This window comes from Anser anser (assembly GCF_964211835.1).
Source record: "Anser anser genome assembly, contig: HAP1_SCAFFOLD_106, whole genome shotgun sequence".
Taxonomy (NCBI): Eukaryota; Metazoa; Chordata; class Aves; order Anseriformes; family Anatidae; genus Anser; species Anser anser.
Window position 1 is genome coordinate 163,538 of NW_028153568.1, and position 69,872 is coordinate 233,409.

The window sequence follows — 69,872 nt, forward strand, 5'->3', positions numbered from 1 at the left end:
CCGATAAAATTTACCACACTAGACCTACGCCTAAAAGCCCTAACCCTAAAAATTAAGACCCTCTAAACCCTAACCCAAAACGTAAAGATTCTCAAAGCCCTAACGCTGGAGACCCTAACCTTAAAAAAAAAAAAATAAGACCTTAAAACCCTAACCCTAAATACCTGACCATAACTAAAACCCTAAGACCCTAACCCTAAAAACCCTATCAACACTAAAACCACAAAATACTTTAAAACCTTAACACACTAACCCCCAAACCCTAACCCTTATAACTCCAACCCTAACAACCTTAAAATCCTAACCCTAAACCCTGGAAACCCTAACCCTGAAACCCAACCCTAGTGCCTTAGCCCTGAAACCTTAAAACCCTAACACCTTATTAGAAACACTCTGTAACCAATACCATAGGCTCAGGCAAGTATCTCAGTGAGGTAGCATTTTTATTCACGATTGCAATGGCAGGCGTCCCACAAGCCACCTACTAGTTCCATAACACAGTTTATATAATTTTTTTTTTCCTCTCGGTGACCAAGACCCTCCCCAGTTTCCCCATTGACTGAGTAATCCATGTTCACGATCTATCCAGTGCTTCACAGAAAATACACAGCTGCTGGCCTGTTACTAGTCAATTTTATTTTTTTCTTGACTGTTTTCCTCTTTGAGGTGGTAATGTTTCTTACACCGTGATTTCCACCCAATTGCTCTAAGGATTCTGGTTGTCTGCATTTTACAAGGTTGTCTGTTAAGCTTTCTTATCACTGCAAGCATATATCAATACCACCTTCCTTCCCTCTAAACGATGTAACTCTGTGCAAAAACATTTTTATTCCCACAACCTTGATCCCCTTACCCTAAAATCCTTATTCTCTTTAACCGTAACAACTCTAACCACAACCCTAACCCTTCATATCAACCCCCCGACGCTAATGACACTGACTAATGATCCAAACCCCAAACCCCAGGCAACCAACAAAGAAACAGACACAAAGCTGAAAACTACAAAAAAGGCAAAACCCTGGATACAGACCCCAAATCACAAACACGCTACCAAAATGCTACAGAAAAGCCCCAGACGCAGGCCCCAAGCACTACAGCTAGGCCCCAGAAGCTCTAGACACATCCCAAAGCCAAAATGCAATCCCCAAACACTACAGAAAAGCCCCCGAACACCAGACACAGGCTGCAGAAGTCTACAAGCAGGCCCCAGCCACACCCGGATGCAGACCCCAACTGTCCACAAGCAGCTCCCAACCCACCCCCCCCCATGAACTGGACCCCCCACCACCACCACCAGATGCATGCCCCAGGCCCCAGGCCTCAGCCCCAGCCCCCACACCCCAGACTCAGGCCCCAAAGGTGTACAACCAGCTCCCAACTGCCCCCCTCAAAGGGAGGCCCCAAAGCCTGCCAGAGGACCCTAGAGCGTACAAGCAGCTCCCAACCCCCCCGGCACAGGCCCCAACCCCCCCCCAGACACAGGCCCCAAAGGTGTACAAGCAACTCCCCATCCTCCCCAGAGGCACGCCCCAAAGGTGTACAAACAGCCCCAACCCCCCAAGACCCAGACCCCTACAGCGTAGAAGCAGCTCCCAACCCCATGCCCCCAAGGCACATGCCCTACCCCTCCCCCAAGGCAGGCCCTAACAGTGTACAAGCAGCTCCCACCCCCCCCCAGACGCAGGCCCCAAAGGTGTACAAGCAGGCCCCTACAGTATACAAGCAGCTCACAACCACCCCCCCAAAGGCAGGCCCCAAGCCCCTCCAGATGCAAGCCCGAAAGGTTAAAACCAGCTCCAATCCCCTAACCCCCCCCGCCCCGCGCAGACGCAGGCCCCAAAGGTGTACAAGCAGTTCCCAACCCCTCCAAGGCAGGCCCCAAAAGTGTACAGGCAGGCCCCTACAGTGTAGAAACGCTCCAACCCCCCCCGCTTCCACCTCGAGGGAGGCCCTCCCCCCCCAGTATACACGAAGCTCCCAACCCCCTCTCAGAGGAATGCCTAAAAAAGTATACAAGCAGCTCCTAACACCCCCCCCCCCCCCCAAAAGAGGCAGTCCCCAAAGGTGTACAAGCAGGCCCTCAAATCCCTTAGGTGTACAAGCAGGCCCTTCAAATCCCTTAGCCCCTGCGCCAGCTTTATTGGCGAGCAGCGAGGCTGGGGGGGGAGGGGGGCAAGACAGCCTTAAATAAAATACAAATATAAAAAGTGTTATAAATGGCTGTTATAAATCCAAATAGGATTACAATCAAAGTTTACAATTTATTAAACGAATAGAGGCAAGCAAGCAGCGCTGGGTGCGCCGGGAGTCTCTGCTCCCCCAGGACGCACGCCTGTTACGTAAGGCGGCTGGTTTTGATGCTCCCAGGCTAATACATATTCATTACTACTTCGAGAAGAGGCAGGGTTATTAGAATTGGTTTCCGGAATCCGAAACCCCTCCCAGGGGCGCCTGCGTACCAGTCTCTGGTGGTCTCTCGGGGCTTGCTCGGGCTGAATGCTGGTTGTCTTCCTCTCAGGCTTTTGTCCTTCAATTGTCCTTCAGCTCCCCCTTCCTCCTCGTTTGGGAGCCTCTGCGCCGGATTTCAGAAACTCTAGCAACATCCCCTGCAGTAGTCAGCACTTTTCCCTAAAAACCCCTTTGTTCTCTTATCACCTAGACCCGGGCCTCGATGGTAACCCTTCAAATCCCTTAGTGACACGAATTGCTGGACCATTCCTTACAAAAGGAAGGATAAAATATGTAGAGGAGCAATGGCACCCGCGAAAGCCCGGCGCCGCGGGCAGAGGCAGCGAAGGTTGACGGCAGAACAGTGCTCGGTTTGAACACGGAGAGGGAAAGCGAGGGGAAGGTGGCCGAAGCCGGCCGCAGTCTCTGAGCTCTCCTCCTCCTGATTGTTTTCTCTCAAAGCCATTTCTGTCTGTGTGCGGGCACCCGGAGCCGGCAGAAGTCCCCGTGAAGTCCTTCGGCAGGACGGAGGGCTGCGTGGGCTCCAGTGAGAGAGGGAGTTAGGAGAATCTTATCAAGTAGAGATAGAGCGCTGACAGCGTTAAACTAGGATGCTACTTAGTGTCTTTGCTAACTATGGTGCATTGTGCCAATTAACTAAAGCAAGAAGCCTTGGGCCCCTTACCAAGGTCAGTCTCCTAATAAGAGAGTGAGCCTGTCTTAAGAAACTGGGAGAAACTGGTCCTGCAGATGGACAAGAGCCAAGGAGCAACTGAGTCTGTGCAAAGACAAGAGGTCAACTAGCGGTGACGAGGAAGAGTCATCAATCTTCATGCCCACGACCTCCCGTGCTGCCCAGCGCTGAATAAACATACCTACTTTACAATCTCACTGATTGTGGAGTCCCTTTTCCGCAAGTCACTAGCAGCGGTTTCTTCCGCAGAGGTTTTCCCAGAGCCGCTTCAAAGCTTCCCTCGCGGAGCTGGGGCGTCGCAGGGGGTCGTCAAAGCGCACACACACACACACACACACACACAGGCGTTGTTGTCCAAACAGAAAGTATTTACAACAAATTCGACAAGCGGTTTTCCTCTGCCAGCAGCAAATGCCTGAGGGCCCCTACAGCTTCACAAATCATAGCACAAAGAGCCTAAAGTTCCTCTAAAATTTAGGGAAATGATTCAAAATAGATCTGCTAGGGGAAAACGATCACTGGCGGCAGGGTACACAATACACGCGAGTCTCAGCTCTCCTCCGCAGGGTCAGTGCCCACGCCCAAGTGCGACGCTGATGGCACCCGAACATTTGCTGTAGCAGGCAGCAGAGCCAGCAGCTCAGGGGAGCAATTTTAAAAACCAGGAGGCACTTAAACCAACCCTTAATTGACCCAGTTACTGCAGGAGAGTCCCGACTACTCGCCCTGGAGTCCTACTGTCACCAGCAAAAAGCACCAACCAAAGCTTGGGGGAACTTTGGTACAGCACAAGAGAAGGGAGTGGGGGTAGCGTAGCCGTATCGCAGAGCTGCTGCTTTTCACACCATTTTATCATCCCCGATAATTGAAAGTAAGGCCGGGTGGGCTGACCCCACCACCACCACTCCTGGCAGCATGTTTGGTCCACAACGCTAGAATAATTATTTTGCTCCCTCCCGCCCCTACAGCTTCATCATCTGAAAAGATTACAGTCAAAACAATGGCATACACAAATAAAAGTCAAGAGTTGACATAGTAACTCCGGGATTTGGGTATCAACTGTCCGAGAAATCAGAACACCCAGGCTTCACAATGTGCCCAACATCGAGCTGTGCCAAGGGGGGCGGAAGGAAGAAGCTTTCCGTTTAAGCCTTCAGAGCATCGCTCCATCACTACGTCAATTCACAGCCACCACAGCGTGCCGATGGACATCTTTCTGTGCCAAAAGAAACAAGTGCTTTGTCCTCTTGATATCAAAGGTAGCCACCTATAGTTACGGAACCATGCACAAGACCTTAACTCTGACCAGCAGGAAAACTTAGGACAACTGAGTGCAGATCCTGCCAATTTCTACCAGTTCCAACTGTGCTTTAAGTCTCATTGCAAAGCCTCAGTTAGAAAAAGGATCACCTCAGGGTATCCAACAAGAAGAAGAGTTGTTTTCTTTTTTTTCTTTTTTTTTTTTTTTTTTTAATATACCATAGGACTATGCAGTTCAATCATCAATCATCTTGGAAAGCTCAAGGAGGAGGTCATCCTCATCCTTCCCTGGGTCCAAGTCGAGCTCGGCTTCCAGTATGCCGTCTGAGAGTTCCCAAAGTAGCATCTCTAAATCCTCGTCTACAGATACGGGCGCGTTGCCTGTGGAACTCAGCCGGCGTGTCCTTGCTTCTTCTAGCTGGGAAGAAGCTGAAGTCGAGCTTGAGAACTCCATTGGCTCCATGGATTCTGCCTGGCTTCCAAGATGTGCTTCAGGTCTTGGCAGAGCAAGGAAGAGAACAATCAGTATATGCCATTTCTTAACGGGAAATCCCTTTTCTGCAAACCGGCTCTTAAAACCGTAGCCAACCCCTCCTGCACTTCAATCTTACCCAGGGATTGTTATTCAATTAACCCAGGGCTACATTTAGAGCCCAATATATTAGCAGGTACATTTTTCAGTTTGGGGGTTTCTCTGTGAAGCCAGAGCACCCCGAGTCTAGCAAAGATGGGAAACCAACATGGCCTCCCGGAAGCCCAGTGTCCGAGAACTACATCTCCCGGCATGCTCTGGGAAAACAATATGGACTCCCGGAAACCCGGTGGCCAAGAACTACATTTCCCAGCACTCCCCAGAAAATTGAGCCTCGCACCTTGCCGTAGGACGCCATTTTTTGCTCTGTTACATTACCGGTTTCGTGTTTATGGAGGGTTTTCCCGCCGTTTTGGGGGGTTTCCCCTCAATTTCGGGTTTTCAGCTCTCCATTTCAGAGTTCTTCCCCGCAATTTTGGGGTTCCTTCCCCTAATTTGGTGCTTCGCCCCCCCCCCCACTTTTGGGGTTCCCCCTCCATTTTGGGGATTCCCCCCAATTCCAAGCCCCCCACAATTTTGGAGGCCCCCACCATCCTTTCTTGGCCTGCCACCCTAATATTAAGGTTCTTTCCCCCAATGTTGGGGTTCTCACCACATGTTTGAGGTTCCTTCCCTTAATTTGGGGCTTAGCTCCCCGGGATCTGGGGCTTTAACCCCAATTTTGGGGGTCCCCCCCAAGTTTGGGGATTCCTCCCCAGGTCTGGGGGGGGTCCACATTCAATTCTGGAATTTCACACTTCCATTTAAGTCTTCTTCCCCCCAATTTGGGGGTTCACCCACCCAATTTTGGGGGTTCCTCCCCTAATTTGGGGGGACCCGACCAATTTTGGGGGTCCCCCCCAATTGTAGAGTCCCCCACCCTCCTTTTTTGGGTTCCCCCCTAATATTAAAGAGTTCTTCCGCCCAATTTTGGGGGACCCCACAATTTGGCCGTTCCTTCCCCTAACTTTGGGCTTCAACCCTTCGATTTTGGGGGGGGCTCCCCCCCTCTTATTTTGGCCTTCCGCCCTAATATTAGGCCTAACCCCTAAGAACCTTGACCCCTAAGCCTATGGCAACCACGGATCTAACCCTAACCCCTACCCCAACAAACCCTAGAAACCCTAACCCTAAAAACCCTTGCAGCCCTAACCCGATAAAATTTACCACACTAAACCCCTGAAGACTGTTCTGGGGGGTCCACATTCAATTCTGGAATTTCACACTTCCATTTAAGTGTTCTGCCCCCCCAATATGGGGGTTCGCCCACCCAATTTTGGGGGTTCCTCCCCTAATTGGGGGGGACACAACCAATTTTGGGGGGGACACAACCAATTTTGGGGGGGACACAACCAATTTTAGAGTCCCCCACCCTCCTTTTTTGGGTTTCCCCCAATATTAAGAGCTCTTCCGCTCAATTTTGGGGGACCCCACAATTTTGACGTTCCTTCCCCTAACTTTGGGCTTCAACCCTTCAATTTTGGGTGGGCTCCTCCCCTCTTATTTTGGCCTTCCGCCCTAATATTAGGCCTAACCCCTAAGAACCTTGACCCCTAACCCTATGGCAACCACGGATCTAACCCTAACCCCTACCCCAACAAACCCTAGAAACCCTAACCCTAAAAACCCTTACAGCCCTAACCCGATAAAATTTACCACACTAAACCCCTGAAGACTGTTCTGGGGGGTCCACATCCAATTCTGGAATTTCACACTTCCATTTAAGTCTTCTTCCCCGCAATTTGGGGGTTCGCCCACCCAATTTTGGGGGTTCCTCCCCTAATTTGGGGGGGACACAACCGATTTTAGAGTCCCCCACCCTCCTTTTTTGGGTTCCCCCCTAATATTAAAAGTACTTCCGCTCAATTTTGGGGGACCCCACAATTTTGACGTTCCTTCCCCTAACTTGGGGCTTCAACCCTTCAATTTTGGGGGGGGCTCCCACCCTCTTATTTTGGCCTTCCGCCCTAATATTAGGCCTAACCCCTAAGAACCTTGACCCCTAACGCTATGGCAACCACGGATCTAACCCTAACCCCTACCCCAACAAACCCTAGAAACCCTAACCCTAAAAGCCCTTACAGCCCTAACCCGATAAAATTTACCACACTAAACCCCTGAAGACTGTTCTGGGGGGTCCACATTCAATTCTGGAATTTCACACTTCCATTTAAGTGTTCTGCCCCCCCAATATGGGGGTTCGCCCACCCAATTTTGGGGGTTCCTCCCCTAATTGGGGGGGACACAACCAATTTTGGGGGGGACACAACCAATTTGGGGGGGTCCCCCCAATTTTAGAGTCCCCCACCCTCCTTTTTTGGGTTTCCCCCAATATTAAGAGCTCTTCCGCCCAATTTTGGGGGACCCCACAATTTTGACGTTTCTTCCCCTAAATTGGGGCTTCGACCCTTCAATTTTGGGGGGGGCTCCCCCCTTAGTTTGGCCTTCCACCCTAATATTGGGCCTTACCCCTAAGAACCCTGACCCCTAACACTACGGCTCCCACGGATCTAACCCTAACCCCTACCCCAAAAAAACCTAGAAACCCTAACCCTAAAAACCCTTACAGTCCTAACCCGATAAAATTTACCACACTAGACCTACGCCTAAAAGCCCTAACCCTAAAAATTAAGACCCTCTAAACCCTAACCCAAAACGTAAAGATTCTCAAAGCCCTAACGCTGGAGACCCTAACCTTAAAAAAAAAAAAATAAGACCTTAAAACCCTAACCCTAAATACCTGACCATAACTAAAACCCTAAGACCCTAACCCTAAAAACCCTATCAACACTAAAACCACAAAATACTTTAAAACCTTAACACACTAACCCCCAAACCCTAACCCTTATAACTCCAACCCTAACAACCTTAAAATCCTAACCCTAAACCCTGGAAACCCTAACCCTGAAACCCAACCCTACTGCCTTAGCCCTGAAACCTTAAAACCCTAACACCTTATTAGAAACACTCTGTAACCAATACCATAGGCTCAGGCAAGTATCTCAGTGAGGTAGCATTTTTATTCACGATTGCAATGGCAGGCGTCCCACAAGCCACCTACTAGTTCCATAACACAGTTTATATAATTTTTTTTTTCCTCTCGGTGACCAGGACCCTCCCCAGTTTCCCCATTGACTGAGTAATCCATGTTCACGATCTATCCAGTGCTTCACAGAAAATACACAGCTGCTGGCCTGTTACTAGTCAATTTTATTTTTTTCTTGACTGTTTTCCTCTTTGAGGTGGTAATGTTTCTTACACCGTGATTTCCACCCAATTGCTCTAAGGATTCTGGTTGTCTGCATTTTACAAGATTGTCTGTTAAGCTTTCTTATCACTGCAAGCATATATCAATACCACCTTCCTTCCCTCTAAACGATGTAACTCTGTGCAAAAACATTTTTATTCCCACAACCTTGATCCCCTTACCCTAAAATCCTTATTCTCTTTAACCGTAACAACTCTAACCACAACCCTAACCCTTCATATCAACCCCCCGACGCTAATGACACTGACTAATGATCCAAACCCCAAACCCCAGGCAACCAACAAAGAAACAGACACAAAGCTGAAAACTACAAAAAAGGCAAAACCCTGGATACAGACCCCAAATCACAAACACGCTACCAAAATGCTACAGAAAAGCCCCAGACGCAGGCCCCAAGCACTACAGCTAGGCCCCAGAAGCTCTAGACACATCCCAAAGCCAAAATGCAATCCCCAAACACTACAGAAAAGCCCCCAAACACCAGACACAGGCTGCAGAAGTCTACAAGCAGGCCCCAGCCACACCCGGATGCAGACCCCAACTGTCCACAAGCAGCTCCCAACCCACCCCCCCCCATGAACTGGACCCCCCACCACCACCACCAGATGCATGCCCCAGGCCCCAGGCCTCAGCCCCAGCCCCCACACCCCAGACTCAGGCCCCAAAGGTGTACAACCAGCTCCCAACTGCCCCCCTCAAAGGGAGGCCCCAAAGCCTGCCAGAGGACCCTAGAGCGTACAAGCAGCTCCCAACCCCCCCGGCACAGGCCCCAACCCCCCCCCAGACACAGGCCCCAAAGGTGTACAAGCAACTCCCCATCCTCCCCAGAGGCACGCCCCAAAGGTGTACAAACAGCCCCAACCCCCCAAGACCCAGACCCCTACAGCGTAGAAGCAGCTCCCAACCCCATGCCCCCAAGGCACATGCCCTACCCCTCCCCCAAGGCAGGCCCTAACAGTGTACAAGCAGCTCCCACCCCCCCCCAGACGCAGGCCCCAAAGGTGTACAAGCAGGCCCCTACAGTATACAAGCAGCTCACAACCACCCCCCCAAAGGCAGGCCCCAAGCCCCTCCAGATGCAAGCCCGAAAGGTTAAAACCAGCTCCAATCCCCTAACCCCCCCCGCCCCGCGCAGACGCAGGCCCCAAAGGTGTACAAGCAGTTCCCAACCCCTCCAAGGCAGGCCCCAAAAGTGTACAGGCAGGCCCCTACAGTGTAGAAACGCTCCAACCCCCCCCGCTTCCACCTCGAGGGAGGCCCTCCCCCCCCAGTATACACGAAGCTCCCAACCCCCTCTCAGAGGAATGCCTAAAAAAGTATACAAGCAGCTCCTAACACCCCCCCCCCCCCCAAAAGAGGCAGTCCCCAAAGGTGTACAAGCAGGCCCTCAAATCCCTTAGGTGTACAAGCAGGCCCTTCAAATCCCTTAGCCCCTGCGCCAGCTTTATTGGCGAGCAGCGAGGCTGGGGGGGGAGGGGGGCAAGACAGCCTTAAATAAAATACAAATATAAAAAGTGTTATAAATGGCTGTTATAAATCCAAATAGGATTACAATCAAAGTTTACAATTTATTAAACGAATAGAGGCAAGCAAGCAGCGCTGGGTGCGCCGGGAGTCTCTGCTCCCCCAGGACGCACGCCTGTTACGTAAGGCGGCTGGTTTTGATGCTCCCAGGCTAATACATATTCATTACTACTTCGAGAAGAGGCAGGGTTATTAGAATTGGTTTCCGGAATCCGAAACCCCTCCCAGGGGCGCCTGCGTACCAGTCTCTGGTGGTCTCTCGGGGCTTGCTCGGGCTGAATGCTGGTTGTCTTCCTCTCAGGCTTTTGTCCTTCAATTGTCCTTCAGCTCCCCCTTCCTCCTCGTTTGGGAGCCTCTGCGCCGGATTTCAGAAACTCTAGCAACATCCCCTGCAGTAGTCAGCACTTTTCCCTAAAAACCCCTTTGTTCTCTTATCACCTAGACCCGGGCCTCGATGGTAACCCTTCAAATCCCTTAGTGACACGAATTGCTGGACCATTCCTTACAAAAGGAAGGATAAAATATGTAGAGGAGCAATGGCACCCACGAAAGCCCGGCGCCGCGGGCAGAGGCAGCGAAGGTTGACGGCAGAACAGTGCTCGGTTTGAACACGGAGAGGGAAAGCGAGGGGAAGGTGGCCGAAGCCGGCCGCAGTCTCTGAGCTCTCCTCCTCCTGATTGTTTTCTCTCAAAGCCATTTCTGTCTGTGTGCGGGCACCCGGAGCCGGCAGAAGTCCCCGTGAAGTCCTTCGGCAGGACGGAGGGCTGCGTGGGCTCCAGTGAGAGAGGGAGTTAGGAGAATCTTATCAAGTAGAGATAGAGCGCTGACAGCGTTAAACTAGGATGCTACTTAGTGTCTTTGCTAACTATGGTGCATTGTGCCAATTAACTAAAGCAAGAAGCCTTGGGCCCCTTACCAAGGTCAGTCTCCTAATAAGAGAGTGAGCCTGTCTTAAGAAACTGGGAGAAACTGGTCCTGCAGATGGACAAGAGCCAAGGAGCAACTGAGTCTGTGCAAAGACAAGAGGTCAACTAGCGGTGACGAGGAAGAGTCATCAATCTTCATGCCCACGACCTCCCGTGCTGCCCAGCGCTGAATAAACATACCTACTTTACAATCTCACTGATTGTGGAGTCCCTTTTCCGCAAGTCACTAGCAGCGGTTTCTTCCGCAGAGGTTTTCCCAGAGCCGCTTCAAAGCTTCCCTCGCGGAGCTGGGGCGTCGCAGGGGGTCGTCAAAGCGCACACACACACACACACACACACACACACACAGGCGTTGTTGTCCAAACAGAAAGTATTTACAACAAATTCGACAAGCGGTTTTCCTCTGCCAGCAGCAAATGCCTGAGGGCCCCTACAGCTTCACAAATCATAGCACAAAGAGCCTAAAGTTCCTCTAAAATTTAGGGAAATGATTCAAAATAGATCTGCTAGGGGAAAACGATCACTGGCGGCAGGGTACACAATACACGCGAGTCTCAGCTCTCCTCCGCAGGGTCAGTGCCCACGCCCAAGTGCGACGCTGATGGCACCCGAACATTTGCTGTAGCAGGCAGCAGAGCCAGCAGCTCAGGGGAGCAATTTTAAAAACCAGGAGGCACTTAAACCAACCCTTAATTGACCCAGTTACTGCAGGAGAGTCCCGACTACTCGCCCTGGAGTCCTACTGTCACCAGCAAAAAGCACCAACCAAAGCTTGGGGGAACTTTGGTACAGCACAAGAGAAGGGAGTGGGGGTAGCGTAGCCGTATCGCAGAGCTGCTGCTTTTCACACCATTTTATCATCCCTGATAATTGAAAGTAAGGCCGGGTGGGCTGACCCCACCACCACCACTCCTGGCAGCATGTTTGGTCCACAACGCTAGAATAATTATTTTGCTCCCTCCCGCCCCTACAGCTTCATCATCTGAAAAGATTACAGTCAAAACAATGGCATACACAAATAAAAGTCAAGAGTTGACATAGTAACTCCGGGATTTGGGTATCAACTGTCCGAGAAATCAGAACACTCAGGCTTCACAATGTGCCCAACATCGAGCTGTGCCAAGGGGGGGCGGAAGGAAGAAGCTTTCCGTTTAAGCCTTCAGAGCATCGCTCCATCACTACGTCAATTCACAGCCACCACAGCGTGCCGATGGACATCTTTCTGTGCCAAAAGAAACAAGTGCTTTGTCCTCTTGATATCAAAGGTAGCCACCTCTACTTACGGAACCATGCACAAGACCTTAACTCTGACCAGCAGGAAAACTTAGGACAACTGAGTGCAGATCCTGCCAATTTCTACCAGATCCAACTGTGCTTTAAGTCTCATTGCAAAGCCTCAGTTAGAAAAAGGATCACCTCGGGGTATCCAACAAGAAGAAGAGTTTTTTTTTGTTGTTGTTTTTTTTTTTTTTTTTTTTTTTAATATACCATAGGACTATGCAGTTCAATCATCAATCATCTTGGAAAGCTCAAGGAGGAGGTCATCCTCATCCTTCCCTGGGTCCAAGTCGAGCTCGGCTTCCAGTATGCCGTCTGAGAGTTCCCAAAGTAGCATCTCTAAATCCTCGTCTACAGATACGGGCGCGTTGCCTGTGGAACTCAGCCGGCGTGTCCTTGCTTCTTCTAGCTGGGAAGAAGCTGAAGTCGAGCTCGAGAACTCCATTGGCTCCACGGATTCTGCCTGGCTTCCAAGATGTGCTTCAGGTCTTGGCAGAGCAAGGAAGAGAACAATCAGTATATGCCATTTCTTAACGGGAAATCCCTTTTCTGCAAACCGGCTCTTAAAACCGTAGCCAACCCCTCCTGCACTTCAGTCTTACCCAGGGATTGTTATTCAATTAACCCAGGGCTACATTTAGAGCCCAATATATTAGCAGGTACATTTTTCAGTTTGGGGGTTTCTCTGTGAAGCCAGAGCACCCGGAGTCTAGCAGAGATGGTTCAATTTTTGTAGCAAGGGGCACTTTGCCACCTTGCTTAATTTTCCTGTAAAAATGTTAAGAAGTCTCCATCTGCAAATATCTGTTTACTAAGTTAGTCATTTTTCCCACGGCACACTCAGCAGAGTTTGCTCCCCACTACAGGAAGCTGATCTGCAGCCATCACTTCCCTCTGCTCTCCCTGCACTCTTGTCACCTTGTATGTTTGTTCGGGTGGCATTCTTGAGGACCAAAAGGCAGAGGACACTACTCATCATTTATCACCTCACGAGGAAGTAGAAGAACTTCACCTCATCCTCATTTAGGTATTCAGACAGAGCAAGAAGTCACTGGAAAGCTGTACCGACTTGCAGCATTTAAAGAAAGTAAGTCTAATTAAGCATTCCTGCTAGCTGCTAGAAAGTCATTTCACGTGACTTATTTATCTTATAAGATAAATAAGTGACTTATCCTCTGATGGATTTGGGCTTTAATTATCTCAGAACCCTCCTTTTTTCCCCACCTGTGACAGAACTTATGTTTCACTGGGGATATACACCGATTGAGAAAAAGAACAAGTTGTGGTCATCACCTGTTTTGGGGATTTTCTTCAAGTCTGGTGGCTGGGACGTGCTCCAGCGTGGCTGGAACAGCCTAGAAAGCAGCAAAACAGTGTTTAGGACTCATGGGTAAAAGATTCCTTACTAGCTTTTTCCTCCATGCTGCTTCTCCTCTGGCATTGCGGAGCCTTAGCCAAAATACAAAACCAAGGTGCTCCTGAAGAAAGTTAATATTCACTTGGAGGTTACTAATGATCTTGTGTCTTTTAAGAACACAGCATTAATGGACAAAATCCTCCACACCAGAGAAATCACAGAATCACAGAGGACTAAGTAAATAGTGCCATTAATCTAATAAATATGGAAGGGTACTACAAGAATTCTGTAGGCAGCTACTGGATTTAAAAGGAAACAGAAGGCCTGTAGAACATTTGAGTTTTCCATCTTTTCTCCTAGAGGAGGGTATAAATTTTACAAGGGATCCATTTCTGCATTAGCCCCTGTCCTTACCATAGCTGCTTTTTTGGCTGGAGGTCCCATTGTGTCTGCATCGGAGGCAGTCCGTGGTTTCACAGCTGCTACAGCAGAGGGAAAACTGCCAGGTGCCTTACGTTTCAGTGCCTTCTTCTTGGGGGAAGCGACTTTCCCATCCCAAGGCTTCGCAAACATGTTAAAGTTGGCTAGAGTAAAAGGAAGAGAGAACTGATACAGTCTTGCTCTGCCTCATGAAAAATCCACGTTCTCTTCCTCATTTCCACGGCCCTTCTACACAGTTAACTGTATTTGGCCAGCAGAATTACACTGCCATTGCCTGGATTCTCAGCAATATCTTCCACATAGTAAACTCCGTCTACCAACAATCCATACAAAGGAACAAAGAAAGTGAATGGCTACAGTAAATCATAATCCAGGACGAGGGAAACTCAGACACAGAGCGATCCCAAGTGCAAGCAATACTCTAAGACGTTGTATGAAGTCTAGTAAGATTCACAAATGTTGACAGCTTTTGTATTTAAAGTCTTGCTCCCTCTAGGAAAGGAAAAGCAGCAGGTATAGTAAGACAAGAGAGTGTATGCAACTGTTGTACCAGCTTCCTCTCCCCTGCAGTGATGTCCCACAAAATTTATTAAGTTGTTCTACAAAATCCAAATTTGTAGAGTCATATTCTAGTCTCCCATTCCTGACCTAACGTCTGGCCGGCAGGAGAAGAAACGAAAGAAAGCTGGGTACTTGTTTTCTTTGTGTGTTTATTTCCTCGTGTCCCGTGAGACAGAGAGAAAGGCTACAATGTGCAGTGCATGCAGCCTTTAAGCCCTCCTTATCTCCCTCACACAATCTCATTTTACAAAGTTGATATAATCTTAACAACGAGGCCTTTGATCCTCTGTCATTTTTGACAGAAACTGGCCCCCCACATTAAGATGCTGATGCATGCTTTACAAACACATACACGTGTCAAGCTAAGCAACACATGCCAAAGAGGAAGGTGAACTTGAACTCAACACAGGGAGGACTTCATACCATAAACAGATGGCAGAAAAAAACAGAATACCAAAATTAGACTAAAAAGCCCCTCAATGTGTTAATTTTCTAGTGGGAAATACAGAATACCATCACGTAATTAACGAAAACAGACATGGTTGCACGTTCTGGCCCTTCTTTGCCTTTGAACTTTGTAGCCTTAAACTCTTTTATCCTCCGCATTGAAGGAAAAAGCAAAGCAGATCCTGAGCAAATGGAACTTGCTCAATATGGGAAGCACCTCACCGGGGCAGGTATTAAAGCATCTTATTACCTGATAGCTTTGTGTTCCATAACGATTTCTGCCCGGCTGGGGCAGGTCCAGGTTGTGCTGGGGGAGCTGGCACATTTCCTCCACTCTGCTGCATCCGCAGAGCTTTCTCGCGCTTTATTTCTTCCAGGGTTTTAACACGCACTTCTCCTTCTGGCTTGGCTTTACCTGCCGGCTCCTTCGACTGCACTTTGCTGGGCCCGGAAAGAGTGAGCACACTCTGCTTCTTGGGCTCACCCTCAATTTTTGCCCCTGCGCTGGGATCTTTGGTTTTACCATGCCATTCAGCCTGGGCTTTGGCTTGACTTTCTCGAAGAGCTCTCTCACGATGGATTTCCTCCAGTGTTTTCACATGGATCTCTCCCTTTGGCTTAGCAGCCTTCCCTGTCATCATCAAGAAATGAGAAGCACCAGCATTTAAAGAGAGTCCAACAATAGTTTAAGTCTCCAAAATTTGTCACAGTACTAAGGAAAACTAAGCCTGAGCGTTCCCAATAACCCATCTTAGGACAATAGCCTAACATTCTCCTCCTCCTCTGAGCCACTTGTTGTATTTTGAAGACCAGCCCTATCCAGAGAGAGTTGCTACACAGAAATGCTAGTTTACTTGATTACTTTTTCAGACTGCATTTCAAATTCCTGCTCCCGGCAGTGGCTCTATTCTAATTGTATATGATGGTTCACAGAAGCAGCTTAAAACCTTGACAAGGCACAAGCGGAAAATAAACACACACCTAGAGGCAGATTTCTGATAGTGGCTGTCAGAAGAGCTTCAGCACTCGAGCAAGAGGAACCAGTTCTTTGTTTTCATTTGAATTCCTTTTTAGGGCTGTATGAAAACGGTCTAAGTTCACGGAAAGGAAGAAGGAGAAAGTATATTTAATAGCCAGTTGTTACCTTTCGCAGTACTAGTCCGTTGAGAAGGTAATCCTAGTCTCTCCTTCACAGACTTGGGAACTTGAACTGCAAAACAGAAAAAGACCAAATTAGGGAGGCTGCATAAACGTCAACTTTGTGTTCACATTCGAAAACAAGGCAGGAAAGGTAACTTTGAATCCCGGTGATTAAGACCTCAGCCAACATGCAAAAAGAAACATCGCAGGAAAAGGACAAACAGAGAGCCTAAATACAAAACCCGTGAATCACATCCAGATGCCTGTTTAGTAGCTGTACCTCTCTTTGGTGCTTTGTCAGCATTTCCCGGAACCTCCACCTTCTTCCCCAGCCTTTCAGCAAGGCTGCGCTTCACGGGAAGGGCGCTTACATCAGCTTCAGACAGAGAAAACAAGGAATATTTTAAGAACATTTCTTTGCAGGAAGATTTGAGAACAGTCAACCACAAGCTTCTATTTTTCAAGCATATTTTCATAAAATTGCCTTTCAGCTGCTAAATGGTTTTTTTGCCATTTCTGCAGTCAACACAGATCTCCACTGCAACGCATTTTCCTCTCACACGTCAAAAATACTCTTCGATGCAGTCATATAGAGAAGGCGGCACCTAAATAACAGCTCATAAAAAGTTCTTACCCACGGAGGCTTTCCGTTTTCCTTGTTTCTCAGCAAGATCTAGTCGAACCACAGGTTCCTCCCCTAAAACAAAAGTAAAATTTTTCTATTTCATAGAGACCAGTAGCCAATAGAAATAGTATACTGTTAGCCCATGTCCAAAAAAACCCAGCAAGACACTGTTTTGACAGCTAAACCACACAAACTCATATTACAACTATAATTAACTTAGAAAAAGTATCCATAGTCTCAGTGTTTGCCTCAAATTCCAGCTGAATGTAGTCGAGAATGAATCTGAGTCTGCTTGACAGCTATACTTTGTGCAGAACAGAGCTGCATAAGCAAGCAGAATATTATTAGGTACCAATGCTGAGAAATATTCCTTTCTAAGGTGAATGTCTATGAGTAAAAGTACTTCTTCACTTCTTTCCCTTTCAAAGGAATTTGCACAACTCTAAACAATATAATTTATACACAGACTCCTATCGCACTACTGTCCACACGTGCCACTGTCAGCCTCTTTAAAGCTTCAGAAATTGCTTCTTACATAGCACTGTCCTCTAGAGCTCTTTCTTCTCGTTACTCTCCTGTTTTTCAGTTATCCCCCTATTTGCATACTGACACATTTTTTTCTTTCTCCTGCTACTGCACTTAACCTGAGCACCAAAGCTTTCCAGTACAACCAGGGACTTTCAGCATAAAAGCATGTTTTGAACAGAAGGCGGCAGCACCAGGAGGCTAACAGGGGTGAATTGCCTTCCGTCTTGCTTAACCTTCCAGTTTAGGAGTAATGAAATCAAAACAAAAGCATTAATTATTACCTTCCTCTGTAGACAGTGTCACAGTTCTCACCACTGTCCGGACATTTTCCTTTTCCGGAGCAGGAAAAATCATAGAATCGACGGGAGGAAGAGAAGATCTTGAAGGACCTTCTGCTCAGAGCAAGCAAAACATAAGGAAGTTTACCAAACAGAAAAAACTATCACGAAGAACAAAAAACTGTAATTATTCATTACTGTCAAACATACAGTGACCAGAGCATGCAAATAAGAGAGGTGACTAATTTGCCTCTGGTTGCCCTTGGAATTCCCATCTAGAATACCAGCTGGCTGAGAATCAGGTTGCTCGATGCCCCCAGCTAAACATGGAAGTCTATCCCTCAGGCAGCTCCCAGCCACCATCACCTGCCATTCTGAAGCCAATCAAATTTCACTTCTTTGGCAAATAGTTGGATTCACCAAAGCATAGCCAGCTACCCGGTATTACTGGAAGAATTTTTTTTTGAAAGAAAAATCATCACACAGGATGAAGGTGAAGAGGGTAAGAAAGTAGGGAATATTAACTCACCACCGTGTCTCTTAGTTTTTTCCTTCATTTTCTGCAATTTGATTTCTTCAAGTGTTTTTATTCCAAAATTCAGACCGTCCTCTGAAAACAGAAAACAGTTAATGAGACTAAGGCTTAGAGGCACTCACTGAGGACCACAGATCCTCAGGCTTCTTAGTGCTCAGGAACTTTCAGAAGTATTTAGAATAAACCCTGTCAACACTCCTCACAAGTGAAACAACCATAGAATCAATGGCATTTTGCCCCTCCTTTCACCCTTCAGGGTAAAAACTGTAGTTTTAATTTTAATCCATTTACGTGATATTAGATCCCTCTATCGTTAGATATGGCTTTCAACAGTGGTTGCCAGGCTGCACGTGCAGCCATTTAAACTCCATGCTGTGACCCTGTTTTGTTCTCCAAAAGGAAAGAAAAGGAGTTCAACTTTCTGACCCAATGGGCACATGATGGTATCAGGGAGAAATGAGATCATGGAAATAACCGAGTCCATTCAGCACCCCTACATTCTGTTGTGTTTTTACGCCACATTGCTTTTGAGTTAATTGTCAAGTTCTCCTTCCGATTTATCCTACTACAGGTGCTGGAATACCTTGTTTAGCAGTAGTAGCACTGGCTTTCCGAGTGGAAATCATCCGTAATCCATTTTGGCCTTCCTCAGCTGGTTGCTGGACGGGAGTTTTAGTTTCTTCTCCTTCCGCAGAAAGCTGGTCTGAAGGGGAAAAATCTATTCAGTTATGCATAGGCCAGATTGTTCGTGATTATGTAGCTCATGCAATGACACTTCAGTCCATGGTTCCTATAAAAAAGCTTTTTTTTTTTTTTTTTTTTTTTTTAATACAGCTACACTGACCTGATGAACTCGTAAGTAGACTACCCTAGGACAAAACATCTAGGACTCTAGATTCTCTCTGCAGCTTTAACTACTACACAACATATTACTCTTCAGACAAAAAAAAAGGAATTTCCTTCCTAGTTTCACATAGAGCTTTACACAACAGACCAACTAAAGCCAAGAGGGGTTCTAAGCTTTCCTCCAACATTTCAGGTTCTGTTCACTGACTGCCAGACAAAGCCACCAGTGACCTGACCAGACTGCCTGCCCTATCGCTAGTCAGACCTCAGGTCATCTGTGATTTATACATTGATTTACAGCACAAATTCCTTCCAAGAACCAAAGACTTACACAATCATTTACAGCACAAATTCCTTCCAAGAACCAAACCATGCTCACCATCATCATCTTCATCATCATCTGCAGCATTGATTACAACTGGAGGGTGTGTAGGGCTTGGGACATTTTCCGAGTTTTCCACTTTCATCACCCGCCTTAGCTATGGAGAGGGATTGGACTGGACAGAAAGTTTGTTTTGCTGCAGTGACATCTGAGCCACTTTCAAATCATCGTCCGCGGACTCAGGCGGACTTGGCAGTGTAGCTAGAGGAAGAGGAGGATCATCAGTAATATGGCAGTTTAAAACTTTGACCACAATGCACGAAGATGGTAGCTAAGGCAGATAACCTGCACAGACAATGAATTCAGCATCTCCTTTTGCCCATCCCGCCACTGTTTACACCGTGAACAATGACTTGCCTTCAAACAACAACACATCTCCCTACCACCCAGCAGAGGACGAAACAACAGAAAGCAAACTGCAAGGCAAATATCACACAAAGCAGAGAGAAGCTGAGCATGAAAGCAGAAAACAAATACCAGCAGTACAGCAGCAGTACACTCGGTTTAGCTGACCACCTAGGACTGCAGACCTTTTCCTGCACTCACAAATGGACGGTTACCTGATGTCTCCTACACTATTGGCACCCACTAAGTAATATGCAAAATTAATTCTTCAATACTTAAAGAAAAAGGACCTAAACTCACTCTTGCTTGGTGGTAAGAAGACTCCATCGATGTAACGTCCCTTTGCGTGATGAAAAGCACAGTTGGCTTTCTGACAGCCTACTGGCTGCTTCTCCCAGTAGCAGGGAATCTCACCGCGCTTTTTCTGAAGACAGAAAGAAAGACAAGCTCGTGATAACATGCACCTAAGGTTTGCAAAGAGATGCACAGTTCCAGGTCACGACAGCGATAGGGCTGTCACAATACAGTGCTGAAACATCATTCCAAAGGTCAGTTTATCACGGAAGTATAGTATTTCCGGGCATATTCACAAAGTTTGCAGAAGCTGTAACCACTATGCACGTTTAGCCCTGTCATCATTCAGTTTGAGAAGACAGGCACTCTCAGACATCAGTTTAGGGTGGGTTAAACTAATACGCCTAGGATTATACTAGGATTATTCAGAGGGAAAAAGAACATCTTAAATTGCCTACGTTAACTCTATCCAGAACTACTTCTTGGAGACTTCGTTCTTCTGCACCTTTAACTTTCCCCACTGCTTCCTAGCCCAGGCAGCTAGAACAGCATTATCTGAAGGACTCCGGGACACAAGAGACCTGATAGATCATTATCAAGCCTGCTCTCAGGAGGCTAGTACAGCCTGTTTATTACCCCCCTGCTCCAGCAGGTTTTAGCAGTCTAGTTAGCGGTTATTCTGCATCTGTTGAGACAATACTGTCGGCGTCTAATAAAAGAAAATCTTGCTAAGACATACCTAAGGCATTGATTTTATTTCCCTCTCCTTCCTCCCACCCCCTCCCCTGCTAACAGAAACCAGTGTAATTCCAAAGCAAATGACTCTATCCTGCAAAAGCACAATCAGCACACCTACAGCACTGAAAAATGCTTTTGTTGATTTATTTTGAGAACACATCTTTAGGCACTCACGTCAATTTCCATGTGTCTGAATCGGCAGACATTCCTGAAACAACGACCCTCCTGCCACAGCGTGCAGACTGTCTCGTTCCCCAGAGCAGCTTCGCAGTGGCGGAAGGAACAGTTGTCTCCCTGTAACCAAAAGGAAACCAACAAGGAAAATATAGTACAGCCTCAAAAACGTCCATGCTACTGCCTCAGGTTGCTACGATTGAATTCAGAATCTATCTGGTTATCACGTTAACCAAAGACCAGTGTGCCTCCTCCTCCTACTCTACCCCTTCCTGAAAAAAATGAAAAAAAAAAAAAACCAAAAACAAAGCAAAGCAAAGCAAAAGAAACCCAGCCATACCTTGGTACAGGTAGAATAGAAATAGAAGTAGCAATCGTCTCCTTGTTTAGACATGCCGACAAGTTCTGATAACAAGCTCGGGTTCTCTCCACAGCGACTTCCTCTGCTCTTGGAGAGAGCTGTCTTCACCCTTGCTTGGGCTGAAAGTCTTCCACTGGCTTGTGATCAGTGAAATCTTCTTTTTAAAAGTAACCCTAAACAAAGTACCAACAAGTGAAAAATAATGAGTAACAAGCATTTTTCCAGCTTTCTTCTGTTCATCAAATTAGTCTCTTGAGGAGAGCAATGCCTTGAAATCAGCTGTTACGGGAACTAACACAATATTAAACTAAAGTTCTGTAAAGCTGCCAGGAGCTTTGTCAGCAAGTGTTCTCTTCCACGTCCTCAATAATATGCCTTGGAGCACACCTGGAAGCCTGAAAATGGAGTCACTTCTTCAAAAACCACCTGATCATACATGCAAGGCAATGATCAACTATGGCTACGAGTAACTTCTACAGAATGCAGTATGACGCGTTAAATAGCATGTTCCAGTCACTGTGGGTCTTCGAGTTCACCTACCTGGACAACCTCAGCAAAGTTATTGATCTTCAAAGACTTCCAGTTAACTTCTCCTGGAGGCCGAACCAACACTGAATCCGTGAATTAATGATAAAGGGGTAGGAAGAATTTGCCTCTCCACTTTGCCAAGGGAACCTCTCATCCACAATTCAAACGTAGGATGTGCTTTTAAACAGCTTATAACTAATGGAGGAAGCAAGTCCATCTGAACACTCTCTCAGACTGGAGACAGCCAGGGTTAGTTAGCTCTTCAAAAAATAAAAACCAAAAAAAAACCCCCACAAAACAAAACAAAAACAAAAAAAAACAGTGCCTTTAGAGATGAACTCGTGATTCAAAGTGGCTGCAAAAATGAGGATCCATCTTCCACAGCCAGACAATTTGACTTTTTTTTTTTTTTTTTTTATTCAAAATTCAGTATGTTCCAATCTCTGGTCTTCAAGATTTCTTCACCTATTAAGAAAACACTAAAACCTTTCCCCGTCTTTATTACCTGTACAGCAAAAAACACACCAGTGCATAGAAATACACAAATGTGCATACGCATACACACATATGTGTTTAGACACACACACGAGGAGTGAGTGATAGAAAGTTAGCGAGAGCGACAGTGGAAATCAGAAGTTTTGCCTTTTTGACACAGAGAGCGCGTAAAAACTCTCTCATTTTGAGGGAACTAGAAAAAAATGGAGGATCTACCAAATATTTTGATGAGTATGCCTTCGAGGCCAATGCTTTATACCATGAGTGATCTGGGGGCCAGCACACAAATATGCATACATATGTACATGCATACAGGATAAACATATCTATACACACAAGCGTGCACAGTATATGTTGTATGGTATCCATATGGAGAACAACTCGTAGCCCTGATCAGACACGTAGAGTTGCAATCAATTAACAGCAGGAAGACAGCAGATCAAGGATACAGCAAGCTTTGAGAGGCAGGGCAATGCTCACTTTGCCAGTGGCATGGCTGCATGATACCAAGAATTTTGAATTAGTTTGATTTTTTGGAAGCAATTTGTTTTCTTTCTGCGCTGTAGCAAATACCACAGGTTTGCCATCACGTGCTGTTCCCTAATCCATATATCCATCATCATCCATTGCTGCAAGATCATGAAAGGTTAGAAAAGATGACTAAGGTCCAATTTAACAGCCAATGATTTTTCAATGACCAGAGCTGCAACAGATTTTATTTAGCCACAAGCAGGTTTTTTTTTCTGATGTGAAGTCAGATATTTTGATTTTTTTTTAAGACACTAAATGTCATAAAACCTGCAACCAGACCAGATAAAGTTCAAATTAGAGTGATTCTGAATCCTTTCATTAAAATGCTGCACATTTCTGTGCAAATTATTTCTGACTCTTCTGGACAAAAGCGGATGAAATAGTTCTTACAAATTAATAATAAAAGGTTGGAACCTTTTACTCACACAAACACTAGTGAATTTTCCAGGAAGTATTATTTTGGCAGGGAATTTTCCCAAATCTAAAGGGGAAAAGTTGGGTTCTCGTATTAGTTGTTGGTTTTGACTGCTTGACAAAGGGAATAAAAACAGTAGTTAAGTGCAAGGTTTCCTTCTCTTCTTTAGTATTGAGAGGAATCGTCACTTCCGACCTTTAGCACCTTCAGAAACACACTTAGTGCCATGCAGATTCCTCTGCATCTACTTCTAAAAATTACTGGTGCTCCTTAGCATGGAAGTTGGACTTGAAATCTTTTCCAGATTGAGCTCTTTTGAATGCCCAAGGAGCTCATCATTTTGCTTGTTGCCTTCCATTTTCCTGAACAGACCCAGAACGCTGTTCAGGGTATGAATGGATCTGGTCTAAGGAATGGGAAGAAAGCAAAAACCAAGGATACCTCACAGCCCTAAATGCCATAAAAAGCAGTCTCATTTTAAAAAAGATCTCCAAAGCTTTTTTTTTTTTTTTAACTGACATCTGCCAATATGGCGATCCAAGTGCTGAACAGAAACCAACTGAACTAGCCCCTGAAAGCCTGAATAAAAATGAGTAACTCTGGTGCACTCAGCAGGTCTGTAATAGAAGTTGGCAAGAGTTTTAGATTTCTTTTTTCTCCAGGGTGCTAGTAAAGTTTTTGCGTTACGAGATTTTGAACTCTTTTTGTACAAAAGAATTACAGATGCACTACAGTCACGGTAGCTGGGGGTCTGGAAATACATGCCAACAAGTGTCATAAACTTTGCCTTTGCTGAAGGAAGATAACTAGTCCAAAGAAAACCTGTCTAGTTTGTTTTACAGGCTTGTCTTTCTCAGTATGGAACAAACTGACCTCCCTGGTCTAACTTTCCAGTTGGCTATTCTGCCTTTGTCCTGGAGAGAAGAGCAAGAAGGGAACAAAATATTTTTGCACTCCAAAAAATGCATTAGGGAAGGATTATCACACCTACCTAAGGGTAATTTCTTGTTTGTTTATAAAGCACAAAGTCTTTCTCTTGGACAGTCTCTGTTGCTGGCCTGTTTTGTGCCTTCCATTTATAATAAAGGTATTAAAGATGCTTACCCCGTTTTGGTGGTTTTTTTTTTTTTTTAGAACAGTGTAAGCAGACAGTCGGATGACAAGCAAGAAAGAACAGCATAAACTCCTTGTTGTGACCCTGCTTTTTAATCACCCAGCATCAGCCTGGCTGCAAAACAGTCTCCGCTGATTTACCTGCTTGTTAAAGCACCCCACAGGCTGCAAGTGTTGTGTGCTAGGTGTCAAACTATATTTAACGGTGCATAGGTAAACCATTCATCTTCCCATGGTCGAAGCACAGAACAGCCCCCTGCTAGCACAGCTCATCCTTGCTGTAACTGCTTTTAAACCTATTTGTTGGTAAGAAAAGAGCTCAGTACACCACCTTCACAGGGCAAAAATTCACATGGAAGAGCAGAAAAACCCAGAAGTGCTTCCTGAACTTCACGTTACCAACAGCACCATCGGATTTAGATCCTGGCCTGGCATCCAGGATGCACGGCCTGCAAGCACTGCTGCGATGTGGAAGTGCCAAGGCAGGTTTTTGGCCTGCCCTAAAACACTTTTTTTTTTTTTTTTTTACAAACAATACAAAGAGTGTGCCAGGTATGCTGTAATGCCCGTGTGCCAGGTCAATAGAGGATATCCAAACAACAGAGGCGCTTCTCCTAATTTCCCGCGTGAAAACACTTTCACAGCGTTCTTTTCACGAAGAAACCCCTCTCTATCTTCTCCAATGCTCCAGGACCTGCTGCAGCTGCAGCGGCTGCGCTGGTACAACCCGCATCTTTGACAAATCTTTTCAACAGTTCTGCTTTACCTCGGCACAGTTGAGGTCACTCCTCTTCCTCTTCCAGCTGAGGAAGCAGCTTGCGGGCTCTGCCACACGGTCGGTGCAGAAGCGAAAGCTGGGAACACAGCAGTCAAACTCTCACTGCTAACGAAGCCACCAGGGCAGAGGGCTGACACAGACCCGCCAGAGGCGAACCGTACCCGCTCTCCCTCCCGGCTGCGAGGCTCGCCGCAGCAGCCCCGACCCGAAGCGCTCACAGTGCTTTGCTTGGTGATGTCACCGATGAGTCAGAGTCCCCAGATGAGCATCTGCCTTGCCACTCTTTAATGTTGGTGTTGTTTTTTGGTTGGTTGTTTGCTTGCTTTTGAAACTTATGCAGGTTATGGTAAACCTTCAGGTAAACCACAGATCAATGGGGAAGAAGTCCCACACGAGGGAAGGCCGTGCTTTTCTTCCAGGCAATGGCGCATGCTTTAACATGCTGCATTTAACAAAGAAGCTCTCTCCATTTTGCGCAGTGGCAACAGGCACGACTGCAACACACGCACGTGTAGGCAGCACCTGCAGGTCCCAAACCCTTAACCAATTTTTAGATAGCACCAATTTTTTATGTAGTTGCTTTCCCTTCATCCATAACCCCTTTTTTCCTTTCTTTGTATCGGGTGGCTCTCCTCCATTGTTCTCTCTGTCATTTTCCTCCCCAGTGTCTGAGCAGGCACTGGGAATCGTTTCCAGAGGAAGGGTACTGCTGAAGCTACAACATTTACTCTCAGGGAAAAGAGAGTATGTGAAAGAATACATACTTCCTTTCTTTTTCCTTTTTTTTTTTTTTAAATCTCTGAAATCAACGCTGCGGCCTGGCAGCAAATAACTATGGGAGTAATGATGATTCCTCATCCTCACTGTAACGTTGTAGTTAATGTCATAAAGAAGCAATTTCCCCAGACAGTGGCCATTTGAGATGGGAAGGGGCAGTAAGAGGAAGTTTTCCTTAGACTAGCTCTTCCCCCAGAACACCTCGCCATCCAGCAACAAATTCAATTCACCTGCTCCGCCTGATCAGTCAAACGCGCGTCCGACTCCAGCACACGCCACAGCGGTGGTTCTGACGTGGTTTGAGAATCACCTATCCGCAGAATATCTCGGGTTTGTACACTCAAATAACGCAGTCTTTTCCAAATAAGGCCCAGAGCTCACACTCCGAGTGCAGCCTAACAACACCAGAGGGCCGGTAGGCTAAACATTCCCATCCTGGCAACAGGACTGACCCGGGCAACAGTAAGCATCCCTTCTGCACTTTCATCGTGAACATCAGCATAAGGAAACAGAGACCTCCTCGATCCAAGTTTGAACAAACCCAAGCGGGTTTGAACAACCCAAGCGGGTTGTTTTCAGCAAACTAACGGAGAAATTAAGGTGACAACCGCGTGCATCCAGAGTTAGTCAGATCCCGAAGGCAGTTCCTTTGGGAAACGCAGGAGCAGCGCGCCAGATGACGGCTACCTTACAGCGCACCCCTCAGAGGCACTGCTACGAAAGGAAGGCAGAAGGTTGGAACTCAAAATAACTCGCAAGGCGGGTTAAGGGGGAAGCTTTAATTTCCTGAGCAGAACCTCCCCCCTGAAGACAGCCCAGGGACTCTTTGCTTCCCCAGGGAGACGGCAGGGACAGGGCAGGGAGGTGGGATGGAGGGACACAGGGCCAGATGGACGGCCAGACGGCCGGATGGATGGACAGACGGCCAGACGGACGGCCAGACGGCCCAAAAGGCCTGAGCAAGGGCTGAGGAGCGGGAGGGAAGGGCAGGGCGAGGGGAAGGGCGGCCCTGGGCCTGACAGGGCACCTTGGGCCTAACCCCGGGCAGCAGCTCCCCGTCTCACAGGGCCCGCGGGGGGCTGCCTGTAACAGGAGATGCGGGCAGGTAAATTTTACAAGCACTGCATCACAAATACCCTGCAACACCTGAACTATTCACTGGGGCAGCCTCCTTCCTCACCTCCTGAAAGCTCCAGCTGGCAAACCAAGGACAAAATGAAAGGCAGATGTGGAGGACCTCGTAAGATACTGTTTTGTTCCCTACGTGCCCACTGCTGGTGACACGTAATGCCTCCTGTTCCCGAACGACATTGGCACGTTACATCTTTACTACATGCTGAAAGGAACTCAGCAACTTGAACACAACTTAGAATTACCCATCCCGGCAGCAGGCTGTCCAGCTGAAGCTGCTTTAGCCAATCAAGTGTGTCGTGCTGCCCCTCAAAGGTTTCTTCCTGGGAACGTCTGCTGTGACACTCCTGACGTATTACTTCTCGGAATGGCAGAACTGCGCTGGGTAGGCCCCACAGCAAGACTCGTATTTCTGTCCTTCCCTTTCAGGAAAGGATCTCCCACCTTGAATTTATTAATTTTCATGATGATGATACACAAATTGAAGTTTTGAAAAACTGAATGCTGATTAACAGATTTCTAGCACAGCCTGTGCATCAAAATTCATTTCTCTCCATTTAGGTAATCTTAGTTTCTGAGTTACAGTTACAGTCAAAATTTTTCTTCTTCGATTTTTTTCTTTTTCTTTTTTTTTTTTTTTTTGTGATCAGAAAAACGAGGGGACTGGCTGTCCCAAGTCAGCCGGGGAACTTCTCTTTGGTCGATGCATCAAGCAACTCAGCTCTCTTGGGGAAACTTAAATAGAAAAGACAGATCTCCAAACGGATAAAAAAAATAAATCAAATGGTAAAAACCCAACCGACACATCTGATACCCCAGCTTATTGAACAGCACAAGGGTTTAATCTACAGGCTCTGTCCAAAGCAGCAAGAAGTGACAGATTTAATCCAAACCAGTTGCCCGCTCTCACTCTCTGATCTGGAGACGTTATTGGACAAGCATGCGTAGCAGTAACACTTGTAAACACTGGGTTACTGCACCACAGCCCCAAATCCCTCACGGGCCCACTAAGATACTTTTACTGACTGATCCACAATAAGCACTCCCAAAAAGATTCTCAACAAGTTAAACCCTGTTTAGAAAGAATCTGAGGAACCTGTCACTGCAGCAACAAAGGGCTGCAATTGCATGCAAAATCTCCAACACCCTCCTTAGCACCCTGCTAGCTCAAGGACTGTGTGGGGCTTCCGTGCCCTGAACGAGTCCACCCTGGCCACGTAATGCAGATGTAATGGTCAAGAAAGCACATAGCGTTATCGAAACTTATCAGATCCACAGCAAAAAGAAAAGCCCACGCTTCTATATTTCTCCTCCTTCTCCATTCACAGAAGGAAGAGACTGAAAACAAGCAGATTTGTGGTTTACATTTACAGTTAATGTGAAAAATGGCTATTTGTGAAATACATCACGTATTGTTTCAAGCTACAAACAACTCGCTCCCACAAAGGAAGGACTTTTGACCTCAGCATGCAACCCCAGTTACAAATAACTTCCTATCTACCAGCGGGCCGCGTTCCCCTGGCACTCAGTCACTCCGCAGCACGGCAGCCACCTTTGTTCTAAGGATGGCAAATTCTACTTAGAAACGCTCTGTAGAAGAGTGATGCTGTCCCCTTTTAACACGATCCGGCCTGCAGCACAGAGAAGGGAAAGAGGGGATTAGAGAGAGCCCAGAACCTGAGAATAATCTCGTGTTTTCAGAAAGTGTTTCGTGTGGTTGAGCAGGGTTTTGCCCATCATGCAGAGTGCAGGCCGCCTGGTATTACACGTTCCAAAGGCCAGAACTGGTCTCAGGCAGGGACAGATTCTCCTTCATTCAGCAAAATCAGCAGCTCAAAAATCATCAGGGACAGAGATGTAGCCAGGAATTGCTCACTGAACTTCAACAGCAAGGCTCGTCACACGGTTGATACCTCTCAGTGCTGCTACCTAGAAGGCTCACCCGGGCAGGTTTCAGACCGCGCGTCACTCGGGTTGCACAGACACACGACACACCCAGCTGTTTCCTTGATTTTGTCTTGGAGTGAATCTCCTCTGCGTCATCCAGCGCCAAATTCACGTACTCGTCAAAGCCCTAGAAATCGGCAACAGTGGCAATTAGTTCAGCAACAACACTAACCATCGTCAGCTTTGCTGAGCCAGGCTGGACAATGAAGACTAATTGTTAGAGAAGCACGATTTCTTTTTTCCCTTGGGCTAGTTTTTCTTGACAAGAAAAAATAGGATTGTGAATGAGGGAAAACAAACTAACGACGTAACGTGGGGTCGTGCTGACACTCACGATGATGCAGCCTTCTATCCGCACGTTCACTTGCTCAGCCACACCTGGATCCTCGAGCTCTGCAGAACGAAGGAGGAGAGTAAATTGGAACACAAACACCGCGAGCAGTTTTGTTCTCTCTCGTGTGTTCAGAAATACCCGCTAACCATAGCCGCTAGAGCTCCCAAACACTCCAAGGAGCAACTCTCAGGGGCAGTTTCAATTAACAGTCTGACATTTTAGAGTCTTATATGACTGGGTGAATACTACACGTTTGCTGAAGGACACGTTTCCAGTCACAAGGGAACACTCCTGCAAGCCCGGCTGCACGATGCCACTCCCGTTAACACGAGGGCGAAACGCCGGGCTGCGCAGCAGCTCCTTGTACCCACCAGCACGCCGCACAGCTCTCCATTCCCCACAAACCTGCCCCGAGCAACGGGTGGGAGCCGAAAACTCAGCGAGGGAGATCCCCGGACCCTCCCCGCTCCCCCCACCCCCCCCAAATCCCCATCCCCATCCCCTCCCCGTCCTCTCCCCGCGCTACTCACGCTCTGCAGGTAGCGGAAGATGAGGTTCCGGGGCGCTGCGTGAAGGGCTCAGCACGGGGACAAGAGCTCCAGGCCCGGGACAAGGCCTCAGGACAAGGCCTCAAACCCTGCAACGAGGCCCCAGGGCCCCGGGACAAGGCCTCAAGGCCCGGGCCGAGACCCCTGAGGCCGGGGCCGCCCCCCACCCACTCCCCCGTCGCTCCCCGGCCGCAGGAAGGCTACGATGGGCTGCACCATCACCTTCTGCACCTTCTGGTCCTGCCCGCGGTACGCCATGGCTGCCGCCGCCTCGCTGCTCCCGCCGCCCCTGCTGGGCCGCCTCCGGAAGCCCCTGAGGCCGGGCGGGAGCGCGCAAGGGACGCTGGGATGCTGGAGGAGCGTGGGGGGGCCGCTCTAGCAGGCCGGGAGGACCGCGTCTCTATGGTTGCAGGCAGGGGTCCCTGCGCCAGCTTTATTGGCGAGCAGCGAGGCTGGGGGGGGGAGGGGGGCAAGACAGCCTTAAATAAAATACGAATATAAAAAGTGTTATAAATGGCTGAGTGCCAAATAGGATTACAATCAAAGTTTACAATTTATTAAATGCATAGAGGCAAGCAAGCAGCGCTGGGTGCGCCGGGAGTCTCTGCTCCCCCAGGACGCACACCTGTTACGTAAGGCGGCTGGTTTTGATGCTCCCAGGCTAATACATATTCATTACTACTTCGAGAAGAGGCAGGGTTATTAGAATTGGTTTCCGGAATCCGAAACCCCTCCCAGGGGCGCCTGCGTACCAGTCTCTGGTGGTCTCTCGGGGCTTGCTCGGGCTGAATGCTGGTTGTCTTCCTCTCAGGCTTTTGTCCTTCAATTGTCCTTCAGCTCCCCCTTCCTCCTCGTTTGGGAGCCTCTACGCCGGATTTCAGAAACTCTAGCAACATCCCCTGCAGTAGTCAGCACTTTTCCCTAAAAACCTGTTGTGGTTTAACCCGGCTGGCAGCTGAACACCACACAGCCATTCGCTCACCCTCCCCCCTCCCTCTCTGGGATGGGGGAGAGAAACGGGAAAGTGAAGCCGGTGAGTTGAGATAAAGACAGTTTATTAAGACAGGAATATAATAATAACAATAATAATAATAATAGTGACAATGATAATAGTATTAACAATAATAATGTGTAAGAAAACAAGTGATGCACAATGGAATTGCTCACCACCCGCGGACCGATGCCCAGCCTATTCCCGAGCAGCCGGCCCCCCCACCCCGGACAGCCACCCCTATATATTGTTTAGCATGACGTCAGATGGTATGGAATACCCCTTTGGCCAGTTTGGGTCAGCTGTCCTGGGTCTGTCCCCTCCCAGCTCCTGCTGCACCCCCAGCCTGCTCGCTGGCAGGACAGAGCGAGAAGCCGAAAAGTCCTTGGCCTGGTGTAAACACTGCTCTGCAACAATTAAAACATCAGCATGTTATCAGCGCTCTTCTCATCCTAATCCAAAACATAGCACCCTACCAGCTACTATGAGCTACTTAACTCTGTCCTAACTGGAACCAGGACAGATATCCACCCCTTATTCCATACCATTTATGTCATGCTCAGGTTACACTCTGTCCAATACATTCTAATTAATCACCATTTTCATCTATGATATATAGCAATCATGGTAGTGATGACATACATTATTATATAATAATTAACATACTACAATTCAACTCATAGGCTATTCTCACCCAGTATCAAATCCCCTTGAGGTACACACCGGACCTCCCCATTCTTTTGCATTACCCACCAAGTGCATCCAGGTCCCTGAGCAAAAGCAATTCCACGAATGGGTTTGCCTTTTCCTGAGGCAGGAGTAGCCCGGACTGTTTTACCCAGCATGTTTCTTACGTGCACTACAGGAACTTTATCCCCTTCTACAGTGCGTAACAGGTTTGATTGGGCAGGTCCAGCTCGGTTGGCAGATCCCCTGGTATTGACTAACCAGGTGGCCTTTGCCAAATGTGTATCCCAATTTTTGAATGTCCCAGCACCCATTGCTTTCAGCGTAGTCTTCAACAGTCCATTGTATCGTTCAACTTTTCCAGAGGGTGGTGCATGATAGGGGATGTGATACACCCACTCAATACCATGTTCTTTGGCCCAAGTGTCTATAAGGTTGTTTCGGAAATGAGTCCCGTTGTCTGACTCAATTCTCTCTGGGGTGCCATGTCGCCATAAGACTTGCTTTTCAAGGCCCAGGATAGTGTTCCGGGCGGTGGCATGGGGCACAGGATATGTTTCCAGCCATCCGGTGGTTGCTTCCACCATTGTAAGTACGTGGCGCTTGCCGTTGCGGGTTTGAGGGAGTGTGATGTAATCAATCTGCCAGGCCTCTCCATATTTATATTTCAGCCATCGTCCTCCATACCAAAGAGGTTTTGACCGTTTGGCTTGCTTGATTGCAGCACATGTTTCACAGTCATGAATAACCTGTGCTATAGTGTCCATGGTCAGGTCCACCCCTCGATCACGAGCCCATCTGTAGGTTGCATCTCTACCTTGATGGCCTGAGGTGTCATGGGCCCATCGGGCTATAAATAATTCACCTTTATGTTGCCAGTCCAGGTCCACCTGAGCCACTTCAATCTTAGCAGCCTGATCCACCTGCTGGTGGTTTTGATGTTCTTCAGTAGCCCGATTCTTGGGCACATGAGCATCTACATGGCATACCTTTACAACCAGGTTCTCTACCCGGGCAGCAATATCTTGCCACAATGCCGCAGCCCAGATGGGCTTGCCCCTGCGCTGCTAGTTGTTCTGCTTCCATTGCTGTAACCACCCCCACAGGGCATTTGCTACCATCCATGAATCAGTATAGAGATAGAGAACTGGCCACTTTTCTCGTTCAGCAATATCTAAAGCCAGCTGAATGGCTTTCACTTCTGCAAACTGACTCGATTCACCTTCTCCCTCAGCAGCTTCTGCAACTCGTCGTGTAGGACTCCATACAGCAGCTTTCCATCTCCGATGCTTTCCCACAATACGACAGGACCCGTCAGTGAACAAGGCATATGTCTTCTCATTTTCCGGTAGCTTGTTGTACAGTGGGGCTTCTTCAGCACGAACCACCTCCTCCTCTGATGATATCCCAAAGTATTTGCCTTCTGGCCAGTCCATAATCACCTCCAAGATTCCTGGGCGACTGGGGTTTCCTATTCGAGCCCGCTGAGTAATCAGTGCAACCCACTTGCTCCATGTAGCATCAGTTGCATGATGTGTAGAGGGGACCGTTCCTTTGAACATCCAGCCTAGTACCGGCAGTCGGGGTGCCAGGAGGAGCTGCGCTTCAGTACCGACCACTTCCGAAGCAGATCGAACTCCTTCATATGCTGCCAATATCTCCTTTTCAGTTGGAGTATAGCGGGCTTCAGATCCTCTGTATCCCCGACTCCAAAACCCCAGGGGTCGACCTCGAGTTTCCCCAGGTTCTTTCTGCCAGAGGCTCCAGGTGGGACCATTCTCCCCGGCTGCGGTGTAGAGCACATTCTTTACATCTGGTCCTGTTCGGACTGGCCCGAGGGCTACTGCATGAACTATTTCCTGCTTAATTTGTTCAAAGGCTTGTCGTTGCTCAGGGCCCCATTCAAAAGCATTCTTCTTACGGGTTACTTGGTAGAGCGGGTTTACAATCAGACTGTAATTTGGAATATGCATTCTCCAAAACCCCACGACACCTAGGAAAGTTTGTGTTTCTTTTTTGCTAGTTGGTGGAGACATAGCTGTTATTTTGCTGATCACATCCATTGGGATTTGACGACGTCCATCTTGCCATTTTATTCCTAAAAACTGGATCTCTCGTGCAGGTCCTTTAACTTTATTCTGTTTTATGGCAAAACCGGCCTTCAGAAGGATTTGGACTATTTTCTTCCCTTTCTCGAAAACTTCTTCTGCAGTGTCACCCCACACAATGATGTCATCGATGTACTGCAGGTGTTCAGGAGCTTCCCCCTGCTCCAGCGCAGACTGGATCAGTCCATGGCAAATGGTAGGGCTGTGTTTCCACCCCTGGGGCAGCCGATTCCAAGTATATTGGACTCCCCTCCAAGTGAAAGCAAACTGTGGCCTGCACTGTGCTGCTAGAGGGATGGAGAAAAATGCATTAGCGATATCAATTGTGGCATACCACTTGGCTGCCTTTGATTCCAGTTCATACTGGAGTTCTAGCATGTCCGGCACTGCAGCACTCAGTGGTGGCGTGACTTCGTTCAGGCCACGATAGTCCACTGTTAGTCTCCACTCACCATTAGACTTTCGCACTGGCCATATGGGACTATTAAAAGGTGAATGAGTCTTGCTGATCACTCCTTGGCTCTCCAGTTGACGAATTAGCTTATGGATGGGACTCAGGGAGTCTCGGTTGGTGCGATATTGCCACCGGTGCACAGTTGTGGTAGCGATCGGCACTTGCTGTTCTTCAACCCTCAGCAACCCCACAACAGAAGGGTCCTCTGAGAGACCAGGCAAGGTAGACAACTGTTTAATGTCCTCTGTCTCCAAGGCAGCTATGCCAAAAGCCCAGCAGAACCCTTTTGGGTCCTTGAAATATCCTCTTCTAAGATAGTCTATGCCAAGGATGCACGGAGCATCTGGGCCAGTCACAATACGGTGCTTTTGCCACTCATTGCCGGTTAGACTCACTTCAGCCTCCAATACAGTTAACTGCTGGGATCCCCCTGTCACACCATAAATACAGATGGGCTCTGGCCCTGTATAGCTTGATGGCATTAGAGTACATTGTGCACCGGTGTCTACCAAAGCCTTATACTTCTGTGCGTCTGACGTGCCAGGCCATCGAATCCACACAGTCCAATAAACTCGATTGTCCCTTTCCTCCCCCTGTCTGGAGGCAGGGCCCCTCTAGTCCTGGTCAGAATCTTCGTTTCTGTGTCTAAAGGACTGCCTGCTGGAAGTTGGAGCAGCAAACTTTTCAGAGAATTCCTTTTTCCCAATTGTTTTCCTTTGCAATTCACGTACCCATGCCTCTAGGGTCGCAGTAGATTTTCCATCCCATTTTCTCATGTCCTCTCCATGGTCACGTAGGTAAAACCACAGGGTGGCGCGGTGTGTGTGCCCACCATATTGTCTTCCTTGCATAGATGAATGTTTACCCCTAATAGCTGAGACACTGGTTTGTACAGGTGGGGAGGAAAATAATCTCTCTTCAAGTTGGTGGATCTTTTCAGAAAGTTTCTCCAAAGTATTCTCTTTTAGCTGGTGGACACTGGTTCGTGCAGGTGGAGGGGAAGATAAATTCTCTTTAAGTTGGTGGACCTCTTCAGAGAGTTTCTCCACAGCCGAGACACAGGCCTGTAGGGAAGAGGAGAGATTTCCTTCGTACTGCCGGAGTAATTTAGCCACTTCATTCACTGGGGGATTCTCCTCCGCTTTCCAGGCTATTATTGCCAATGAGCTGGCATATGATGATGGTGCACTCCGTACAAACTTCCGCCACATATGTGGTGTACACTGGACTGCATCTGGATCTGCGGATGTTTGTGCGTCGTCTAGGTCCTTATAAATTACTTCCCGTATGGCCAATTCCCTCAGGTACTGAATTCCCTTCTCCATGGTGGTCCATTTGCCTGGTAGACATACAAGTTCTTCCTTGAAGGGATACCTTTCCTGCACAGCTGACAGGAGACGCCTCCAGAGACTGCGAGATCGTGCTCCATCTCCAATTGCTTTGTCAATGCATGCATCCCTAGCAAGGGATCCCAGCCGCCTGGCTTCCTTGCCCTCTAATTCCACATAATTGGCTCCAGTGTCCCAGCACCGGAGCAGCCAGGTGACAAGCTGCTCACCTATACAGCGACCAAAATCTTTTCGCACATCTCGTAGCTCACGCTGGTATAGAGTCCGGGTAATTACTGTTGATTTTTCGACATCCCCATTCTCATCTTCAGTCTCCTGCACCTTTGATGGCCCAGCCTCGTCTTCACTATGCCCAGACTTAGCAGAAGACTGTTTGCGTTGTAAACGACCTGAGCCTCTATACCATTTCTTCACCTTGTCTACAGGGGCAACTTGCACTGCTACAGCTCGTTTCTCTAACCCAGACACAGGGTCTGCCACAGGGGTTGGAATACCCTCTGCGGGGTCAACTTGCACTGCTACAGCTCGTTTCTCTGACCCAGACACAGGAGTGGGAGCAGCTGCAGGAGCTGGAGCGGCTGCAGGGGCTGGAGCGGCTGCAGGAGCTGGAGCTGGAGCGGCTGCAGGAGCTGGAGCGGCTGCAGGAGCTGGAACTGGAACGGCTGCAGGAGCTGGAACTGGAGTGGCTGCAGGAGCTGGAGCGGCTGCAGGAGCTGGAGCGGCTGCAGGAGCTGGAACTGGAGCGGCTGCAGGAGCTGGAGCGGCTGCAGGAGCTGGAGCGGCTGCAGGAGCTGCAGCTGGAGTGGCTGCAGGAGCTGGAGCTGGAGCGGCTGCAGGAGCTGGAACTGGAATGGCTGCAGGAGCAGGAGCGGCTGCAGGAGCTGGAGCGGCTGCAGGAGCTGGAGCTAGGTTGCTAGTAGCATCAATTGCAGCTCGATAGGCACAAGCCAGACCCCAGCATGCTACAGTGATTTGTGTCACTTTGGAACTGCCAGAGTCATGACACCTTTTTTTCAAGCATTCTGCCAGCTTTTTAGGATTTTGCAGTTGTTCAGGGGTGAATGTCCAAAACACTGGAGGTGACCACTGCTCTAGAAACCTGCCCATATCCTCCCACACTCCCTGCCACTCGCAACTATCCCGCCTCAAGACAGATCTCCGGATGAGATTCCTAAGTAGTTGTTTAACCCTCAACAAAACCTGAAGCGCATTCAGGAGACATAACAACAAGAGCAGGCTGGTCTGAGTATCCCAAGGATATTCAACATCTCGGAGAACCACCGTAACTAGCTCGGGGGATAAGAGGGTGGTGGTGAAGGAGAAAGGGAGAGTGAACAGGTAGGGAAACATGTCTTCCCCTGTCCCCTTCACAGATGGGCTCCCTAACGAAAACAGGCAATAGGTGTAATTGCTAATAGTTTCCGAGATATGGTTTCCAAAGTATAGAGTCGACGTCAGTGCTGAGTACAAATACCAGGTTAAAGTCGTGACCAGATATTTCATCATTTCATAAGCCATTGTTACACCGCACAGTACCATAACAATCTTAAACCAGGGCCCGGAAAGGATAAACAGTGCAACAGGGAGCACATACAGAAAGTAACGCACCATAAAACTCAATTTGGAATACAGGTATAGCAGACTGGAGATTAAGGCAATCAACATCGTGACTAGCAACTATTAAGCAGGTCCAATACTTATACCAATATTAGTTTAACACACTCTGGTCAGATTTGTCGATATCTCAACCCTTCGTGCCCCACGTTGGGCGCCAAAAGGACTGTTGTGGTTTAACCTGGCTGGCAGCTAAACACCACACAGCCGTTCGCTCACCCTCCCCCCTCCCTCTCTGGGATGGGGGAGAGAAACAGGAAAGTGAAGCCGGTGAGTTGAGATAAAGACAGTTTATTAAGACAGGAATATAATAATAACAATAATAATAATAATAGTGATAATGATAATAGTATTAACAATAATAATGTGTAAGAAAACAAGTGATGCACAATGGAATTGCTCACCACCCGCGGACCGATGCCCAGCCTATTCCCGAGCAGCCGGCCCCCCCACCCCGGACAGCCACCCCTATATATTGTTTAGCATGACGTCAGATGGTATGGAATACCCCTTTGGCCAGTTTGGGTCAGCTGTCCTGGGTCTGTCCCCTCCCAGCTCCTGCTGCACCCCCAGCCTGCTCGCTGGCAGGACAGAGCGAGAAGCCGAAAAGTCCTTGGCCTGGTGTAAACACTGCTCTGCAACAATTAAAACATCAGCATGTTATCAGCGCTCTTCTCATCCTAATCCAAAACATAGCACCCTACCAGCTACTATGAGGGAAAATTAACTCTGTCCTAACTGGAACCAGGACAAAACCCCTTTGTTCTCTTATCACCTAGACCCGGGCCTCAATGTTAACCCTTCAAATCCCTTAGTGACACGAATTGCTGGACCATTCCTTACAAAAGGAAGGATAAAATATGTAGAGGAGCAATGGCACACGTGAAAGCCCAGCGCCGCGGGCAGAGGCAGCGAAGGTTGACGGCAGAACAGTGCTCGGTTTGAACACGGAGAGGGAAAGCGAGGGGAAGGTGGCCGAAGCCGGCCGCAGTCTCTGAGCTCTCCTCCTCCTGATTGTTTTCTCTCAAAGCCATTTCTGTCTGTGTGCGGGCACCCGGAGCCGGCAGAAGTCCCCGTGAAGTCCTTCGGCAGGACGGAGGGCTGCGTGGGCTCCAGTGAGAGAGGGAGTTAGGAGAATCTTATCAAGTAGAGATAGAGCGCTGACGGCATTAAACTAGGATGCTACTTAGTGTCTTTGCTAGCTATGGTGCATTGTGCCAATTAACTAAAGCAAGAAGCCTTGGGCCCCTTACCAAGGTCAGTCTCCTAATAAGAGAGTGAGCCTATCTTAAGAAACTGGGAGAAACTGGTCCTGCAGGTGCACAAGAGCCAAGGAGCAACTGAGTCTGTGCAAAGACAAGAGGTCAACTAGCGGTGACGAGGAAGAGTCATCAATCTTCATGCCCACGACCTCCCATGCTGCCCAGCGCTGAATAAACATACCTACTTTACAGTCTCACTGATTGTGGAGTCCCTTTTCCGCAAGTCACTAGCAGCGGTTTCTTCCGCAGAGGTTTTCCCAGAGCCGCTTCAAAGCTTCCCTCGCGGAGCTGGGGCGTCGCAGGGGGTCGTCAAAGCACGCACGCACACACACACACACGCACACACACACACACACAGGCGTTGTTGTCCAAACAGAAAGTATTTACAACAAATTCGACAAGCGGTTTTCCTCTGCCAGCAGCAAATGCCTGAGGGCCCCTACAGCTTCACAAATCATAGCACAAAGAGCCTAAAGTTCCTCTAAAATTTAGGGAAATGATTCAAAATAGATCTGCTAGGGGAAAACGATCACTGGCGGCAGGGTACACAATACACGCGAGTCTCAGCTCTCCTCCGCAGGGTCAGTGCCCACGCCCAAGTGCGACGCTGATGGCACCCGAACATTTGCTGTAGCAGGCAGCAGAGCCAGCAGCTCAGGGGAGCAATTTTAAAAACCAGGAGGCACTTAAACCAACCCTTAATTGACCCAGTTACTGCAGGAGAGTCCCGACTACTCGCCCTGGAGTCCTACTGTCACCAGCAAAAAGCACCAACCAAAGCTTGGGGGAACTTTGGTACAGCACAAGAGAAGGGAGTGGGGGTAGCGTAGCCGTATCGCAGAGCTGCTGCTTTTCACACCATTTTATCATCCCTGATAATTGAAAGTAAGGCCGGGTGGGCTGACCCCACCACCACCACTCCTGGCAGCATGTTTGGTCCACAACGCTAGAATAATTATTTTGCTCCCTCCCGTCCCTACAGCTTCATCATCTGAAAAGATTACAGTCAAAACAATGGCATACACAAATAAAAGTCAAGAGTTGACATAGTAACTCCGGGATTTGGGTATCAACTGTCCGAGAAATCAGAACACCCAGGCTTCAAAATGTGCCCAACATCGAGCTGTGCCAAGGGGGGGCGGAAGGAAGAAGCTTTCCGTTTAAGCCTTCAGAGCATCGCTCCATCACTACGTCAATTCACAGCCACCACAGCGTGCCGATGGACATCTTTCTGTGCCAAAAGAAACAAGTGCTTTGTCCTCTTGATATCAAAGGTAGCCACCTATAGTTACGGAACCATGCACAAGACCTTAACTCTGACCAGCAGGAAAACTTAGGACAACTGAGTGCAGATCCTGCCAATTTCTACCCGATCCAACTGTGCTTTAAGTCTCATTGCAAAGCCTCAGTTAGAAAAATGATCACCTCGGGGTATCCAACAAGAAGAAGAGTTTTTTTTTGTTGTTGTTTTTTTTTTTTTTTTTTTTTTTTAATATACCATAGGACTATGCAGTTCAATCATCAATCATCTTGGAAAGCTCAAGGAGGAGGTCATCCTCATCCTTCCCTGGGTCCAAGTCGAGCTCGGCTTCCAGTATGCTGTCTGAGAGTTCCCAAAGTAGCATCTCTAAATCCTCGTCTACAGATACGGGCGCGTTGCCTGTGGAACTCAGCCGGCGTGTCCTTGCTTCTTCTAGCTGGGAAGAAGCTGAAGTCGAGCTTGAGAACTCCATTGGCTCCACGGATTCTGCCTGGCTTCCAAGATGTGCTTCAGGTCTTGGCAGAGCAAGGAAGAGAACAATCAGTATATGCCATTTCTTAACGGGAAATCCCTTTTCTGCAAACCGGCTCTTAAAACCGTAGCCAACCCCTCCTGCACTTCAATCTTACCCAGGGATTGTTATTCAATTAACCCAGGGCTACATTTAGAGCCCAATATATTAGCAGGTACATTTTTCAGTTTGGGGGTTTCACTGTGAAGCCAGAGCACCCGGAGTCTAGCAAAGATGGTTCAATTTTTGTAGCAAGAGGCACTTTGCCACCTTGCTTAATTTTCCTGTAAAAATGTTAAGAAGTCTCCATCTGCAAATATCTGTTTACTAAGTTAGTCATTTTTCCCACGGCACACTCAGCAGAGTTTGCTCCCCACTACAGGAAGCTGATCTGCAGCCATCACTTCCCTCTGCTCTCCCTGCACTCTTGTCACCTGGTATGTTTGTTCGGGTGGCATTCTTGAGGACCAAAAGGCAGAGGACACTACTCATCATTTATCACCTCACGAGGAAGTAGAAGAACTTCACCTCATCCTCATTTAGGTATTCAGACAGAGCAAGAAGTCACTGGAAAGCTGTACCGACTTGCAGCATTTAAAGAAAGTAAGTCTAATTAAGCATTCCTGCTAGCTGCTAGAAAGTCATTTCACGTGACTTATTTATCTTATAAGATAAATAAGTGACTTATCCTCTGATGGATTTGGGCTTTAATTATCTCAGAACCCTCCTTTTTTCCCCACCTGTGACAGAACTTATGTTTCACTGGGGATATACACCGATTGAGAAAAAGAACAAGTTGTGGTCATCACCTGTTTTGGGGATTTTCTTCAAGTCTGGTGGCTGGGACGTGCTCCAGCGTGGCTGGAACAGCCTAGAAAGCAGCAAAACAGTGTTTAGGACTCATGGGTAAAAGATTCCTTACTAGCTTTTTCCTCCATGCTGCTTCTCCTCTGGCATTGCGGAGCCTTAGCCAAAATACAAAACCAAGGTGCTCCTGAAGAAAGTTAATATTCTCTTGGAGGTTACTAATGATCTTGTGTCTTTTAAGAACACAGCATTAATGGACAAAATCCTCCACACCAGAGAAATCACAGAATCACAGAGGACTAAGTAAATAGTGCCATTAATCTAATAAATATGGAAGGGTACTACAAGAATTCTGTAGGCAGCTACTGGATTTAAAAGGAAACAGAAGGCCTGTAGAACATTTGAGTTTTCCATCTTTTCTCCTAGAGGAGGGTATAAATTTTACAAGGGATCCATTTCTGCATTAGCCCCTGTCCTTACCATAGCTGCTTTTTTGGCTGGAGGTCCCATTGTGTCTGCATCGGAGGCAGTCCGTGGTTTCACAGCTGCTACAGCAGAGGGAAAACTGCCAGGTGCCTTACGTTTCAGTGCCTTCTTCTTGGGGGAAGCGACTTTCCCATCCCAAGGCTTCGCAAACATGTTAAAGTTGGCTAGAGTAAAAGGAAGAGAGAACTGATACAGTCTTGCTCTGCCTCATGAAAAATCCACGTTCTCTTCCTCATTTCCACGGCCCGTCTACACAGTTAACTGTATTTGGCCAGCAGAATTACACTGCCATTGCCTGGATTCTCAGCAATATCTTCCACATAGTAAACTCCGTCTACCAACAATCCATACAAAGGAACAAAGAAAGTGAATAGCTACAGTAAATCATAATCCAGGACGAGGGAAACTCAGACACAGAGCGATCCCAAGTGCAAGCAATACTCTAAGACGTTGTATGAAGTCTAGTAAGATTCACAAATGTTGACAGCTTTTGTATTTAAAGTCTTGCTCCCTCTAGGAAAGGAAAAGCAGCAGGTATAGTAAGACAAGAGAGTGTATGCAACTGTTGTACCAGCTTCCTCTCCCCTGCAGTGATGTCCCACAAAATTTATTAAGTTGTTCTACAAAATCCAAATTTGTAGAGTCATATTCTAGTCTCCCATTCCTGACCTAACGTCTGGCTGGCAGGAGAAGAAACGAAAGAAAGCTGGGTACTTGTTTTCTTTGTGTGTTTATTTCCTCGTGTCCTGTGAGACAGAGAGAAATGTTACAATGTGCAGTGCATGCAGCCTTTAAGCCCTCCTTATCTCCCTCACACAATCTCATTTTACAAAGTTGATATAATCTTAACAACGAGGCCTTTGATCCTCTGTCATTTTTGACAGAAACTGGCCTCCCACATTAAGACGCTGATGCATGCTTTACAAACACATACACGTGTCAAGTTAAGCAACACATGCCAAAGAGGAAGGTGAACTTGAACTCAACACAGGGAGGACTTCATACCATAAACAGATGGCAGAAAAAAACAGAATACCAAAATTAGACTAAAAAGCCCCTCAATGTGTTAATTTTCTAGTGGGAAATACAGAATACCATCACGTAATTAACGAAAACAGACATGGTTGCATGTTCTGGCCCTTCTTTGCCTTTGAACTTTGTAGCCTTAAACTCTTTTATCCTCCGCATTGAAGGAAAAACAAAGCAGATCCTGAGCAAACGGAACTTGCTCAATATGGGAAGCACCTCACCGGGGCAGGTATTAAAGCATCTTATTACCTGATAGCTTTGTGTTCCATAACGATTTCTGCCCGGCTGGGGCAGGTCCAGGTTGTGCTGGGGGAGCTGGCACATTTCCTCCACTCTGCTGCATCCGCAGAGCTTTCTCGCGCTTTATTTCTTCCAGGGTTTTAACACGCACTTCTCCTTCTGGCTTGGCTTTACCTGCCGGCTCCTTCGACTGCACTTTGCTGGGCCCGGAAAGAGTGAGCACACTCTGCTTCTTGGGCTCACCCTCAATTTTTGCCCCTGCGCTGGGATCTTTGGTTTTACCATGCCATTCAGCCTGGGCTTTGGCTTGACTTTCTCGAAGAGCTCTCTCACGACGGATTTCCTCCAGTGTTTTCACATGGATCTCTCCCTTTGGCTTAGCAGCCTTCCCTGTCATCATCAAGAAATGAGAAGCACCAGCATTTAAAGAGAGTCCAACAATAGTTTAAGTCTCCAAAATTTGTCACAGCACTAAGGAAAACTAAGCCTGAGCGTTCCCAATAACCCATCTTAGGACAATAGCCTAACATTCTCCTCCTCCTCTGAGCCACTTGTTGTATTTTGAAGACCAGCCCTATCCAGAGAGAGTTGCTACACAGAAATGCTAGTTTACTTGATTACTTTTTCAGACTGCATTTCAAATTCCTGCTCCCGGCAGTGGCTCTATTCTAATTGTATATGATGGTTCACAGAAGCAGCTTAAAACCTTGACAAGGCACAAGCGGAAAATAAACACACACCTAGAGCCAGATTTCTGATAGTGGCTGTCAGAAGAGCTTCAGCACTCGAGCAAGAGGAACCAGTACTTCTTCACTTCTTTCCCTTTCAAAGGAATTTGCACAACTCTAAACAATATAATTTATACACAGACTCCTATCGCACTACTGTCCACACGTGCCACTGTCAGCCTCTTTAAAGCTTCAGAAATTGCTTCTTACATAGCACTGTCCTCTAGAGCTCTTTCTTCTCGTTACTCTCCTGTTTTTCAGTTATCCCCCTATTTGCATACTGACACATTTTTTTCTTTCTCCTGTTACTGCACTTAACCTGAGCACCAAAGCTTTCCAGTACAACCAGGGACTTTCAGCATAAAAGCATGTTTTGAACAGAAGGCGGCAGCACCAGGGGGCTAACAGGGGTGAATTGCCTTCATTCTTGCTTAACCTTCCAGTTTAGGAGTAATGAAATCAAAACAAAAGCATTAATTATTACCTTCCTCTGTAGACAGTGTCACAGTTCTCACCACTGTCCGGACATTTTCCTTTTCCGGAGCAGGAAAAATCATAGAATCGACGGGAGGAAGAGAAGATCTTGAAGGACCTTCTGCTCAGAGCAAGCAAAACATAAGGAAGTTTACCAAACAGAAAAAACTATCACGAAGAACAAAAAACTGTAATTATTCATTACTGTCAAACATACAGTGACCAGAGCATGCAAATAAGAGAGGTGACTAATTTGCCTCTGGTTGCCCTTGGAATTCCCATCTAGAATACCAGCTGGCTGAGAATCAGGTTGCTCGATGCCCCCAGCTAAACATGGAAGTCTATCCCTCAGGCAGCTCCCAGCCACCATCACCTGCCATTCTGAAGCCAATCAAATTTCACTTCTTTGGCAAATAGTTGGATTCACCAAAGCATAGCCAGCTACCCGGTATTACTGGAAGAATTTTTTTTTGAAAGAAAAATCATCACACAGGATGAAGGTGAAGAGGGTAAGAAAGTAGGGAATATTAACTCACCACCGTGTCTCTTAGTTTTTTCCTTCATTTTCTGCAATTTGATTTCTTCAAGTGTTTTTATTCCAAAATTCAGACCGTCCTCTGAAAACAGAAAACAGTTAATGAGACTAAGGCTTAGAGGCACTCACTGAGGACCACAGATCCTCAGGCTTCTTAGTGCTCAGGAACTTTCAGAAGTATTTAGAATAAACCCTGTCAACACTCCTCACAAGTGAAACAACCATAGAATCAATGGCATTTTGCCCCTCCTTTCACCCTTCAGGGTAAAAACTGTAGTTTTAATTTTAATCCATTTACGTGATATTAGATCCCTCTATCGTTAGATATGGCTTTCAACAGTGGTTGCCAGGCTGCACGTGCAGCCATTTAAACTCCATGCTGTGACCCTGTTTTGTTCTCCAAAAGGAAAGAAAAGGAGTTCAACTTTCTGACCCAATGGGCACATGATGGTATCAGGGAGAAATGAGATCATGGAAATAACCGAGTCCATTCAGCACCCCTACATTCTGTTGTGTTTTTACGCCACATTGCTTTTGAGTTAATTGTCAAGTTCTCCTTCCGATTTATCCTACTACAGGTGCTGGAATACCTTGTTTAGCAGTAGTAGCACTGGCTTTCCGAGTGGAAATCATCCGTAATCCATTTTGGCCTTCCTCAGCTGGTTGCTGGACGGGAGTTTTAGTTTCTTCTCCTTCCGCAGAAAGCTGGTCTGAAGGGGAAAAATCTATTCAGTTATGCATAGGCCAGATTGTTCGTGATTATGTAGCTCATGCAATGACACTTCAGTCCATGGTTCCTATAAAAAAGCTTTTTTTTTTTTTTTTTTTTTTTTTTTAATACAGCTACACTGACCTGATGAACTCGTAAGTAGACTACCCTAGGACAAAACATCTAGGACTCTAGATTCTCTCTGCAGCTTTAACTACTACACAACATATTACTCTTCAGACAAAAAAAAAGGAATTTCCTTCCTAGTTTCACATAGAGCTTTACACAACAGACCAACTAAAGCCAAGAGGGGTTCTAAGCTTTCCTCCAACATTTCAGGTTCTGTCCACTGACTGCCAGACAAAGCCACCAGTGACCTGACCAGACTGCCTGCCCTATCGCTAGTCAGACCTCAGGTCATCTGTGATTTATACATTGATTTACAGCACAAATTCCTTCCAAGAACCAAAGACTTACACAATCATTTACAGCACAAATTCCTTCCAAGAACCAAACCATGCTCACCATCATCATCTTCATCATCATCTGCAGCATTGATTACAACTGGAGGGTGTGTAGGGCTTGGGACATTTTCCGAGTTTTCCACTTTCATCACCCGCCTTAGCTATGGAGAGGGATTGGACTGGACAGAAAGTTTGTTTTGCTGCAGTGACATCTGAGCCACTTTCAAATCATCGTCCGCGGACTCAGGCGGACTTGGCAGTGTAGCTAGAGGAAGAGGAGGATCATCAGTAATATGGCAGTTTAAAACTTTGACCACAATGCACGAAGATGGTAGCTAAGGCAGATAACCTGCACAGACAATGAATTCAGCATCTCCTTTTGCCCATCCCGCCACTGTTTACACCGTGAACAATGACTTGCCTTCAAACAACAACACATCTCCCTACCACCCAGCAGAGGACGAAACAACAGAAAGCAAACTGCAAGGCAAATATCACACAAAGCAGAGAGAAGCTGAGCATGAAAGCAGAAAACAAATACCAGCAGTACAGCAGCAGTACACTCGGTTTAGCTGACCACCTAGGACTGCAGACCTTTTCCTGCACTCACAAATGGACGGTTACCTGATGTCTCCTACACTATTGGCACCCACTAAGTAATATGCAAAATTAATTCTTCAATACTTAAAGAAAAAGGACCTAAACTCACTCTTGCTTGGTGGTAAGAAGACTCCATCGATGTAACGTCCTTTTGCGTGATGAAAAGCACAGTTGGCTTTCTGACAGCCTACTGGCTGCTTCTCCCAGTAGCAGGGAATCTCACCGCGCTTTTTCTGAAGACAGAAAGAAAGACAAGCTCGTGATAACATGCACCTAAGGTTTGCAAAGAGATGCACAGTTCCAGGTCACGACAGCGATAGGGCTGTCACAATACAGTGCTGAAACATCATTCCAAAGGTCAGTTTATCACGGAAGTATAGTATTTCCGGGCATATTCACAAAGTTTGCAGAAGCTGTAACCACTATGCACGTTTAGCCCTGTCATCATTCAGTTTGAGAAGACAGGCACTCTCAGACATCAGTTTAGGGTGGGTTAAACTAATACGCCTAGGATTATACTAGGATTATTCAGAGGGAAAAAGAACATCTTAAATTGCCTACGTTAACTCTATCCAGAACTACTTCTTGGAGACTTGGAGGGTGTGTAGGGCTTGGGACATTTTCCGAGTTTTCCACTACTTCAGGCTACTTCAGCAGGTTATTTATTTATTTATTTATTTTTAACTGTATTGAACCTCTCAAGTAAGCTAGGAGCAGACTAGGAACAACTGTGGACTTGTTAGAGTGTGCCTTTTCACCTGGACTCATGTTACTTTGAATAAATTAACAAGGATAGCTGGTGATAATTTGTGATTTAAGGAAATTCCAGATACGTGAGAGAAAGAGCAGCGTTAAAGCAGTTAAATTCCTGCATTCCTAAGTGCTCTCTCTAGCCAGTTTCTGAACGCTTCTGTTCTGTGGCTAGGATTTGGTCAGCTTGACCACAAGATCACTAGTAAAACAAGGATGCCGTCCAGTCAAACCTTCAAATGAATGTAACTTACCTAAGGTCTACCGTTTGCTATCAAAGCAGGTAGCTTTGTCCTAATATTCTGTACAGTTGACCAATTTTAGCACGGAACTGAAATGCAGTCAGTTTAATGGGAGGGCTTTGGAAGCTGCCTTCAACAGTCAGTTCAGCCCTGTAGTCAGAGAGCAGATCAAGCCATGTGCAGGGTTGTGACTTCTCTCTTTAGAAAGAAAACCACTGAGCCAGACAGTTCCATGTTGAGTATCACAACAGGGAATGACATTTCTTCCCTTTGTCTTTCAGATGCAGAGCTTACTGATGGAAGCCTTCAATACTCAGACTAAACCTACCATCAAAACCGACGACCTTTTTACCGTCCAAACCAACCATTTTTCCATCAAACCCAACAACTTGGGTTTTGAAACGAAACTGGTAAGCCACAAGTCTTTATTGAATCTATTTTGCAGTGAAAGGGTTTTCTCTGTAACCTGATCATTTAAACTGTTGTGCTTAAAAGAAGGTCACTTGCAAGAGCGGTTATAATCCATGCTATAAAATCGAATCATCCTCTGGAAAGGGAAAAAAGGAGCAATTATCTTGCATGTACTCTTGATAAAGGAGGAGCTACACAGTGGTATATAGTTTCACACTTTGTTTTTGAGAATGTCCAGGCTTAAGTAACAGCTCTTGATGATAAATGAAAAGATTAATACGCAGTGGATTTACACAGAACATTACGTTTTTAACAATGATCGATACAGAGTATTTGTCATGCATATCACCTGTGTACACCAAGAAATACTTATTTCAATATATATCTGTACAGTATTTACATTTTATATTTAAACTCTAACTCGAAACATTTTCCAAGAAAATACAGAAATGAAACTGTTAAGCCACAAGTCTTAATCTGCAGCATTTGGTCTACAACAGACCTGGCTTTTCCAGCAAGCGTATCTACATAGATATGTAACAAATCTTAAAAATAGGCATTGTTTTTATATATGAAGCATTATAAATGCTGCTTGGTTTATAAAGCTTCGGTTTTGTACCCGTTTAAAACTCTTCAAAATGTCAAGTGATTTAGAGCTTACTTTGTCAGAATATTTTATAATGTAAGTCAGTCCAGGGGAGTTTAACTATTATATACAGTTCTCTCCCTAGATTGCACTGGCAACGGGGCAGCAATTTAATGCTAGAAATAATATACTTCCTGCTACGATCTCCTCAGTTACATGTTACTCTAAATAATTATTTCTGCAGGGTATAAGAACTTCAAATACAGCAAACGAACTCTCAAGGCATTTCCTTTGTGCTTACAGGTAGACACCGTCGCCTGGCTGGATAAACAGATTTTCTTGAAGGTGTTATTTCAGCATATAAGAATTGATTAAAAAAAAAAAAAAAAGTGCTTCATGGCTTATTGGTTTTGTAATCTCACAGTTCTCCAGGAACACTTGATTTGCTGCATTTCACCATTACGCTCGTCAGTAGCACTGATTCTGGTTTATCACTATTTGCATTACAAATCTCCTTGTCCAAAGCCTAAACTGATGTATGCACTGCTTGAAAACAAAATTTGAAGTTGCAGAGCAGAAGACTCAAGTCATTAGGTTAGCAGCTGCGTAACCATACTGCTTTCCAAATATAAGATGTAGAGCTTATTGAGTTTCTATGAAGAGTTTAAATGGCTCCCATTAAGCAAAGATGTCCCCACACTGATACTTCCTCTTAAGCAAGGATTCTACCTCCTTTGGCTGAGGCTTGCTCCCTTACATTCGAACATTCATCCAAGTAGCCTGCAATTCCACATTCGTGGGGGAAAGTCTATAGAATAGAAAAGGTTCCTCCAGTCTCTTCCTCTCAGCCTTTTTTTGAAGCATGCAATAAAGCAAAACATTCACAGGCTGACCTTCCATGCAAAACAAGGCAACTTAGTAAGACAGGAACCGCAAAACTGATTGCTCTTTAAAGTTAAAATGAGATTTGAAATAGATCAAGTTAGCAAGTGGTGTTAAGTCTGTAAGTAAGTCTGTTTTTGCCAGTGCAGCACAGTTCCCTATCATGTAGCCAGAGCTGCTTCTGTAGCTCCAAGAAGCAAAACTGCTTTGACAAAATACTGTGTCATGAAAGCATTCGTTGGTGCGGTAGGCACAGCTCAGGTTCAACAAGTTTCTGAAAAAATGAGTACTAACAGAAGCAGCAGCGTCCAAAGAAACACTTTATGTCCCCACTGCAAAATGAGGGGCTTTACCTTGAGTGTTATGCACACTGTCAATAGAAAAGCACCGTAACAGAATCTGCCATGGCAGTTTGTATGTTACTGAAAGACCATCAGAGTGGGACTGCAGAAAGATCTTTCAGAAGTTCCAAAAAGCATGTGGGGGTGGGAGTATAGTTGTGTTAGATAACACAATCTTAGATAAAGATTTTGGTCTTAACGTAAAAGTAAGGGCGTCTACCGATTTCTTCAACTCCAACAACTGAAGCACAAGTCTGAAAAATCGCCTTTAAGAATGCAATGAAAATATTTAACTCTTCTGTATGTTCATAGTTTGTTGTCAAGCAAAGGAATGAATGCTGATGCCTTAACTATCAAGAGCTGTAGCTTACAGAAGGACTACACCTTCCTGGTTTTTTCCCTTTAAAAACGTTAAATGCATGTGAAATTATTTGGGGGTGTTTTCACATGCAAAGCCTAATGCGATGCGTGCAAGCCCTGTCATCTTCTTCCTTTAGTAGTGTCGCATTAAGGGGTGTAGCCGATTGACCGTTACGGGTGCGGTCGGCTTCAGGGTACTGAACTATCACGGCCACGGATCCACCACCAACGCAGCACGCCCTCGCTCTAGTCGCGTTCAAGGAGAACTGTCACGGCCAGGAACAATGCAATTAAGTGCAGTTTATTACGGCAACAGATACACAGGTCCTTTGGATTGCCAGTGATAAATTCACTGTCTGCAAAAGCAAGCTAGCATGCATGAAATGCACAGGTACACGGCCTAGGTATTAAGACGTTAAAAAGCATAAAGACGCTAGAGATTTCTAAGTTTCCGTGGAGACGCCTGGTATAACCAAGCGTTCAGATCTTACCTCGCAGCATCCCAGTGGGCGGGGGGGGGGAGGGTGAGAGGCTCAGCCTGTCGACTGATGTCAGAAGGTATCCTTCGTGACAGTATCTCCCCCAACATTCCCTTTCTCTTAAGCCAATTGATATTATTTTCTATCTTTTAGGTGGAGCTTGAGTGACTCCAGTCATGCGTATCTTGGTTGTGATTGGTAGAAATTACCTCGCTTGCGTTTAAAGGTACAGGCTCCGAGAAATTCAGAGGATGTGCTCAGTGAGGGGTGGTTGCACCTTGGAGGCGGGTAGCTTTTGGGATGGAGGGGTGCTTATAATGCCTAGTCATTTAAGGCAATTACTCCACAAGGAGAAGCAAGGAAGAGAAGGGATAAAAGGGAAAAAACAAGAAGGAGAAAACCAGCTCCAGACTGACCTATAGTAACCTTTTGCTCATTAAGGGTCATTAAGGGTTAACACATTAGAAATCACACCTGTCAAAATGCTAATCCTTGCTAATGTGGGATTCGGTGTGTGTCCCCCTCCTCCTGTACCCCCTCCACCCCGGTGTTCCTCTGTAACGCGCAAGCTCAGTAGAGATAAGTTAGGTGAGCTGTAATAACCAATCAAAAGGAGCCAAAGAGAGAGTTTTCACAAATTTCCTGTGTATGAATGACGGTGATTCGAGTCAGAGGTGTGCTTGCTTTGCGAAAGATAGCCAAGTACCTGACTCTGCAGAGTTCTGTAATTAATTATGTAATTAAAAGACCTTGGTGTGCATTCCAACTCTGGGTGAATAATTGGCGTGGTGCACTGGGCACGAACCTGCGGATAACATCTGTACTCAGTGTGATGCCTACAGACAATCCTTTACTGTTGGGACCTGCATATTTTTCTGTGCGTTCAACACAAACCCTTTGGCACAACTAGTTCCCTACGTAGCTGCCAGTTCACCACTCAGTTGCACTTCTGAAGAGGAAAAGCTATTTCCATCTAATGTAGGAGCACATACTCTAAATGCAAGCTTCACTCAGCTGGTCATTTACTGCAGGACAAGATTTGAAAACTGTTGTGGAGATTCTGTTGGGTTTTCTGCTTACAGAAAAATTAAGTGCTAGATCGCCCTCTACTCCACTTTGTAGTGCTGCGTTTAATGGAGATTCAAAGAATTTCATTTGCTCCTCTGTTTATGGACAATGAGCTGAAGGAACAGGTACAGCACGTTAGCCTGGAATGCCTTCCCTCCCAACCAAAGTAAACTGGAGCTGTAACTAACACAAGCAGAAACAAGGCTTCCACGTTTTCAGCTGAATAAAGTTCCAACAAAATCATCCTCTGGGATTTGAAGCTTACTTCAAATTACATGCCAACAACTCTTTTCCCTGAAAGGTCTTGCCCAGTTCTTACGTCATAGTAAAGTGTGTACCTATAAAATTTACAGTTAACGTCTTCACTTAGTTTGTCCAATTTTTGCATTATCGCTCAGCTGTGTGCTCATTTATAAGTTGATGCATGTATACAAGCTGCTGCTCAAGTCCTACGTCTTGTTTGCAATTCTTTGTTTCCTTGTTGCCAGCCTATTGTAAAGCGGATCCCTGCTGCTACTTGCTCTAGAAGAAAAGGAATCATCGGTTTGGTTACCAAATACCCGCTTCTGGAAACCAGAAGTGTTTTGGTCTCTCTTCCCTTCGAATGACTCCACACCTCTCATCAGATAATGGATTGCTGACCTAGAATCAGAGAACATCCCAAGGTGGAAAGGGCTCACAATAATGAGCGAGTCCAACTCCTGGCTCCACACAGGACCACCCCAAAAGCAGAGCCTATGTCTGAGAGCATTGTTCAAACACTTCTGGACCCCCGTCAGGCTCGGTGCCATGACCATTGCCCTGGGCAGCTGTCCCAGTGCCCGAGCGCCCTCTCAGGGCAGCACCTGAGGCGCACGGGTCTCGGCGGGGCGGCCCGGGAGGGGAGGAGGACGGCGGGGCGAAGCGGCCGCTCCCTCAGAGCCGTCTCCCCGCCGCCTCGCCCGCATGTCGGGGCTTTTTCGTGTCGGGGCTTTTTCGTGTCGCGCCCTCTGGCTCTCGCCGCGGGCGACATGCCGCTCCCCAGCGCGGACAGCTTGCACGTGGGGCCTGCCCGCGGCGGCGGCGGGAGGGAAACCCCAACCGCAAAGCCCTCCCGGCAGGGAGAGCTCGGGGTGAGGGCCGGTCCGGCACCGACAGTAAAGACACGCCGGAGGAAACGCTCTGCTTTTAGCCGTGAGCACCGCGGCCAGGTTGAAAAGGCGTCACGCTGGAGCTCCGAGTTGGGCGGCGTTCCGAGGCCGTTGTGGCAGTTGTGGAGACGGCCTCGGCTGAGGTGGCGGCTGCTGTCGCTGCTGTCCCCTCTGTCCCCGCTGTTGCCGCTGTTCCCGGCGCCTGGAGACCCCCGGCAGCCCCCTGTGACAGGACCTGTGGCCCCGGGGAGCAGGACCTGTGGCCCCCGTGCCCGCCGCCTCGTCGGCCATCCCGGCAGCAATCCTGCCAGCACAGAATAGCTCACTGGCTTTACGTGCGTTTCAGGGTAAAGTGACGATTAACTTCTATTTCCTGGCTTGGGTGCTGCTTTATTCTTTAACGGAGCTTCAGGTTTAAAGGTTAAACTCAGTTCTGTCAAGGTTAAACTCAGTTTCGTGAATGGCATCTTGGACAAAATCTTAAGCTGTGATTGACTCTCTGCTTAACAGAGGCCAAACGTGTACCTACTGAGAAGCAGGTCATAGGTGATAAGCCCTCACAAATTAACTTGCTATCACAAAGTGACGCCCAGAAAAAGTGTATTCAAAAGCTAGCCTCATTATAGAATCACAACAAAGCCATCATGACTGGTGCAGTAGACAGTGAGGTAGAGGGTGAGCCCTGGAAAGACAGAAGTAAAGTAGCAGCGAAATGCAGGTACCTTTGTGCACACGAAGCAGAAAAGCGCAGGCAGTAAAGTAATAGTGCTCCATTACTAGCGTGAGCAACAATTATATATAAATCGCAACCATTATCTATTAGATAATAGGTAATAATTAATAGATAATTGCAAAGCTCCAAAAATGCAATAAATAACTGATTCCCCTCAGAGAATGTCATTTGCATTTTTATATTAAAAAGACTCCAGAGTTGTAATGGATTAAAATCCTACGAAAGTGAAAGAAATGGCATCAGCCACTAGTTCTGCAGAAGCTAAAAGTAATACTGATAGAGTTTTGATGGAAATTTTTCCTTTGTGTGTTTAGTTTGGGGATTCCTTTTAAATCATTCATACCAGCAATTTAGTTCTTAAAGGCCGTTTCTTTGAGATTAAGTGACAGGACTTCTACTACTCTTTTCTTCTTGGAATGCTTCTTGGTATTCTTACGTCAGCCAGAACATTTGTCTCTGCCGCAGATGAGAACAATGACCATAGTTAACAAGCCCAAATCTTCAAAGTCTAAAAAGCCATCTTCAAGGCGGTCTGGCAAATCCAAGAAACCGAGTACTAAAAAACCGATGTCACGCACCGCAAACTGGGGCCGGATACCACCTGCAGAAGATTCAAGCCAAGTCTCTGTGGCCCAAGGATGTGGAGGTGCTATTTATTGTAGATCCTCTGAAAAATCTAAGCCTTTTGCCCAAAGAGATCTAAGTAAGTGTGCGCTTTATCCTGCCTCTGTTTTCTTCAAAACAAAAGTAGAAAGTGCAGTTCTTACTTGTTGCACTGATAGAGAACGGGACTACTGTGAATAAAGACTTCCAAAGCGATTCTCCTAAGGCAACTGAAGTGACTGACGTTACAGAAATTAATTTTGATATATTTACAGTCGACAGAGAAATATGGGGAGCATTTTGTAATGCACAGATTCATCCATATCTTTTCTGTTTTGCAAAGAAAAGTGTTTGATTGTTGCTATTCACAGGTTCCATTATTCACAGGTTTTTGAATGCTAAGATTGCTCAGGAAAAGATCTGATATTTGTAGGGGTACCGTCATTCCTAGTTATTTGTTTTTACATTGTCCTTGCATTTATTACCATATAATTTCAAGTCTAAGTTTGTGGTTGAAGTTATAATAAGGAAAAAAGCATATAATAAGGAAAAAATTAAAATGGTTGACTAAACTTTTTTTTCCCAAAACGTTGTGTTGACCAGCCAATTTGAATATGGCGGTATTAAAGGTGTCTGCAATAAGTTTTTCTGTTTTGGATTGTAGCTAGTTCCTCTAGGTGCTCCCGCAGAATAGTATTTTTACTATGCCTATATATACTTTATATATTTACTATACCTATATATACTTAATACCTTTCTTAGAAACAAACAAACAAAATCTCTTTTTAAATATAACTTTCTTGCAGTTGTTAATGATGGAATTGCTCCGCCACAAAGGATTCTTTTTCCACCTGAGAAGATACGTATGGATTGGCAAGAAACACAAAGTGTTGGAGTTGGCCTGTACAATCTTGGCAACACGTGTTTTCTTAATGCTACTCTACAGTGTTTGACCTACACCCCCCCACTTGCCAATTACATGCTTTCTCTTGAGCACAGCCAGTCATGTGAGTACTTTCTAACAGTATTTTAAATCTGTTGGATAGCTGTGAAGGTGAAAGAACAGCAGTGATTCTGTGAGACAAACTTACTTGCCTGATTTTACCTGTAGAAGCTGGCTTTGAGCATTGTATTAGCAGCGGGCTCGGAATAGCATATGGAGTGCGTTTAATGCACCATGTGTTTTTTTTGTTTGTTTGTTTGTTTGTTTTTTTAAAAGGATCTTTTCTTGCTTCATGGGAATAATGAAGTGCATTGGACAGTAATGCATTTAATGAACATTTGGCATTTGGGCTATTTGGGCTTCCTGCTGCTAGAAAGGCAATAAAATTTAGGATGTTGGCATCATAGGTCTTTAGTCTGCACAGCCGAGGTTCCATAATGCACTACAATAAAGGGTCTGTTTGTTGTTGAACCAATTAAAAAAAAAAAAAAAAAAAAACCTAGAAAGCAATATGAGCTGTTATGAACACGACTAGATTTTTTTGTGGGACTGAATTAAAATCTAGACTGATTTTGTCCTAAATAAAATGTTGTACTATAAAGTAAATGTTGTACTAAACCTGTATGCTTTTTAGGCTGGTATCTTTGTATCGATACCTAGAAATTTAACTGTTTTCTTCCTGTATATAGAAATCGTTTCAGTTAAGAATCCTGTTGAAAAAAGGAGGGCAGAAGTACTATTACATACATTACTGTAATTTTTCCTTTCTCCCAAAGGACTCGTAGCTCTGTATCATGAAGCTCACCTGACAGCACTGTGCTGAAAATAACCCACATTCTCTTAATGCTGTATCATCAACGTCAAATATTCTTTCCTCATACATTTTGCAACCTGTGGAGTTCACATTCCTGTCAGCCTTTACAAACGTGACTTTGCAGTAGTCTTTTAGATTTCTCATCACAAAATGCACTTGAATACAGGCTTAATGGATATTTTTATTCTATAAAGTTGTGTGAAATGAAATGTTAGGAGGCTGTTGGGACAAGGAGAGTGGATATTGTATCTATAGTTTAAATGTTACTTATATGTTTGTTTGTAGTTATGTCTGTTTCGCTAGACTGGGATGCTTTCTTCTTTCACTCTTCAGGTCGTGAACAAGATTTTTGCATGATGTGCACGATGGAGACTCACATTAACCAGGCCCTGCGTTGCACTGTTGATGCCATCGAGCCTACGCGTGTTATCAATAATCTCAGTCGTAAGTGGCTTCAGATGTGTTTCTTTTTCAGCATCTTGTAATCTTCAAATAATTATTTGATGTGTATAAATGGTTTTAACACTATAAAGAAGAGAGATTTTAGAAACAGGAGAATTACTTCATTTTTAAATGAGGTAAATACTATCATCTTCTTATTTAGGAATAGGACAACATTTCCGTTTTGGCAGTCAAGAAGACGCACACGAGTTCTTGCGCTATACTGTTGATGCTATGCAGGAAGTGTGCTTGAATGGAAGCACCAAGTAAGCATAAACAAATTCACTTTTATACGTTCTCTAGCACCTTTTAGGCCTTTATTTACTATCAAAACTGAAAGTCTAGGTCATCCTTGGTTTTCATAAAACTCTTTGAAGAGTTAACTGTGTGCCTTAAATCTTCTGAGGTCTGATTATAATTTATTTCCAGATTGGACAGATCTTCTCAAGCTACCACCACCATTCATCAAATATTTGGAGGATTTCTAAGATCAAGAGGTACTTTTAAAAATATTCCTGTCCTTAGAACTGATCTGTGTCTTTTGTCGGTAGTAAAGCAGTCTGTAGTTTGTCTGAAGTAGTATCTATCGACAACTTGAATGTGGACAGTTAGTCTCCTTCACGTGTTGTTAAGCATTTATATTTTGCTTCCAGTGAAGTGCTTGAATTGCAAAGCAGTTTCGGATACGTATGAGGCATTTCTTGATATCACTTTGGATGTAAAGGTAGGAGGTTTTGTAAATATAATTCATGATGTTTAAGTACATGTATAACTTTCTAAATTAAACTTGTTTAACTTAAAAAACCAAACCACGTACAATGTTAAAATATAAGAGCTTGGTGGTGGTTAGAAAGTGGATTGGACTTTGTCCTTCTGTGGAACCCCTGTAAATAGTCTCCACGTCTGCATTGGGTTTAAGGGGAAAGAATTTTATTGTTGCACAAAGTATAATACTGTCACACTTCTTTGTTGTTCTACCTCAATATACATCTAATTGTTAGACTGCTGGATTTGTTGCCAGTATTGATGACAAAGCACACTATAGATGCTGTCTGCGTTACTGGAAAATGATTTGTTTCAAAGTAGAATGACTTCCAGGTGAGGTAAACGCTGAGCATGCTCTTTCTGCCTCCTTCTTGACAGTGCTCATAGTAGATCGCTTAAGTATGTATTAGTCAGGTTCTCTTATAAACTCCTAGTGCGTCTCTGGAATTTTGAATTTACAGTGACTTTACGCTCTTCTTTCTCGCTCCTCTAGGCGGTTTCATCTGTTACCAGAGCTCTAGAACTATTTGTGAAACCTGAAGAGCTGGATGGAGAGAATTGCTATAAATGTAGCGAGTAAGATCATTACTAATTATGTCTTAATACTAGATATTAGTTTTATATATTACATGACTTAGAGCGTAAGTTATCCTTTAACTTCATTTAGAAATAAGGAGACGCAGCTTTGTTGTTGTTGTTGTTGTTGCTTCATTTCGTAGTAGTGGTGAGCTGAAGCAAGGAGCTATGGAGAATGATTTGGAGTGGAAGGCAGCAGCAGGTTCCTGCAGGTCCCAGCGTTCACTGTGAAACAAAGTTAGATTGAGTGTCAGGGAATGTGAGCTGGCTCCGTGGTAATGAATGTTAGCAGCCTGTGCTGGCTCACTAAACAGCGTCTTGCACAGCTCTTGAACTGTGAAACCTGTCGATGTGGACTAATGCCTGAAATGAGCTCCCTTAAGCCTAACCCGTGCACAGGGAAAGCCTATTGAGTTCAGGCGCTCTCTGTGCTGATCAATATGTAAGATGTTTCTACGTATGTGAGAAACAATTGAACATTTGCATAAGATGGTTTGGCAAAACAAGCTGTTAGTCAAACATCCCCTCAGAAAAGCACAGAGTGCCCGGCTCAGTTCTGTAGGATTCATGCCTGACCCCTCTAAATGAAAAATGCAGTATCCACTTCTTGTTGTCGGATACTAAGGAAATTAGGGTGTCGAATCAAGAGCGTCCAATAGGTTATTAAAGCAATTTAATCCCAGGTTCGTCTTGGCCTGCGGATCCTAGAAAGCAACATGCAGCGTATTCAGGATTCTCATAACTGATGTCTGAGGAAGAGAAAGAACTGTAATAGCACCTCACATCTGAATTGCATGGTCTTTCCTTAATGTGCTCTTTGAGGTGTGATCGGTTCAGTCACACTTAAAGCCAGAATTTTCTGTCTTTTTGTGAGCTTAAAAGGAAAGGCCTTGCACATGTACAGTACTTTTTCCATTGCTGATAACTGTTATTAGTCTTATATATAACTCATTTTTAATATTTTTTGTTTATATTTTATAACTCCCTGGTAATACGCTTTCATGAGAGATTCCTGTTCCCGCTGTGCTCTGAGTTGTTGGTAAAACTTACCTTCTTCTCTGTATTAACAAACGTGACATGCAGTGCATGGGTTTATGAAAAGAAAAAACCAAACATATGATGCAAGTAAATATCATTCAAATAGCATAAGCATGCGTGAGACATTAAAAGGAGTTTGTTTTGGGGGCGAAAAAGAAGATGCTTTCAAACACTTGTCTCTGCTTGTTTTTAAGGTGTAAAAAGATGGTTCCTGCATCCAAGAGATTTACCGTACACCGTTCTTCCAACGTTCTCACAATATCACTGAAAAGATTTGCAGATTTCACAGGTGGAAAGATCAACAAGGTATATTAAGAATATACCTTAAGAATATAGAGAAATGGTCTGCTTTTATTTTCATTTTCTCTTTTTTTCACTTTTCTCTTAATATCAGTAAAGTTCCTGCTTGACAAGAAGCATAAACTTTCCTCTGAGAAGGCTAATTCATCAGGAAACAGTTGTCTGCAACTTCTAGTATTAAACGTTGCTTATGGGAAGACTTATTTTTAGTGAATCAAGAGATATATTCATATAATTCCAGTCTCTGTTTTTTGGAAGTGTTTTTCTCTGGCTAGTCTGCGAAGTACTCTGATATAATTTTTCTATCTTCTTGGTCTCTCTTTAGGAGGTAAAATATCCTGAATATTTGGACCTCCGAGCCTACATGTCTCAATCAAGTGGAGAACCACTCCTCTATGCCTTACATGCGGTGCTGGTGCATCATGGAATCAACTGTCGCACAGGACACTATGTATGCTACATGAAGGTAGAAGTCAACATCATTTCTAACAGGGTAAAAGGTTGTGCTGGCAAACCAGTTAAAGTGTTACTAGTAGTACTGTTTCTAGGCAAAAAGATTTTCTGAAATAATCCCAAACTTGAAAATGGGATCTTGTATAAAATCTTAAGCTGTGATTGACTCTCTGCTTAAGAGAGGCCAAACGTGTACCTACTGAGAAGCTAGGTGATAAGTGTTTTTGTACACTTATAAGTGGTCATTTTGTAAAGAGACTGCTGAAAAATCTGAACACTGCTGCTGCAGAACTCTGAATGGGGGGCTAGCAACTGTTTTAACTGATCTGGAATCTTGAGTTTACTTTTCAGTGGACAGGAGGAGAGTCTCTCAAGGCAAACAGAAATAACACCCGATACTCATGTCAACATAAATTTATGCTCAGAGTGTAGGTGTAGGAACAGCGTCGGTATGTATATGGAACATCGGGAGAGGAAACTATATCGGTATTTACAGCTTTTCTACTTCCTTGTCAGAGAGACGTTATCTCCAAATTAGAAATTGATGTATTTTGAATAAGGGCTGGTGGATCGGATTTATTCTTACTAGTGTTAATATTTGCTCTTGAATAGTACTTAATATCTGGTAACGCATCAATCAATCGTCAAAAATAAACTTAAAAATGTGTAAGGCTTATCTCGTTGGTCGATACAAAGACCAAGGTCTTTTCTCTTTTCTCTTTTTTTTTTTTTTCCCAGTATTGTTTTTCTGTTTTCCTTCTCACTGCAGTCTTGATTTTGTTTCTTGTCCCTTAAGTATGTTTTCAATGTGTTGTTGAAACATTTTCCCTTTCAATCCGAAAAAAGGAGCTGTCACTGGTGTCTGCAAGTTGAAGACTGGAGCTTATCCGAAAATCACTGAGCCCAAGAGCTGTCACCTTAGTCTTCCAATAGGACGGGGATGTCTTCATTTCTCAGTTAAATGCATTTTTCAGGTTTGTGTATTATTTTCTCAGGAACGGAAAGTGTGCGCACAATTTGCCAGTTGTGGGACTAGGAGTTCTCTTATTTCCTGTGCTTTGTTTAACCTGTCTTAAGTTTAATGGATAGCAATCAAGGTGTACTAGAAATCTGAAAACACTTTATGCTTTGTTCTCTCAGTCATTTTGGTATAACAAACTAGCTTATGGTTTAAACCCTCCATTAGGTTAGCATTTTCCCTAAACGTAACAAGTCCCTGTGTGCTACAGGAAGACAGTAACAAAAAATTAAGTATAGATATTCATCCTGTCATTATTCAGCTTCTGCCTATGGACACACAATTACGCTTATTTAAAGCGGTATCCTCTTGAAACCTAATCAGCATGTTAGAAAGGACTTAGTTATCGGCTTTTGTCCGAGGTTTGGTCTGTTTTGTTTTACATTCAGCATTTCCTTTTCTAGCTTCCATTCCCCTGTTGTTTTGCATGAGGAAAACATGCAGCTTTACAAAGTAGAACGGAAAGAGATGCTTTTCAGTCTAACTTTTCAGTTTTTTGTAGGAGTTTTAAATGTGGTGGGTGCAAAACAGCATAAGTACTGCTGCCAAAGTTATATTCAAACAAGTATTTCTTGGAGAAGCAGAAGAAGCCCAGGGAGAAATAAATTTACAAACATGCTCTTCATGCTCTCCTTTCCCAAGATTTCTCTGAGATATATCCCATAGTCTGTGGGTTTTGAGGTATGTGGTTCCCAGGAGTGAAAAGGAGGGCCAAACAGCTCTCCTCTTGGATCTCAACGTGCCAGGGCTTTAGTGTACTGCCACTTATGGCTCCGCTTTTCACCTGGAAAAAGCGACCTCATGCTGTAAACTGAGGAGCCCTGCAATTGTTCTACTTGTTGTTCACTTGTGGTCACTTTGAAAAATACCAGCTAAATTACTGGCAAGACTGCACCCGTTCTTAAAAACAAACAACCCCCCCAAATCATCTGTTTTCCTCTTACAGGTAATTGAAGTAATCCCCAAAGAAGACAGTTCACTATCCATAGGCAAGTTTTATTTTTAAACATTTTCTACATTTTATACCTAGCCACAACTTAACAACCAGTTAACAGTTGGTGACAATCCTGTTCAGTGTTGAAAATGTCATTCTGGCATAGGAAACAAAGGACTTCATCTTCTTGCTTTACAGCTGAATGTCTTCTACATAATGTTTGGAGAAGTGAAATCTTGCAAGAGGTTTTCAAAAATTCTGCCCGGTTTGGATGATGAAGTAAATTGCCATAGTCAGTAGATTCTGGCACTGACAAGTTCCTTCAAGCTAAAGAGGGAGTGCGATTGTTGCAAAGCATGTCTGTATTTTGAGACAGGGACGACCACAAGTTTTAATCTTAAAATACGACATGGAGGGGAGGCTGGTTGTTCACACATTCTTGCAAACATTAATACAATCTGTCCCATTATCAAGAACAAAATTAGGGACTGAACGGAGGTCTTTCAAATACCAGTGTTGCAAAAATAGACTTTTTATGCTACTAATGTCAAAAGAATCCTGATTGTACTAAACTGTAAGTGTCTCTTCTAGCTGATAAATCAGGAACAGCACAGAAGAAAATGCGTCTGCTCTAATGCTCTTTGGGCTTCGGTGAATTCTCTGGCCAGCAGATGGCGAACTCGCTTTTTCTAAACCAGTCAAAAGTATAGGGAGAAAGTAAATGTCTTGCACACATTACACAAGTCCAGGGCATTGGGATCACTGGGCTACATGAGTGAAAGAGATGCACCCCAACAGTACCCCACTTAGATACGCTGCTTGAAACATAAGCAGGATAGGAGGGCTGTGCAAAGCAATTTTGGTAAATTGAGAAATTCATGTATTTCATCAAGCCTGAAGATACTAATTAATTTCATGTGGGGGAAGGTCAGTCTTTCAAAGAAAAGAAAAAACGTCTCTTAAGCAGGATTTTCTGAATGGTGGAATCTAATCTGAAAAAAGGCTACTTCAGCAGGTTATTTATTTATTTATTTATTTTTAACTGTATTGAACCTCTCAAGTAAGCTAGGAGCAGACTAGGAACAACTGAGGACTTGTTAGAGTGTGCCTTTTCACCTGGACTCATGTTACTTTGAATAAATTAACAAGGATAGCTAGTGATAATTTGTGATTTAAGGAAATTCCAGATACGTGAGAGAAAGAGCAGCGTTAAAGCAGTTAAATTCCTGCTCTCTCTAATAAGTGCTCTCTCTAGCCAGTTTCTGAACGCTTCTGTTCTGTGGCTAGGATTTGGTCTGCTTGACCACAAGATCACTAGTAAAACAAGGATGCCGTCCAGTCAAACCTTCAAATGAATGTAACTTACCTAAGGTCTACCGTTTGCTATCAAAGCAGGTAGCTTTGTCCTAATATTCTGTACAGTTGACCAATTTTAGCACGGAACTGAAATGCAGTCAGTTTAATGGGAGGGCTTTGGAAGCTGCCTTCAACAGTCAGTTCAGCCCTGTAGTCAGAGAGCAGATCAAGCCATGTGCAGGGTTGTGACTTCTCTCTTTAGAAAGAAAACCACTGAGCCAGACAGTTCCATGTTGAGTATCACAACAGGGAATGACATTTCTTCCCTTTGTCTTTCAGATGCAGAGCTTACTGATGGAAGCCTTCAATACTCAGACTAAACCTACCATCAAAACGGACGACCTTTTTACCATCCAAACCAACCATTTTTCCATCAAACCCAACAACTTGGGTTTTGAAACGAAACTGGTAAGCCACAAGTCCTTATTGAATCTATTTTTCAGTGAAAGGGTTTTCTCTGTAACCTGATCATTTAAACTGTTGTGCTTAAAAGAAGGTCACTTGCAAGAGCGGTTATAATCCATGCTAATCCATGCTCCGTGCTGTTCCTTACAGTCAGCACACCAGGTTCCCCCAGTGCGGTAACATGTAAGGGTGGAAGCCTAGGGAACACTCAGGTAATGCTGCTATAGCATACCCTGAAAGCCTCCTCAATGCTCTACAGTTTCTTTAAAATGTGAATGTTAGTTTAATTTTCCTAGTCACTTTAAGCAATTACTCCACAAGACCTTATTGTTCTCCACAACTCCCTCTTAGAGGTTGTAGCAGCGTGGGGGTTGGTCTTTCTCCCAAGCAGCAAGCAACAGGAGAAGAGGAATTGGCCTCAAGTTTCACCCAGGAAGGCATGGGGTGGATATGAGGAAAAAATTCTTCCCTGAAAGGATTGTGAGTCCTTGGAAGAGGCTGCCCAGGGAAGGAGTTGAATCACCGTCCCTGCAGCTCTGCAAAAGACGTGTAGATGTGGTGCTTGGGGACGTGGTTTAGTGGTAGACTTGGCAGGGCTGGGTTAGCGCTTGGACTTGATGACCTCAGAGCTCTTTTCCAGCCTAAAGGATTTGACAATTCTATGGTAATAAGCACAAGTGCTGAGACACAGAGCTGACCAAGCAAACATAGAGACAAGGACAAGACATGAACCATGAGGATTCTTAACAGAAGAGTAGAGAAAGCAGCTAGAAATAGAAGATCTTTTTAGAAGAGAACTTTCCAAGCTAGAGAAAGAGGAAAGCATATGTGTGTAACTTCAAACTTGAACAAGAAAGGAAAAGCATGCTAAACACTGACAAGAAAAACACAAAGAAATATAAACACCAACACTTCAGACTAAAACTTCAAGAATGATTTGGCATTTGTTATCTTGTTGAGGTTTACGGAAGTTGCCAGAAATATTTTTTTTCTGGGGGTGAATCTGATAAATTATCTTAAATTTAACTGTCACTGACAAACCTGTGAGTCCGAGGAAATAGATACTGAGTGGTGTCCCAGTAGGCAGGAGGGCAGCGGTGGCTGTGTCACCCAGGTGTCACAATGGGCAGCGGTGGCTGTGTCATCCAGGCGTCACAGTGGGGCCGTGACATGGCAGCCCAGTCAGGATAAAAGGCCCCTGGTTGCAGGCAGGCCCCAGTCGGGATGGAAGCCCCTGGCAGCAGGCAGCAGAGGGCAGAGCAGGGCAGGACAGGGAGGTGAGTGCGCGATGGAGCAGGGGCTGAAGTGCAGTGCAAGCCTGAATGGTCCAGGAACCAATGTGGGGAGGAGATGCTTGTGTGCTCATCCCAGTGCAGAGATGATGCCTGGGTGCCTGAGAAGGTGCCCGCGGGACTCAGGAGCTGCTTTCTTGCTCGATGGAAGTTCTTGGCTATGGCAAGAAGAATCTGGGTGCTCCCCAGGCTTCTTAGCTGCTGTGTCCAGATACTCCCTGGGTGTGCAGGGAGATGCTTGGTTTCTCCAAGAAGACAGCTGGGTGATGCAGAGATTTTTTTGGATGTCTCAGGAAGATGGATTAGTGATCCTGGCTGTTTCTTGGTGGCTCCAGAGAAATGCTTGAGTGCTATTTGGGGATGCTTGTGTACCCTAGGAGATGTGGTTGTGTGCCCAAGGGAGAGGCTAGTTTGATCCAGGGTAAAGCTGTGTTTCTCCAGGGAGGATTTTGGGTGCTCCAGGGAGATGGTTGGGTGCTTTTTGTGTGATGCTTGGCTCCAGGGAGATGCTGGAGTGCTGTGGGGAGATGCTTAGTTCCTGCTCTTTGGTATCTGTGTCCCCTGGGGGGGTGCGTGCATGAGCACGGGGACATACTTGAATGACCCTGGTAGGTACTTGTGCAGCCCTCAGAAGCTCTTGGGTGCCAAGGGAGGTGCTTCCCATGTCCAGTGGGATGTTTGTGTGCCCCAGGTGGTGTTTTGGTGCCCTGGGGAGATGCTTGGGTTCTCCAGTCAGATGTAGGACTGTGGTGGGAAGGTTCCTGTGTGAGGTGCAATGAGGTGCTTGGGTATTGCAGGGAGGTGCTTCTGTGCTGCAGGGAGATGCTTGGGTGCCTGGGGCAGAGCTTTGTGTGATTAGGGGATAGATTTTTGTGCTCTAAGGTGCAGCCAAACATTCCCCAGACCATTCCCCATCTTGGGAGCACCCAAGCATCTCCCCAGAGCACCCAACCATATTGTACTAGGAGTACCCAAGCAGCTCCCCAGAGTACACGAGCATGTCCAAGGAGCATTCAGGCACCTCCCTAGAGAAGACATGAACCTCCCTAGGGAAAGAACCAGTCTCCCTTGGGAATACAAGCATCTTCCTGGAGCACTCTCCACGACACCCAAGCCTCTCGCCAAGGAACATAAGCACCTCTTGAAATCACCGAGATTTTCCCCAGGGCACACAAGCCTTGTGTTGGAGTAGACAAGCATCTCCCCAGGACACCTAAGCACTACATTCTACCTGTGAGGCATCATCCAAGAGCATTCCAGCACCTTCCAGGAGATCCCAACATCACCCTGAGCTCACAAGGTTCTGCCGGGCTCAGCCAGGCATCTCTCTGGAGCACCCAAGCATCATTGTAGGGCATCCAAACATGACCCTTTTAAGGACCCAAGCATTTTGGGTAGACCTGTGCGGTGCCAGGGGTTGGACTTGATCATCCTTATGGGTCCCTTCCAACTCGGGCTATTCTATGATTCTACGATTCCCCAGCAGCAGCAAAGCATTTCCCCAGGAACACGGCTATTTCCCTGAGGCACACAAGCATAACCCCCCGAGAACGCAAGCATCTTCCTGGAGAACCCACGCATCTCCCCACAGCACTCAGGCACCCCACTGCAGCATTATTGAAACATCTCCCCAGGGAACCCAAGCACATCCCAAGGTACTTTGACATCCGTCCAGAGCTCCCAAGCAAGTTCTTTCAGCATCTCGGTCGTTCAAAAAGCACCTCTGTGAAGCATGCAGAGACCTCTGTGGAGTACCCTAACTTGTCCCTGGGGTAGGAGAGGTAGATACCCAGGATCCCCAAGCATCACTCTGGTACACCCATCACATCCTTGGTACGCAAAAGCACCTCCCCGTGCTGCACAAGCAATTTGCTGAGGCAGCCAAAGATCTCCCCAGAGCACCCAGTCACCTGCGTGGGATATTCAAAAAGCAAAGCGCGGACAGAAAAGCAAAGCAAAAAAGGTCCAAAAATAAAACAAAGCAATGCAATGAATATGTACCTATAAAAAAAAAAAAAAAAAAAGGACAAAAAAACCCAAGGAAAGCAGGGCCAGGAAAAGCAAAGTAAAGCATGTCCAGGAAAGGCAAAGCAGTGCAAGGCAGAGCAAAGAAAAGCAGAGCAGAGAAAGTAAAGCAAAGCCATGGCAGGAATACAAAGCAAAGCAAACCAAAGGAAAGCACGGCCTGAAAAAGCATGGTCAGGAAAGGCAACGCAGAGCAAGGCAAAGCGAAGCAGTGCAAAGCGAAGCAGTGTAAACTTGTACAAGGAAAGTCCCAGCAGTGCCAGGAAACGTATAGCAAAGTAAAGAAAGCAGTTTGAGGCAAGGCAAAGCAGAGCAGAGACAGTAAAACCAAGAGGTGCCAGGAATAGGAAGCGAAGCAAAGCACGACAAAAGAAAGTGTGGCCTGAAAAAGCAAAAGAAAACATGGCCAGTGGAGGCAAAGCAGAGCAAGGCAAAGCAAAGCAAAGCAAAGTAGCACGAGGAAAAGCAAAGCATTGCCAGGAAAGACAAAGCAAACAAAGCAAAGCAAAGCAATCTGAGGCAAAGCAAAGCAAAGCAGGGGCAGGAACAGCAGAGGAAAGCAGAGAAGGAAAACCAAAAGTGTGCCCGGAAGAGCAGAGCAGAGCAAAGCAAAGCAGAGCAAGGAAAAAGAAAGAGAAGCGAAGCAAATGTAAGGAGCTGGCGGCCAGCCCTCCTGCCGGTTCCCAGTGTCTGCGGGGCAAAGACCGCAGGGCCCTCATGCCGGGTAGAGCTGGCGGCCAGACTCGGACGGTGGCTATACCCTGCTCGCCCGCTCCCCGGCCTCCTTGACACCTCATAGTCCGCCGTGACAGCGGGCAAGAACCATGTCTTGCTTTACCTGGGTTTATATTTACTTATTTATTGATTAATTGATTAATTTATTGTTGCCTTTCTTCCACTGTACTTATCGTCGTTGAAAACCTCACCCAACACCGTCCCCGGAAGGGTAACTGTGGGGACCGCCTAGCGGCAGGCCACACGGCTGGGGCCACAGAACTGACAATGTCGGGTGGCCAGGCCTGCTGCCCCCACCCTCGAGTTGCGAGGGGACAGTGTCCGGGCTGCGGGGAGGCCCAGCTGTGTGTCTGAGGGTTTATGCGTTCCGAAATATACCGATAGCCTCATCGGCAAAATCGTCGGGACAGTCTGCAAAGGAAGCCTAGCGCAGCACAGGAGAGCAGAGAAATGAAGAGGAAAGCAGAGCAAGGCAAAGCAAAGCAGTGCAAACTGGTACAAGGAAAGTCCCAGCAGTGCCAGGAAACGTAGAGCAGAGTAAAGAAAGCAGTTTGAGGCGAGGCAAAGCACAGCAGGAGTAGGAAAAGCAAAGCACAGCAGAGAAGGTAAAGCAAAGCTGTGGCAGGAAAACAAAGCGAAGCAAGACAAAGGAAAGCGTGGCCTGAAAAAGCAAAAGAAAACATGGCCAGTGGAGGCAAAGCAGTGCAAGGCAAAGCAAAGCAGTGCAAACTTGTACAAGGAAAGTCCCAGCAGGGCCAGGAAACGTAGAGCAAAGTAACGAAAGCAGTTTGAGGCAAGGCAAAGCACAGCAGGGGTAGGACAAGCAGAGCAGAGAAAGTAAAACCAAGAGGTGCCAGGAATACAAAGCGAAGCAAGACAAAGGAAAGCGTGGCCTGAAAAAGCATGGCCAGGAAAGGCAACGCAGAGCAAGGCAAAGCGAAGCAGTGCAAACTTGTACAAGGAAAGTCCCAGCAGTGCCAGGAAACGTAGAGCAAAGTAAAGAAAGCAGTTTGAGGAGGCAAGACAAAGCACAGCAGGGGTAGGAAAAGCAAAGCAGAGCAGAGAAGGTAAAGCAAAGCCGTGGCAAGTATACGAAGCAAAGGAAAACAAAGGAAAGCGTGGCCTGAAAAAGCATGGCCAGGAAAAGCAAAGCGCGGCGAGGAAAACCAAAGCCAAAAGGTCCAAAAACAAAACAAAGCAATGCAATGAATATGTATCTAAAGTAAAAAAAATAAAATAAAATAAAAGGCAAAAAAAACCAACAAGCAAAGCAGGGCCAGGAAAAGCAAAGTAAAGCGTGTCCAGGAAAGGCAAAGCAGTGCAAGGCAGAGCAAAGCAAAGGAAAGTAGCACAAGGAAAAGCAAAGCAGTGCCAGGAAATGTAGAGCAAAAGAAAGAAAGCAGTTTGAGGAGGCAAGGCAAAGCACAGCAGGGGTAGGAAAAGAAAGCAACGTAGAGAAGGAAAAGCAAAGCAGTGCCAGGAATACAAAGCAAAGCAAAACAAAGGAAAGCATGGCCTGAAAAAGCATGGCCCGGAAAGGCAACGCAGAGCAAGGCAAAGCGAAGCAGTGCAAACTCGTACAAGGAAAGTCCCAGCAGGGCCAGGAAACGTAGAGCAAAGTAAAGAAAGCAGTTTGAGGTGAGACAAAGCACAGCAGGGGTAGGAAAAGCAAAGCAGAGCAGAGAAGGTAAAGCAAAGCCGTGGCAGGAATACGAAGCAAAGGAAAACAAAGGAAAGCATGGCCTGAAAAAGCATGGCCCGGAAAGGCAAAGCAGAGCAAGGCAAAGCAAAGCAGTGCAAACTCGTACAAGGAAAGTCCCAGCAGGGCCAGGAAACGTAGAGCAAAGTAACGAAAGCAGTTTGAGGCGAGGCAAAGCAGAGCAGGGGCAGGAAAAGCAAAGCAGAGCAGAGAAGGTAAAACCAAGAGGTGCCAAGAATACGAAGCAAAAAAAAGACCAAGCAAAGCAGGGCCAGGAAAAGCAAAGTAAAGCGTGTCCAGGAAAGGCAAAGCAGTGCAAGGCAGAGCAAAGCAAAGGAAAGTAGCACAAGGAAAAGCAAAGCAGTACCAGGAAATGTAGAGCAAAAGAAAGAAAGCAGTTAGAGGAGGCAAGGCAAAGCACAGCAGGCGTAGGAAAAGCAAAGCAGAGCAGAGAAGGTAAAGCAAAGCCGTGGCAGGAATACAAAGCGAAGCAAAACAAAGGAAAGCGTGGCCTGAAAAAGCATGGCCCGGAAAGGCAACCCAGAGCAAGGCAAAGCAAAGCAGTGCAAACTGGTACAAGGAAAGTCTCAGCAGTGCCAGGAAACGTAGAGCAAAGTAAAGAAAGCAGTTTGAGGCGAGGCAAAGCACAGCAGGGGTAGGAAAAGCAAAGCAGAGCAGAGAAGGTAAAGCAAAGCCGTGGCAGGAATACAAAGCAAAGCAAAACAAAGGAAAGCGTGGCCTGAAAAACAAAAGAAAACATGGCCAGTGGAGGCAAAGCAGAGCAAGACAAAGCAAAGCAAAGCAAAGTGAAGTAGCACGAGGAAAAGCAAAGCATTGCCAGGAAAGACAAAGCAAACAAAGCAAAGCAAAGCAATCTGAGGCAAAGCACAGCAGGGGCAGGAACAGCAGAGGAAAGTAGAGAAGGAAAACCAAAAGTGTGCCCGGAAGAGCAGAGCAGAGCAAAGCAAAGCAGAGCAAGGAAAAAGAAAGAGAAGCGAAGCAAATGTAAGGAGCTGGCGGCCAGCCCTCCTGCCGGTTCCCAGTGTCTGCGGGGCAAAGACCGCAAGGCCCTCATGCTGGGTAGAGCTGGCGGCCAGACTCGGACGGTGGCTGTACCCTGCTCGCCCGCTCCCCGGCCTCCCTGACACCTCATAGTCCGCCGTGACAGCGGGCAAGAACCATGTCTTGCTTTACCTGGTTTTATCTTTATTTATTTATTTATTTATTTATTTATTTATTTATTGTTGGCTTCCATCCAATGTAGTTGTGGGAAGCATGTAGTTACTTACCGTCGTTGAAAACCTCACCCAACGCCGTCCCCAGACAAATAGCAGTGGGGCCCGCCTAGCGGCAGGCCACACGGCTGGGGCCACAGAACTGACCATGTCGGGTGGCCGGGCCTGCTGCCCCCACCCTCGAGTTGCGAGGGGACAGTGTCCGGGCTGCGGGGAGGCCCAGCTGTGTGTCTGAGGGTTTATGCGTTCCGAAATATACCGATAGCCTCATCGGCAAAATCGTCGGGACGGTCTGCAAAGGAAGCCTAGCGCAGCACAGGAGAGCAGAGAA

The 69,872-nt window shown here is 46.1% G+C and overlaps 4 protein-coding genes and 1 long non-coding RNA gene across 8 annotated transcripts; 1 reads left to right on the forward strand and 4 right to left on the reverse strand.

The window, feature by feature from the left end:
• Positions 1-11,751: 11,751 nt before the first annotated feature.
• On the reverse strand, positions 11,752-18,194 carry LOC310891912 (zinc finger CCCH domain-containing protein 11A-like). 3 transcript variants are annotated; one of them, XM_083854134.1, is made up of 6 exons: positions 17,350-18,194; positions 16,550-16,612; positions 15,920-16,291; positions 13,741-15,406; positions 13,263-13,324; positions 11,752-12,457 (listed from the first exon to the last, which is right to left on the reverse strand). In XM_083854134.1, the coding sequence occupies exons 4-6, from the start codon at positions 13,897-13,899 to the stop codon at positions 12,196-12,198; spliced, it is 483 nt and encodes a 160-aa protein (XP_083710260.1). In that variant the 5' UTR covers positions 13,900-15,406; positions 15,920-16,291; positions 16,550-16,612; positions 17,350-18,194; the 3' UTR covers positions 11,752-12,195. The 3 variants fall into 3 exon arrangements, 2 of the variants coding, with proteins under 2 accessions (XP_083710260.1, XP_083710259.1); XM_083854133.1 differs by having other exon boundaries at positions 13,741-16,291; XR_014577779.1 differs by having other exon boundaries at positions 12,572-16,291.
• A 1,133-nt stretch (positions 18,195-19,327) lies between these two features.
• Positions 19,328-29,630, reverse strand: LOC310891914 (uncharacterized protein; the record flags this gene model as incomplete). The annotated part of the gene is given in 6 exon segments (XM_083854135.1): positions 19,328-19,878; positions 20,661-21,194; positions 28,703-28,863; positions 29,071-29,108; positions 29,111-29,129; positions 29,601-29,630. Coding segments are annotated over 5 exon segments (396 nt in total), but the record flags the coding sequence as incomplete, so codon positions are not given.
• A 9,477-nt stretch (positions 29,631-39,107) lies between these two features.
• LOC310891909 (zinc finger CCCH domain-containing protein 11A-like) lies at positions 39,108-43,463 on the reverse strand. 2 transcript variants are annotated; one of them, XM_083854130.1, is made up of 4 exons: positions 42,427-43,463; positions 41,143-41,312; positions 40,665-40,726; positions 39,108-39,859 (listed from the first exon to the last, which is right to left on the reverse strand). In XM_083854130.1, the coding sequence occupies exons 1-4, from the start codon at positions 42,815-42,817 to the stop codon at positions 39,598-39,600; spliced, it is 885 nt and encodes a 294-aa protein (XP_083710256.1). In that variant the 5' UTR covers positions 42,818-43,463; the 3' UTR covers positions 39,108-39,597. The 2 variants fall into 2 exon arrangements, with proteins under 2 accessions (XP_083710256.1, XP_083710257.1); XM_083854131.1 differs by lacking the exon at positions 39,108-39,859 and having other exon boundaries at positions 40,447-40,726; positions 42,427-43,459.
• A 1,500-nt stretch (positions 43,464-44,963) lies between these two features.
• On the reverse strand, positions 44,964-46,076 carry LOC310891913. Its single transcript, XR_014577780.1, has 2 exons — positions 46,037-46,076; positions 44,964-45,592 (listed from the first exon to the last, which is right to left on the reverse strand). It is a non-coding gene; the product is annotated as an uncharacterized lncRNA (long non-coding RNA).
• A 3,940-nt stretch (positions 46,077-50,016) lies between these two features.
• On the forward strand, positions 50,017-62,558 carry LOC310891910 (ubiquitin carboxyl-terminal hydrolase 42-like; the record flags this gene model as incomplete). The annotated part of the gene is made up of 11 exons (XM_083854132.1): positions 50,017-52,523; positions 53,375-53,612; positions 54,319-54,519; positions 55,603-55,713; positions 55,874-55,976; positions 56,140-56,207; positions 56,364-56,434; positions 56,969-57,051; positions 58,284-58,395; positions 58,715-58,882; positions 62,430-62,558. Coding segments are annotated over exons 2-11 (1,284 nt in total), but the record flags the coding sequence as incomplete, so codon positions are not given.
• Between the last annotated feature and the right edge of the window lie 7,314 nt (positions 62,559-69,872).

Bases quoted from the DNA above. Each gene is read 5' to 3' on its own strand.
- LOC310891912 (XM_083854134.1), bottom strand. From the start codon at position 13,899: ATGTTTGCGAAGCCTTGGGATGGGAAAGTCGCTTCCCCCAAGAAGAAG. The intron at 13,325-13,740 runs GTAAGGACAGGG...GCTGCTTTCTAG, and splicing joins CAGCCAAAAAAGCAGCTATG to GCTGTTCCAGCCACGCTGGA. The intron at 12,458-13,262 runs GTGATGACCACA...TGCTCTGCCAAG, and splicing joins GAAGAAAATCCCCAAAACAG to ACCTGAAGCACATCTTGGAA.
- LOC310891909 (XM_083854130.1), bottom strand. From the start codon at position 42,817: ATGATGACAGGGAAGGCTGCTAAGCCAAAGGGAGAGATCCATGTGAAA. The intron at 41,313-42,426 runs GTAATAAGATGC...CTTTTACTCTAG, and splicing joins ATGGAACACAAAGCTATCAG to CCAACTTTAACATGTTTGCG. The intron at 39,860-40,664 runs GTGATGACCACA...TGCTCTGCCAAG, and splicing joins GAAGAAAATCCCCAAAACAG to ACCTGAAGCACATCTTGGAA.